Raw genomic sequence first — 72,089 nt, 5'->3', positions numbered from 1 at the left:
CTGTGCTGCTAGTTCGACTCTACCAATTTTAATGGTCGCCTCTTTAAATCCGATCTGTGGCACGGGCTGACCATTGCTGGCGATGATACTCAAGTCGTCGTCAGGGTAGCGGGTTATATCCGAGTCATTCCAGTACTGCTTGAAGAGCACGTACGGGATGGTGGTGACCTGTGACCCGGTGTCCAGTAGGGCACTCATAGGGATGCCATCCAGTACCACAGGCAAGACTGGACGTCCTCCGACATATTTGTCGCGCCAGTTCAATGGGCCTGGTGATTTTTTTCCTGGGGGTTGGCCCTCTACACCCAGGTTGTGCCAGTTTAAAGGACAGTACCTTGCCATATGTCCGGGTTGATTGCAGCGGCGGCAGATGGGTCGTCCGTCCTCGTTGTACCGGTCACTGGGTCTTCCTCTGGCCGGTGGGGTCCTCCTTGGTCGACGCCACGGGATGTTCTCCGGTCCGGATGTCAGCTGGATCTTCCCTGGAGTGGAAGCCTGTAAAGACTGCACAGTTCGGGTTAATGCAGCAACGCTTTTAGCTAGCTCTTGGACCTGATGGTGCAGGTCTGGAGCCGGGTCACTGTTCAAAGCCTGCGCATCAGCCCCTACAGGCCCTGCCGACAAGGGCGCCGCCTCCTGGTGGTAAGTGATAGCTGGGCGCCTGTGGGTCACAACGCCATCCGGTGCCGGTTCTCGGAGCACCCGGATGGCTCTGTCCTTGAACTGTGCAAATCCCAGATGAGGGTCCTGTAGGGCCATTGCCCGCAACTGGGTTCGGCGGGCATTGCAATATAAACCCTCTATAAATTGTTCAGTCAACAGCCTGTCCTCGTCTCCCACGCCGTCAGGGTCGGTCTGCTTAACGGCTCTCAGGGCCTCTTGTAGGTTCAGGGCATAGTCCCTTATACTCTCATGGGCCCGCTGTTTGCACCCGTAGAATCTAAGCTTGATCTCGGCTGAGGTGCGGGTATCAAAGGTGTCCCTCAGCCGGGTTAGTATCCCTGCGACAGTCCTCCCCCCAGGTGGCCAGGACTTTACCTCCCTTCGGGCTGCTCCGGTTAATTGGGCCACCAGGATGCTCACTTTTTGCTCTTCTGTGAGGGGGTACACCTGGAAGAGGCTATCCAGCCTTTCTCTAAAGTCCTGCAGGGTATGTGACTCCCCTGAGTACTGGGGTAGCCAGGCTGCCCCCGGGATATAGGGCATGGTGAAAGGCATGACCGCGACAGCGGTGGCGCTGGCGGGGGTTGAAGCGGTGAAGCTCTCCTCCGTATCCGACATCCTTCTCCCCCCTAGTGGACCGTGGCCTACCTTGCGATGATCCTCTTCCGTAGGCCGCGGCTCCGCAGTGGATCGTCAGGGTTGAGGACCTTCCGTCGCGCTCCGGTGACGTCGGCGTCTGCTGGGCTCCTTCCAGGACCTTACGCAACGTCCGGACGTGAGGCGGGGCTTCAGTTCTCGCGGGCTTTTCGGAGTCCACGCCCCACTTCTTCCCGCGCGGCGTCCTCAAGATGGCGTCCAACGGCGGGAAAACTCCACGGATGGCGGGAAGAAGGCTGAAGATGGCGCCGGGTGGCGGGAATCTTCACAGATGGCGGGAAGAAGGCTGAAAATGGCGCCGGATGGCGGGAATCTTCACCACAGGTGAGTTTGAAAGTCTCTTTTTCAGGCACGCAGTACCCGGTGGTTGCGGGCACGAAATCCTGCCGACTACGCCAAAAGTTGACGCGCCCCCTGGGCCGTGTTGAGGGGAAACCCGGAGCCGGATCTGGATAGGGGTAGTAGTCCTTGTGGCGGTGACCCGGTCCGTGCCCAGGGTGTCAAACTCATTGTGTGGCAGTCTTGATAGGTGTTATTTGAGTGTCGACTACGCCACCCGTTGATTTGCAGCTATGGAGCTGCCGCTGCAGGGCAGACCACTGAGGCCGGTGTAGAATTGTGCAGCGTGATAGTATAACCCCCAACGGGAGGGGTATGGCCTCAGGGCAGCCGACGTGGAAGATGGGGGTAGCAGGAACCACTCAGAGACGGTGCGGTGTAATTCAGGGTCTTTACTGGTAACAGCGATAGACCCTCCCGGAGTACTTGCTAGCGAACGGGGCCTGGTCAGTCCTTGAGCAGATGGGATCTCCCCTGGCCAGGCGGAGTTGTAGGCCTCCCAAACTGACTGTACTCTTCTGGCTACCTTGCTAGAAGCGGATATAAGTAGCCCACGTCCCTGAGTGTGCCGTGTGGTGCTCACCCGTATGGCCGGTGACTCGGGGCCTTCTAATGGCTTCCGCTCCACGATGGCGGTGCTGGTCCCACGCGTGTGACCTTGCCTTCGGGTTTCTGGGCCTGAGGACCTGAAATCCCCTGCCGGTCGGCTTCTGCTGCTGGGTAAGAGTTAGTCCCCACAGCCTCGGACGCCGGGTCCGGTAAGAAAGCTTCTCAGTCAGGGCGAGCTCTGCAGCTGCCAGCCCCTGACTCGTAGTAGTATTGCTCCCACTGAGCTTCTGCTGTTTCTTCCTATGACTGTTTCTCGTCTCTACTCTCCTTGACTCCTAACCCTGCCTCAGCCCCGGGTTTATATAGGGGAAGTTCTTCCCCTCCCCAGACTGGGCAGGAGGTGTGGCATGCACAGGATCCCTGACCAAAGGACCTCCCACCTGCTCTCAGACATAACATTACATTACTGTGGAAACCAGACCCCTGGGGTGCCACAGAAACACGATAAGGGTTGTTATTAAGCGGAGATGCAATGGGGATTGTTATTAAGAGGAGACACAATGGGGGTCATTATTAAGAGGTGACACAATGGGAGTTGTTACTAAGAGGAGACACAATGGGGGTCGTTATTAAGAGGAGACACAATGGAGGTCATTATTAAGAGGGAGACACAATGGGGGTTGTTATTAAGAGGAAACACAATGGGGGTCGTTATTAAGAGGAGACACAATGGGGGTCATTATTAAGAGGGAGACACAATGTGGGTTATTATTAAGAGAAGACACAATGGGGATTGTTATTAAGAGGAGACACAATGGGAGTCATTAAGAGGAGACACAATGGGGGTTGCTATTAAGAGGAGACACAATGGGGGTCATTATTAAGAGGAGACACAATACGGGTCATTATTAAGAGGAGACAAAATGCAGGTTGTTATTAAGATGAGACACAATGGGAGTTGTTATTAAGAGGAGACACAATGGGGGTCATTATTAAGAGGAGACACAATGGGGGTTGTTATTAAGAGGAGACACAATGGGAGTTGTTATTAAGAGGAGACGCAATGGGGGTCAGTATTAAGAGGAGACACAATGGTAGTTGTTGTTAAGAGGAGACACAATGGGAGTTGTTATTAAGAGGAGACACAATGGGAGTCATTATTAAGTGGAGACACAATGGGGGTTGCTATTAAGAGGAGACACAATGGGGGTCATTATTAAGAGTAGACACAATGCGGGTCATTATTAAGAGGAGACAAAATGGGGGTCATAATTAAGAGGGGACTCAATGGGGGTTGTTATTAAGAGGAGACACAATGGGGGTCGTTATTAAGAGGAGACACAATGGGGGTCATTATTAAGAGGGAGACACAATGTGGGTTATTATTAAGAGAAGACACAATGGGGATTGTTATTAAGAGGAGACACAATGGGAGTCATTATTAAGCGGAGACACAATGGGGGTTGCTATTAAGAGGAGACACAATGGGGGTCATTATTAAGAGGAGACACAATACGGGTCATTATTAAGAGGAGACAAAATGCAGGTTGTTATTAAGATGAGACACAATGGGAGTTGTTATTAAGAGGAGACACAATGGGGTCAATATTAAGAGGAGACACAATGGGGGTTGTTATTAAGAGGAGACACAATGGGAGTTGTTATTAAGAGGAGACGCAATGGGGGTCATTATTAAGAGGAGACACAATGGGAGTTGATGTTAAGAGGAGACACAATGGGAGTTGTTATTAAGAGGAGACACAATGCGAGTCATTATTAAGTGGAGACACAATGGGGGTTGCTATTAAGAGGAGACACAATGGGGGTCATTATTAAGAGGAGACACAATGCGGGTCATTATTAAGAGGAGACACAATGGGGGTCATTATTAAGAGGGGACTCAATGGGGGTTGTTATTAAGAGGAGACACAATGGGGGTCATTATTAAGAGGAGACACAATGGGGGTTGATATTAAGAGGAGACACAATGGGGGTCATTATTAAGAGGAGACACAATGGGGTCGTTATTAAGAGGAGACACAATGGGGGTGGTTATTAAGAGGAGACACAATGGGATTGTTATTAAGAGGAGACACAATGGCAGTCGTTATTAAGTGGAGACACAATTGGGGTCGTTATTAAGAGGAGACACAATGGGGGTTGTTATTAAGAGGAGACACAATGGGGGTCGTTATTAAGAGGAGACACAATGGGGGTTGTTATTAAGAGAAGACACAATGGGGGTTGCTATTAAGAGGAGACACAATAAGGGTTGCTATAAAGAGGAGACACAATGGGGATTGTTATTAAGAGGAGACAAAATGGGGGTCGTTATTAAGAGGAGACACAATGGGGGTTGTTATTAAGAGAAGACACAATGGGGGTTGCTATTAAGAGGAGACACAATAAGGGTTGCTATAAAGAGGAGAAACAATGGGGATTGTTATTAAGAGGAGACAAAATGGGGGTCATTATTAAGAGGAGACACAATGGGGTCGTTATTAAGAGGAGACACAATGGGGGTGGTTATTAAGAGGAGACACAATGGGATTATTATTAAGAGGAGACACAATGGGGGTCGTTATTAAGTGGAGACACAATTGGGGTCGTTATTAAGAGGAGACACAATGGGGGTTGTTATTAAGAGGAGACACAATGGGGGACGTTATTAAGAGGAGACACAATGGGGGTTGTTATTAAGAGAAGACACAATGGGGGTTGCTATTAAGAGGAGACACAATAAGGGTTGCTATAAAGAGGAGACACAATGGGGATTGTTATTAAGAGGAGACAAAATGGGGGTCATTATTAAGAGGAGACACAATGGGGATTGCTGTTAAGAGGATACACAATGCGGGTCATTATTAAGAGGATACACAATGCGGGTCATTATTAAGAGGATACACAATGCGGGTTATTATTAAGAGGAGACACAATGGGGGTCGTTATTAAGAGGAGACACAATGGGGGTCGTTATTAAGAGGAGACACAATGGGGGTTGCTATTAAAAGGAGACACAATGGGGGTCATTATTAAGAGGAGACACAATGGGGGTCGTTATTAAGAAGAGACACAATGGGGGTCGTTATTAAGAGGAGACACAATGGGGGTTGTTATTAAGAGGAGACACAATGGGGTTGTTATTAAGAGGAGACACAATGGGGGTCGTTATTAAGAGGAGACACAATGGGGGTTGTTATTTAGAGGAGAAACAATGGGGGTCATTATTAAGAGGAGACACAATGGGGGTCATTATTAAGAGGGATACACAATGTGGGTTGGTATTAAGAGGAGACACAATGGGAATTGTTATTAAGAGGAGACACAATGGGGGTCATTATTAAGAGGAGACACAATGGGAGTTGTTACTAAGAGGAGACACAATGGGGGTCGTTATTAAGAGGAGACACAATGGGGGTCATTATTAAGAGGGAGACACAATGGGGGTTGTTATTAAGAGGAGACACAATGGGGGTCGTTATTAAGAGGAGACACAATGGGGGTCATTATTAAGAGGGAGACACAATGTGGGTTGTTATTAAGAGAAGACACAATGGGGATTGTTATTAAGAGGAGACACAATGGGGGTCATTATTAGTGTTGAGCCACCCCCGTAGTGTTCGAGTTCGGTTCGGTTCGTCGAACACCCGTGTGTTCGCCGAACTGTTCGTCGAACTGTTCGTCGAACACCTTCGAACACCGTTAAAACCAATGGCAGGCAAACAAAAACACATAGAAACACATAGAAAACACCTTCAAAGGTGTCCAAAAGCTGACAAACTGCTCAGAAGACATAACTAACACATGGAAAAGTGACAAGTACATATAGTCATGCGAAAATAAAAGAGGTGGAGGAGTAAAAGGAGGGGGAGACACAGATATAGGCATGTCATGCCCTTCTAAAATCCAAAAAGTGAGAAGCCGACACGGCCAGTCCGCTCCTGCCCGTGCCACCTCCGTGTCGCCGGGTTTGTGCCAGAGCCGCGGTGAACCCTGACGGCCAGCCCCCCTCTCCCAATACTGGTGCCTGTCCGCTGGTGGGTCGAGCGAGCCCCCCTGTGGTGGAGGCAGCTCTAAGCTTTTTAATTTAAATTGTCTCTCTAATTTGAATGAATACACTTTAAATCCATTTACAAGGATCTATTGGAGGGCAAGTCTCATGCCAGCAGCCGCGGTAATTCCAGCTCCAGTAGCGTCCACTAAAGCTGCTGCAGTTAAAAAGCTTTTATAAGGATCGAGCTCGGCTGTCCACCACAAGGCATCCTACTGCCAGTCCCAGCCCCTATGCCTTGGGGTGCCTCCTGATGCTCTTCACTAAGTATCCCATGGTCCCGAAGCATTTCCTTTGAAAAAATTAAGTGTCTAAACTACAGGTGGTGCAGCTTGCTTAACAGCCGGGATAATCCGCTCACTAGCAGACACTGCTACTAGGCACAAAGTATTTCCTGGGCTAGATGCAGTTAAAAATTTGTAATTAGATACTCTCGTTGGATGCTGAGAAAGCATTCCATAGAGTCTCCTGGCACGCCATATATGATTCTCTTAAAAAGCTTGGGGTAGGGGTCTAGGGGACCCTTTTATAGCCAAAATCACGGCCCTGTATCGCAATACGTCACCTAGGCTGAAGATAAATGGAACTGTAGCACCCTGAGGGCTCGGTTGCTACAGACGTATTGCACCTCACCCAGAGGTGTGATATCTCACTCTCAGGTAAGGATGGAGTGTGGATCAGGACCCGACACTTGCATGCATTACACCACATTGCCGTGGGGCAGGGCGACCAATATGCCCCTGAGATGGGCACGACAGTCCCTGTCCCTGGCTGGAGTGGGGGGAGGGAACACTGAGGAAGGGGAACCCTGTAGTGCAGGAGCAGGGAGGAAGCAGTTCCTGGGTGCATTGAGAAGGGAGTATAAAAGGTGGGCACCATCTTAGTTCAGTGCAGAGAAGTCTGAGCAGAAGTGGCAGGGAGCAGGGGCTCTGCATGAGCTCTGCTCCGGAGGCGGGCCTAGTAACAGAGGCCCAGGCCTGGAAGAGGGAGAAGGAAGGAAGAGGAGCGGAGAAGGCTCCAGGAACGAGGAATGAAGGGATCCCAGGGGTGCGTACGGGCGAGTCGCCACCGCACGCCCGAATCCACCTGCGTGGAGGGGTCAGGCCAAAGGGGGAGACTGGTCCCCGAACTAGTGGAGGCAGGAAACGACCCTCAGCTAGAAACCGGAGGCTCTGACATTTTATGTGGCGCAGCCCCTCGCTACACCCGCTAGGAAGGCACCACATAGGGTCAGGGAAACTGGCGCCAAGTTTACCAAGAGGAGGCCCGAGGCAGCCGGACAGAAGTGTTGGTAAGAAAGGCCAGACAAAGGACACACAAAGGGGGTCCTGTGAAGTGCTCCAAAGTTATCTGGGAGTTGTCTGAGCCCCTCACCTGGTGAGCACAGTACGACGTGGGCAGCCGTTACCTGCAGACGTGGTCTGGATAATAAGAACTGTGAGTAAAGGCCCTGAACTGCATCACTGACTCCGTGTCGTTACTGCTGCTGCCCTGCACCATCACCCCCATCCTCCGCATACACTGCCCTGAGGCTATACTCCTCCCGTGGGGAGTTATGCTACGCTCTGCTGCACCCACAACACCAGCCTCAGTGGTCTGCCCTGTAGCGGCGGTTCACTCTGACCGCAATCCACGGGTGGCGTAGTTGGACATTTAAACATGAAAACCACATAAATAATTCCGCCACTGGTTTGACCGCCCTGAGCCACGGAACTGGGTCGCCGCCACGAAGACTACAACCACCAGCATCCACCAAAAAGGGTCCGGCTCCGGGTGTCCCAAGGCCCAGGGGGTGCGTCAGAACATTTTCATCACCTTTCACAATCACCAATGGGACAAGGCAGTGATGTCCTCTGTCCCCTCTCTTATACATCCTAGTGACGGAGCACCTGCTCTCATCAATTCGCCATAACCCCAATATTAGGTGGATTGAGGTGGGAGGCACCGAGTACAAGTGCTCTCTATTTGCTGATGATGTCCTAGTATATATCACTCAATCACATATATCCATCCATGCTGTTATGGCTGAAATAGATCACTTTGTTACATGGTAAAATTTTAAAATCAATGCAGCGAAGTCTGAGGCCCTCGATGTCTCCCTCCCCAAATCCATATAGGATTCCATCCAGTCCAACTTTCCCTTTGCCTGGCCCTCACAGGGTATCAAATACTTAGGAATTCCTATTCATAGAGACCTCTCCCATCTATGTTATCTTAATTTTGGGCCCTTTATTGAACAACTCCATACAGACCACGGTTGGCAAGTTAGAACTGTAAGATTCACTACGTGAACCACTGGTGTTTTGTGGAAAAGCACATGTACACTGCGTTCCAAATTATTATACAAAAAGTGTTTAGGAGTGATAAGGGAAGAATTTGTTTGTTTGTCAGTTAAACTCATTGATGGTGATGTGTGTCAGGGCTCTTTATATCACTGTAAGCAATTGCAGACACCTGTGCTAATTAGTTTGGCAGGTGTGTCCAATGAAAGGCAAGACTACTTAAGAAGGCTCTCTCACATTATTAAGCAGCCTACATTTTCTGCCAAAATGGGAAAGAAAAAGGATGTGTCGGCTGCTGAGAAGCAACAAATTGTGGAGTGTTTAGGTCAAGGCATGACTACAATCAACATTGTGCGATGATCAGGATGAAGTGTCTTGGCAATCAAGAAGTATGTAGCTGATTCACAGTACACACGTGTGCGTGCTGATAAGGGCAGATTGAGGACTCTTTCCTACAGGCAATTACGTCAGGTTGAAAGAGCAGCGGCAAAAAAGCCTTGTCATAGCAGCAGACAAGTTTTTGAAGCTGCTTGTGCCTCCAACGTCCCCCGAACAACAAGATGCAGGGTCCTTCAGAGGTTTGCAGCTGTGCATGCGCCATCCTGTCGACCTCCTCTATCCACTTCACACAAGCAGAAACGGCTCCAGTGGGCCAAACATTACATGAAGACTGATTTCAAAACTGTTTTGTTCACGGATGAGTGCCGTGCAGCGCTCGATGGTCCAGATGGATGGAGTGGAGGATGGCTGGTTGATGGACACCCCACGCAAACACGGCTACAGCGCCAACAAGGAGGAGGTGGAGTAATGTTTTGGGCTGGAATCATGGGGAGAGAGATTGTCGGCCCCTTTAGGATCCCTGAAGGCGCTAAAGATGAACTCCATAATGTATGTGGATTTTCTCAAACAGCACTTCCTGCCATGGTTCAAGAAGAAGAACCGTGTATTTCACAGCAAGATCATTTTTCTGCATGATAATGCACCATCTCATGCTGCACATAAAACATCTGCATCTCTGGCTGATATGGGCATAAAAGGGGACAAACTTATGGTGTGACCCCCATGCTCCCCTGACCTCTACCCCATTCAGAACCTTTGGAGCATCATTAAAAGGAGTGTCTATGATGGCGGGAGGCAGTTCACATCTAAGCAACAGCTCTGGGAGGGTATTCTGTCCTCATGCAAAACAATTGAAGCAGAAACCATCCAAAACCTGACAAATTCAATGGACGAGAGAGTTCAGAAGCTCCTTTCGAACAAGGGGTCCTATGTGAAAATGTAACATCACCTAGAATAAAGTTTTGAGTGAAAACTGTTTGATTTCAGTTTCTAACAACCTGCTAATGCTTATAATTTCAAAAATGACCATTTTTTTGGTCTTTATTAAAATGAAAAGGTTGATCGAAAAGTTTGGGGGATCTAAGAGTGTGGCAACCCAGTAGTCATGATTACTTCGAATTCTGACAATATGAGGGTCATGCTGCAGGTAGTGCAGCAAGAAGGCACTTATGTGCCTTGCGCATCTCGGAGCCCCAAAATTGTTTTCCGGGCTAGATGCAGCTAAAAATTATTTTTAATTTTAAATCTGGTGAAGCTTTAGTATAGATGGCCTAATAGGATCAGTGCTGCACACTGCTACAAAGCCCAAATTATTTTCCAGTCAAGATACAGATAAACATGATTAGTAATTTGAAAGCTTAAAACGGTTGGTAGGGTGATTTTAACCAATCATCAAGCTTTTACTCTCCCCAGGATGACACAGGGGTAGAAAAGTCGTTTCGGATCCATGATTTGTTCATCTTTATGAACGTGAGTCTGTCTACATTATCAGTGGAGAGCCGCGTGCGCTTATCTGTCAGCACACCACCAGCAGCGCTGAACACACGTTCAGACAGAACGCTGGCTGCGGGGCATGACAAGATCTCCAAGGCGTAAGTGGCTAGCTCCGGCCATTTATCCAGATTGGAAGCCCAAAAAGAGCAAGGGTCCAGTGACACAGTCGTGGCTTCAATGTTTACTTGGAGATACTCCTGTACCATCGTCTCTAGGCGTTGACTATGTGTCAGACTTCTTGTCTCCTGTGGCCTTGCAAAGGATGGGCTAAAAAAGTGGTGAAATGATTCCGCAAAATTGATGTTACCAGCAGATACTGTGGTTCTGTTACGGTTTGAGTGCTGAACACTTGACGGTCCCACGGTTGGCAAGTTGGAACTGTGAGATTCACTACGTGCACCACTGGTATTTTGTGGAAAAGCACATGTAAGATTCTGCAACAGTCTCTGCTGATACTCCTGCATGCGTGCATCCCTTTCTATGGCAGGAATAATTTCTGCAAATTTACTTTTGTACCGGGGATCTAACAGTGTGGCAACCCAGTAGTCAGGATTATTTCTAATTCTCACAATTCGAGGGTCATGTTGCAGGTAGTGCAGCAAGAAGGCACTCATGTGTGTTGCGCATCCAGGAGCACCAAGTCCCTGTTGTGTTGGTGGCGAGGTAACAATCATGCTTCCTTCCTCTGTCCTCTCCCCCCAACCTCGCACAACAGAAATGTGATCAAGGTCTCCCTCATCTGATGAGTCTTCCATCAGTTCGTCCTCCACTTCTTCCTGGGCTCCTGCACCTTCCTCACTAGTTTGGCTGCTACCATGCGCCCTGGTAAAACCATCTCCCCCACCCTCACATGCCTGCCGCCTTGGTGCTGCCGACCGTCTGGACCTTGCAGATGTTAGCCCTTCCGCATACAACTCCTCCTCCTCTACTTCCTCCACCTCCTCTTGTGCCACCACCTGACTCCGAATTCTGTTTAACATGTGCTCCAGCATGTAAATCACCGGAATAGTCATGCTGATAATGGCATCGTCAGCACTAAACATCTTCGTCGCCATTTCAAAACTGTGCAGAAGGGTGCATAGGTCCCTGATCTGAGACCACTCCTCCAGCGTGATTTGCCCCACCTCTGAATCTCGTTGGCCCAAGCTATACGTCAGAACGTATTGCACCAGGGCTTGTCGGTGCTGCCACAGTCGCTGCAACATGTGCAGAGTTGAATTCCACCGGTTAGGCACATCGCATTTTAGCCGGTGAAGTGGCATGCCCAACGACTTCTGTAGAGATGTAAGTCGCTGAGCTGCGGGATGCGAACGGCGGAAGTGAGCACACAGCGACCGTGCCCTCTGCAGAAGGCCATCTAGTCTGGGATAGTGGGCTAAAAATTGCTGGACAACCAGGTTCAACACGTGAGCCATACAAGGCACGTGTGTGACATTGCCCCGGCGAAGGGCCGCACCCAGTTTTGCAGCATTGTCGCACACGGCCTTCCCTGGTTTCAGGTCCAGTGGAGACAACCATTCATGAAATTGGTTCTCCAGAGCTGACCACAACTCCTCAGCTGTGTGACTCACATTTCCCAGACATTTCAATGTAAAAACCGCCTGATGACGTTGAGCCCTACTGCCAGCATAGTAAGGAGGTGTGCAGGATCCCTTCTGTGCAGTTAGAAAGCTTGTGGCATGACCAGACAGGCTTTGGGTGCAGGTGGAAGACCGAGAGGAGGTTGAGGAGGCAGAAGCAGTGGAGGAACTTTGACATAAAGAGGATTGACGCACAACTCGTGGGGACGGCAAGACTTGGACAGCAGCCCCTTGTCCTGCTGTCACCATAGTTACCCAGTGCCCAGTCAGCGACATGTAACGCCCCTGTCCATGCCTACTCGTCCAAGTGTCTGTGGTGAAATGCACCCTGTCACACACAGAGTTTCTCAAAGAAGCGGTGATGTTGTGTGCGACATGCTGGTGGAGCGCAGGCACACCTTTCTTTGAGAAGTAGTGCCGACTGGGCATCTGGTACTGGGGCACTGCGACGGACATAAGGTCTCGAAAATCCTCTGTGTCCACCAGGCGGAAAGGCAGCATTTCTGTAGCCAAGAGCTTGCAGATGGTGAAATTCAACCTCTTAGCTTTCTCATGGCTAGGAGGAAATGGTCTTTTACTTGTCCACATCTGAGGGACCGAGGGCTGGCTATTGTGCTTAGATGGGGTTGATAAGGGTGTCCCCGGCAAACTGCCGGTCTGTGAGGAAGATGCAGGCGGACATGTTAGGTTGCCTTGATCCAAAGGTGGTGCTATCGATGTCGGACAGCGCTCAACACCAGCTGGTGTTACCACCTCCAAAGAAAATGATGACCTGCCAATCACGCTGGCTGTTGCGGGTAAAGAGGTGGCAGGTCTGCGCCCCAAAACAGGTGTGACTGCTGTCCCCCCAGTCACAGAGGATGAAGAGGCCGCGGATGCACAAGATATGGCAGACGGTGATTGGCCCGGCCGGCTAGGCCGCATTGTAGCACACTGAGCTTCCCACTGCAACTTATGCTTCATGTCCATGTGCCGGTTCATGCATGAAGTACTCAAACTATGTATTTTTTGGCCTCTACTTAGCTTTTGCTGACAAATGTTACAGATAACACGAGTTGGGTCATCTTTATCGATCTGAAAAAATGCCCAGGCTATGCAAGGCTTAGCACCCATGCGACCTGAAGAGCCACCACGACTTGTGGTGAGAGGCAGAGTTGTGTTTGAGGATGCAGTTGTTGACGTGCTTCCAGTACTACGTCTCTGTCCAGGAAGGCGCAACCTGACCTCGTCGTCACTAGCATCTTCCTCCACCTCCTCTGCTGACCTCATCTCTTGGCTGACTGTGGGTTGACAGTAAGTGGGATCTCCGACCTCATCATCATCACCCTGTGCGTTATCACACCCGTCGTCCTCAGAGCCAACCTGTTCCTGCCCTGACAAAAAACTAAAGTTGTCGCTCCAATCAGGTATTTGAGTCTTATCATCGTCTTCCTCATTGTCTCCACCAACAGGAGTTACAGTTTGGGAATGAGGGTCTACATTATGGTGAGAACCTTCTGCGTCTGGTCCTGGATCCGACTCATAAAGATTCTGGGCATCAGTGCAGATCATTTCCTCGTCTGGATTCACAGAAGCGCTGGAGTCGACCTCTGATTCCCAGGCTATAGTATGAGTAAACAGCTCTGCAGACTCAACCATCTGTTCTACCTCATACTCAGACGGGCAGCTGGAGATTTGGGAGCTGTGAGGAAGCAAGTGCGATTTGGGTGACACCTTTGAGGACTGGAGTATTTGTGATGTTGAAGTTGATGTGGAGGAGAGCCCACTTAAAGGAGCACTTGATATCCGTTGAAGCACCTGCTGTTTTTGTGCCTCATCTGGAATTTGTAGCGATTGGCGTGGCCGTAAGAAAGGGATCTTATCACATTGTCCGCTAAAAGAAGTATACATTTTAGTTTGGCTGGAAGATGGTCTTTCTTCTGCAGATGTTACTGTTGCTTTAACACCTACCCCACGGACACAACCTTTTTTCCCCTTCCCAACACGCCTATTCCCCTTTCCACCAGCAGCAGGCCTTTTTCCACTCATTTTGGTGGTTAACTAATTCACAACTCTGGAGTTGTTTGCACAAAAAAACAATGGATGGTAACCGAGCAGAGCTGAGTGGCCAAACTGTGGTATTAGGCCAAAACTATTGGCTGGGTTAGATGCAGAAAAAAATTATTTTGAATTTGCAACCTGATGGAGGTCAGTATAGATGGACTAATACAAATAGTCCCACACACTGCTAGAAGCCCAAATATTTTTTCAGAGGTACTGTAGATGCAGATAAAAATTATTTTTAATTTGCAACCTGATGGAGGTCAGTATAGATGGACTAATAGACCAAGTCCCACACACTGCTAGAAGCCCAAATATTTTTTCAGAGCTAGATGCAGAAAAAAATTATTTTTAATTTGCAACCTGATGGAGGTCAGTATAGATGGACTAATAGACCAAGTCCCACACACTGCTAGAAGCCCAAATATTTTTTCAGAGCTAGATGCAGAAAAAAATTATTTTTAATTTGCAACCTGATGGAGGTCAGTATAGATGGACTAATAGACCAAGTCCCACACACTGCTAGAAGCCCAAATATTTTTTCAGAGCTAGATGCAGAAAAAAATTATTTTTAATTTGCAACCTGATGGAGGTCAGTATAGATGGACTAATAGACCAAGTCCCACACACCGCTAGAAGCCCAACTATTTTTTCAGAGCTAGATGCAGAAAAAAATTATATTCAATTTGCAACCTGCTGGAGGTCAGTATAGAAGGACTAATAGAACAAGTCCCACACACTGCTAGAAGCCCAAATATTTTTTCAGAGCTAAATGAAGAAAAAAATTATTTTTAATTTGCAACCTGATGGAGGTCAGTATAGATGGACTAATAGACCAAGTCCCACACACTGCTAGAAGCCCAAATATTTTTTCAGAGCTAGATGCAGAAAAAAATTATATTCAGTTTGCAACCTGATGGAGGTCAGTATAGATGGACTAATAGAATGATGCTATGCCCAAAAGATTTTACTTCACTAGGTGCAGTAAAAAAATTGGTATTCTATACACAGGTGTTATATCTTGCAACACAGATAGGCTACTCCACTGACTAACACACTCTGCAATAGGCCAAAAAGGATTAGCTTTGCTAGATTCAGCCAAATGCTGTGAAAAAAACTTGCACAGCACTGGCACAGACCTGCCTGGCAAAAACTGATAGGAACTGATGTAACCTAGTCCTGAAAAGGACTCCAATTACAATTAGTCTTTACTCCCACAACCTATCTATTTAAGAGCACAGACCTCCCTGATAAAAGTCGTAGGAAATGCTGTAACCTAGTCCTTAAAAGGACTGCAATCACAACTATTCCCTACTCCCAAGCTATCTGTATATTTGTGCGAAAATTGGCTTGAAATTAACAAGGTATAGCGCACACAGCAACAGCGGTGCCGTCTAACACGCAGCTGCAGCAGTGAGAAAATGGTGGCGACGGGGAAAATGGCTTGGTCTTATAGGGCAAGGACATGTGACATACACTGCCAATGACACATGCCCTTGCTTGTGTGAAAAAAAGCACTTCGCTCCGTGTGTGCGCTGCTGATAGGCTGACAGATTGCACCTCCCCACTGCAAATGCGGGAAAGAGAAAAAAAAATGGAGATCTTCATTGTTCCTGCAGAGATCCATCCCCTGCCCCTCCCCCCACCCTGCTGTACACTCAAACTGCGTATTAACATTAATTTTCATCATTACTGAGAAAAAATCCAGTTATGATTTTGGTGCACGAACAGTTATCGAACATAACCTCGAACAGCCGAATTTTTCTCAAATTGTTCGTGTTCGCCGAACGGCTCGAACACCGCCCAAAACAGCTCGAATTTGAGATTGGTGAACAGTTCGAGTAGAACAACGCTCATCTCTAGTCATTATTAAGAGGAGACACAATGCGGGTTGTTATTTAGATGAGACACAATGGGAGTTGTTATTTAGAGGAGACACAATGGGGGTCATTATTAAGAGGAGACACAATGGGGGTTGTTATTAAGAGGAGACACAATGGGAGTTGGTATTAAGAGGAGACACAATGGGGGTCTTTATTAAGAGGAGACACAATGGGAGTTGTTATTAAGAGGAGACACAATTGGAGTCATTATTAAGAGGAGACACAATGGGGGTTGTTATTAAGAAGAGACACAATCGGGGTCATTATTAAGAGCAGACACAATGGGGGTTGCTATTAAGAGGAGACACAATGGGGGTCATTATTAAGAGTAGACACAATGGGGGTCATTATTAAGAGGATACACAATGCTGGTCATTATTAAGAGGAGACACAATGGGGGTCGTTATTAAGAGGAGACACAATGGGGGTTGTTATTAAGAGGAGACACAATGGGGGTCATTATTAAGAGGGGACACAATGGGGATTGCTATTAAAAGGAGACACAATGGGGGTCATTATTAAGAGGAGTCACAATGGGGGTCGTTATTAAGAGGAGACACAATGGGGGTCGTTATTAAGAGGAAACACAATGGGGGTTGTTAATATGAGGAGACACAATGGGTGTAGCGTCGGCGTCCCTGCCCTCTGCTAGGCAGGGACGCTGTTCCCCTCACCTCTCTGCTCCGAGCCCGGCGTCCTCCTCCCGCTCTGCTGGCAGCGCGCGCTCCTTCCCGGCCACTGTGCTTAGGGCACGCGCGCGCTCCCTCCCTCTTAAAGGGGCCGCGCGCGCCGTCCTAAGGAGTCCCCGGCCAATGGCCGGAGGACTTCACCATATATAAGGCACCTCCTCCAAAATGGAGGTGCCCGAGCAATGTTGTTGCACTGTTCACTACTCTGCTTCAGCCCTCAGGTCCCGTTGCCAGTTACCTGTCAGTTACCTGCCTGATTCCTGCCAGAGTCCTGCCAGTTTGCTGTCTGTTTCCTGCCTGATATTCCTGCTACCTGCTTGCTAGCCTGAGGTCCGACGGTCTGCCTTCCTACTCCTGTCAGTCTGTCTATGGACCAGCTTGGCCGCTCACCTGGGAGCGCACATCTGCTACCTGCCTGCTAGCCTACCTGGAGGCTCCGCCGTCACGTGCTGTGACCACCTGCTATTCCAGAGACTCCTGCCCGCTCACCTGGGAGCGCTCCTCCGCTACCTGCCTGCTTGCCTACCTGGAGGCTCCGCCGTCACGTGCTGTGACCACCTGCTATTCCAGAGACTCTTGCCCGCTCACCTGGGAGCGCTCCTCCGCTACCTGCCTGTTTGCCTACCTGGAAGATCCGCCGTCACATGCTGTGACCACCCGTTCATCCAGAGACTCTCGCTTGCTCACCTGGGAGCATACATCTTCCATCTGCCTGCTAGCCTACCTGGAGGTTCAGCCATCACAGGTCGTACCTACCCTTTACCCAGAGACTGCCCCGGTCACTTGCCGTGACCTCCAGCCCGTTCTTCCAGAGACTGCCCCGGTCACTTGCCGTGACCTCCAGCCCGTTCATCCAGAGACTGCCCCGGTCATTTGCCGTGACCTCCTGCCCGTTCACCCAGAGACTGTCCCGGTCACCTGCTGTGACTGCCTGCCCGTCTTCCCTGGTCGCCACCCGCTCCCTTACAAGGACCGCCCCCTTGTATAGTAGCTCTGAGGTTCCGCCTCCCAGACCCGTTACAGTTTGCTCGGGCCATGGAACCCGGTGGCACCCAAGCTCCCTCGCTCTCGGACCTCTGTCATGAACTGTCCCGTCAGAGGTCCCAACAGGAGTCCATCCTGGGTCACCTGCGGAATGTCAATTCTCGCCTGGACACTCTGACTGCTCCACCAGCAACCACCGCCAGTGCCATGACTCGCAACCCGGCAGCTCCGCTGTACACCAATACCATGGTATCCTACCCCGGACCCCGGCTTTCTGCACCTCCTCGCTTCGGAGGCGACTCTGCTCAGGCTCGGGGCTTCATAAATCAGTGCACCCTGCACTTTGAACTCCTGTCCCACCAGTTTAACTCCGACCGGGCCAAAATTGCCTTCATCATGTCCCATCTCACCGGGGAGGCCCTGGCCTGGCTAAATCCTCTATGGGAGAGAGGAGACCCCCTGGTGTCCGACTTGCCTGCCTTTCTCACGGCTTTCCGGAAAGTCTTCGACGAACCCGGACGGAGGACCTCATCCGCATTATCTCTGCTACGCCTCCACCAGGGAAATCTCACCGTGGGCCAATATGCCATACGGTTCCGTACCCTTGCCTCGGAGCTGGCTTGGGATAACGACGCTCTGGTGTCTGTCTTCTGGGAGGGTCTGTCCGGCCGTATTAAAGATGAACTTGCCGGTCGAGACATTCCTACCACTCTCGATGACCTAATAACTCTTGCCACCCGGATTGACCTACGGTTCCAGGAGCGTGCCAAAGAGGTCACCCGTGAGAGGAGGTCTCCACGTCTAGCTCCTACTTTTCAGAAACCCGTCACTCCCTCCGTTTCTCCCCAGGTACACTCTCCTGAGCCTATGCAGGTCGACCAGCCCAATGTTCAAAACCCGTCAGGACTTACGCCGTGCCGAAGGGAGCTGCTTCTACTGTGGCAGTAAGGAGCACCGGATCCGTACCTGCCCGGAGAGGTCGGGAAACGCCTGTGTCTAGGTTCGCTCAGAGAGGTCGACCTAGACAAGAATAAATCCTCTCCATCTCTGCTACTGTCAGTCTCTATTATCTGCGGGGAGAATCGTTATTTCGAACTAGCCCAACTTGACTCTGGAGCGGCCGGGAATCTTATTTCACAGTCCCTGGTAGAAAAATACCGCATTCCCACCAAACCTCTGGCTGTACCATTATCTGTAGCTGCTGTGGATGGGGGCCTCTTACCACGTCCCATCCAACTCATCACCGAATCCATAACTCTGCAGGTGGGAATGCTGCTTTCTGAGAGCATCTCTTTTCATGTTCTGCCTGGACTCTCTCACGCCCTCTTACTAGGTCTACCTTGGCTCCAGAGACATGCACCCGTGCTTGACTGGCAGACCGGAGAAGTCCTTCGCTGGGGACAGGACTGTCATAAGACTTGTTTGGTTCCTGTTCATCCCGTCCGTCCTTCTCCTACCCCAACTAATCTACCTGGACTTCCGATTCCCTATTGGTCATTTGCTGATGTCTTTAATAAAAAGGAGGCAGAGACATTACCCCCTCATAGACCATACGACTGTCCTATCGACCTGTTACCCGGTACTACTCCTCCCCGTGGGCGTATTTACCCATTGTCCGCTGCTGAGACCCGGTCGATGTCCGAATATATTGAGGAGAATTTGGCCAGGGGATTCATCCGGAAATCTACCTCCCCGGCGGGAGCAGGCTTCTTCTTCGTAAAAAAGAAGGACGGCTCTCTCCGTCCCTGTATAGACTATAGAGGCCTTAACCAGATCACGGTGAAGAATAAGTACCCCCTTCCGCTCATTCCAGAATTATTTGATCGCCTGAGGGGGGCTAGAGTCTTCACCAAACTGGACCTCCGTGGGGCGTACAACCTGGTCCGTATCCGTCAAGGGGATGAATGGAAGACTGCATTCAACACCCGGGACGGCCACTATGAATATCTGGTAATGCCCTTTGGTCTCTGTAACGCTCCTGCCGTCTTTCAAGAGTTGGTCAATGACATCTTCCGGGACCTTCTCTACTCCTGCGTTGTGGTGTACCTGGACGACATCTTGGTCTTCTCTCCGGATCTCCAGACTCACCGGAGGGACGTTCGTCAGGTCCTGCTCAGGCTCAGGCAGAACCACCTCTTCGCTAAATATGAGAAGTGCCTCTTTGAGCAGACCTCGCTTCCGTTTTTGGGCTACATTATTTCTCAGACCGGCCTACGAATGGATCCAGAGAAACTGTCTGCCATCGAGAAATGGCCCCGACCCTAGGGGTTGAAGGCCATTCAGCGGTTCCTGGGCTTCGCCAACTACTACCGCCTCATCATACCACACTTCTCTTCCCGGACTGCCCCAATTTCCGCGCTCACCCGTAAGGGTACTAATCCCAAGGAGTGGCCGTCCGAAGCAGAGGAGGCCTTTCTTTCCTTAAAACAGGCCTTCTCTTCCGCCCCGGTGCTGCATCGTCCGGACGGCAACAAGCAGTTCTTTCTGGAGGTTGACGCCTCCTCCTCTGGAGCCGGAGCTGTACTTACTCAAAAATCTTCTTCCGGGAGGATGGTAACTTGCGGCTTCTTCTCCAAACTCTTCTCCTCTTCTGAGCGCAATTATTCCATAGGAGACCGAGAGTTATTGGCCATCAAGCTGGCATTGGAGGAGTGGCGTTACCTACTCGAGGGGGCTCTTCATCCGGTAATAATTTACACTGACCACAAGAACTTGGCTTATCTCCAGCATGCCCAGAGACTTAATCCGCGCCAAGCCCGGTGGTCCTTGTTTTTTGCTCGCTTTGATTTTGTTCTACATTTTCGCCCGGCTGACAAGAACATCAAAGTGGACGCCTTGTCCCGATCCTTTCTGGTATCTGACCTCGAGGAAGAACCTAAACATATCATCGATCCCGCCAGAGTAATGCAGGTGGCTCCCGTGAGTCTAAATCGTCTCCCTCCCGGTAAGACGCTCGTATCGGTACCTGATCGGGAGAAGATCCTACACTGGGGTCATTCGTCTAAACTAGCTGGCCACGCCGGTCAGAAAAAGACCCTCCAGCTTATTACCCGGCACTACTGGTGGCCTAACCTGCACAAGGATGTAATAGACTTTGTTTCTGCCTGTGTGTCCTGCGCCCGCAACAAAGTTCCGAGACACCTGCCAGCCGGTCGCCTCCTTCCTCTGCCAGTACCTGCTGCCCCCTGGCAGCATATAGCGATGGACTTCATAACTGATCTTCCCATCTCTGCCGGTTGTACGGTCATTTGGGTGGTCGCTGACCGCTTTTCCAAGATGGCTCACTTCATTCCCCTGCCAGGCCTCCCGTCTGCACCCGAGCTGGCTAAAGACTTTATCCGCCACATCTTCCGTCTTCATGGCCTGCCCCGTCACATCGTGTCGGATCGTGGGGTACAGTTCACTTCTCGTTTCTGGAGAGCCACTTGTAAATTGCTAGACGTCACCCTGGACTTCTCCTCCGCTTACCACCCACAGTCTAATGGTCAAGTGGAGCGGATCAATCAGATCCTGACCAGTTACCTCCGGCACTTCGTTAATGCCCACCATTCTGACTGGGTGGATCTCCTGCCATGGGCCGAATTCTCGTACAACAATCACGAGAGCGAATCTTCCTCCAAATCCCCGTTTTTTGTAGTCTTCGGTCAGCATCCTCGGATCCCGTTTCCCGTCTCCACCTCGGTGGACAATCCGGCTGCGGAATCTCTTGTTAACAAATTTTCCTCCATATGGGAGAGTACCGGGTCCGCACTCCTTCTGTCATCCGAGCGTATGAAAAGACATGCTGACAAAAAACGTCTGGATCCTCCTCAATTCCGTCCAGGGGATAAGGTCTGGCTCTCGTCCAAGTATGTCCGGCTCAAGATTCCTTCCTATAAGTTAGGGCCTCGGTTCATCGGTCCTCTGGAGGTCATCAGTCAGATCAACCCGGTGGCTTATAAATTGAAACTCCCGGCCAACTTGCGGATCCCTAACTCCTTCCATGTATCTCTCCTCAAACCTGTGGTACTTAACTCTTTTTCCAAGTCTACAGGCACGCCTCCTGCTCCGGTTTCCGCTGAAAACGAATTTGAGGTAGAGAAGATTCTGGCCACCAAAAGGGTAAGAGGGAAGACCTTTTTTCTAGTAGATTGGAAGGGGTTTGGTCCTGAAGAGAGAACGTGGGAGCCCCGGGAGAACATCCATGCCCCTCTCATCCTTGCTAAATTTCTGTCTGGCCTAAAAAAGGGGGGGCCTAAAGGGGGGGTGGTACTGTAGCGTCGGCGTCCCTGCCCTCTGCTAGGCAGGGACGCTGTTCCCCTCACCTCTCTGCTCCGAGCCCGGCGTCCTCCTCCCGCTCTGCTGGCAGCGCGCGCTCCTTCCCGGCCACTGTGCTTAGGGCGCGCGCGCTCCCTCCCTCTTAAAGGGGCCGCGCGCGCCGTCCTAAGGAGTCCCCGGCCAATGGCCGGAGGACTTCACCATATATAAGGCACCTCCTCCAAAATGGAGGTGCCCGATCAATGTTGTTGCACTGTTCACTACTCTGCTTCAGCCCTCAGGTCCCGTTGCCAGTTACCTGTCAGTTACCTGCCTGATTCCTGCCAGAGTCCTGCCAGTTTGCTGTCTGTTTCCTGCCTGATATTCCTGCTACCTGCTTGCTAGCCTGAGGTCCGACGGTCTGCCTTCCTACTCCTGTCAGTCTGTCTATGGACCAGCTTGGCCGCTCACCTGGGAGCGCACATCTGCTACCTGCCTGCTAGCCTACCTGGAGGCTCCGCCGTCACGTGCTGTGACCACCTGCTATTCCAGAGACTCCTGCCCGCTCACCTGGGAGCGCTCCTCCGCTACCTGCCTGCTTGCCTACCTGGAGGCTCCGCCGTCACGTGCTGTGACCACCTGCTATTCCAGAGACTCTTGCCCGCTCACCTGGGAGCGCTCCTCCGCTACCTGCCTGTTTGCCTACCTGGAAGATCCGCCGTCACATGCTGTGACCACCCGTTCATCCAGAGACTCTTGCTTGCTCACCTGGGAGCATACATCTTCCATCTGCCTGCTAGCCTACCTGGAGCTTCAGCCATCACAGGTCGTACCTACCCTTTACCCAGAGACTGCCCCGGTCACTTGCCGTGACCTCCAGCCCGTTCATCCAGAGACTGCCCCGGTCACTTGCCGTGACCTCCAGCCCGTTCTTCCAGAGACTGCCCCGGTCACTTGCCGTGACCTCCAGCCCGTTCATCCAGAGACTGCCCCGGTCATTTGCCGTGACCTCCTGCCCGTTCACCCAGAGACTGTCCCGGTCACCTGCTGTGACTGCCTGCCCGTCTTCCCTGGTCGCCACCCGCTCCCTTACAAGGACCGCCCCCTTGTATAGTAGCTCTGAGGTTCCGCCTCCCAGACCCATTACAATGGGGTTGTTATTAAGAGGAGACACAATGGGGGTTGTTATTAAGAGGAGACACAATGGGGGTTGCTATTAAGCGGAGACACAATGGGGGTCGTTATTAAGAGGAGACACAATGGGGGTTGTTATTAAGAGGAGACACAATGGGGGTCGTTATTAAGAGGAGAAACAATGGGGGTCATTATTGAGAGGGAGACACAATGTGGGTTGGTATTAAGAGTAGACACAATGGGGATTGTTATTAACAGGAGACACAATGGGGGTCATTATTAAGAGGAGACACAATGGGAATTGTTACTAAGAGGAGACACAATGGGGGTCGTTATTAAGAGGAGATGCAATGGGTGTCATTATTAAGAGGAGACACAATGGGGTCATTATTAAGAGGGAGACACAATGTGGGTTGTTATTAAGAGAAGACACAATGGGGATTGTTATTAAGAGGAGACACAATTGGGGTCATTATTAAGAGGAGACACAATGCGGGTTGTTATTAAGATGAGACACAATGGGAGTTGTTATTAAGAGGAGACACAATGGGGGTCATTATTAAGAGGAGACACAATGGGGGTCATTATTAAGAGGAGACACAATGCGGGTTGTTATTTAGATGAGACACAATGGGAGTTGTTATTCAGAGGAGACACAATGGGGGTCATTATTAAGAGGAGACACAATGGGGGTTGTTATTAAGAAGAGACACAATCGGGGTCATTATTAAGAGGAGACACAATGCGGGTTGCTATTAAGAGGAGACACAATGGGGGTCATTATTAAGAGGAGACACAATGGGGGTCATTATTAAGAGGATACACAATGCTGGTCATTATTAAGAGGAGACACAATGGGGTCGTTATTAAGAGGAGACACAATGGGGGTTGTTATTAAGAGGAGACACAATGGGGGTCATTATTAAGAGGAGACACAATGGGGATTGCTATTAAAAGGAGACACAATGGGGGTCATTATTAAGAGGAGTCACAATGGGGGTCGTTATTAAGAGGAGACACAATGGGGGTCGTTATTAAGAGGAAACACAATGGGGGTTGTTACTATGAGGAGACACAATGGGGTTGTTATTAAGAGGAGACACAATGGGGGTTGTTATTAAGAGGAGACACAATGGGGGTCGTTATTAAGAGGAGAAACAATGGGGGTCATTACTAAGAGGGATACACAATGTGGGTTGGTATTAAGAGTAGACACAATGGGGATTGTTATTAACAGGAGACACAATGGGGGTCATTATTAAGAGGAGACACAATGGGAGTTGTTACTAAGAGGAGACACAATGGGGGTCGTTATTAAGAGGAGACACAATGGGGGTCATTATTGAGAGGGAGACACAATGGGAGTTGTTATTAAGAGGAGATGCAATGGGTGTCGTTATTAAGAGGAGACACAATGGGGTCATTATTAAGAGGGAGACACAATGTGGGTTGTTATTAAGAGAAGACACAATGGGGATTGTTATTAAGAGGAGACACAATTGGGGTCATTATTAAGAGGAGACACAATGCGGGTTCTTATTAAGATGAGACACAATGGGAGTTGTTATTAAGAGGAGACACAATGGGGGTCATTATTAAGAGGAGACTCAATGGGGGTTGTTATTAAGAGGAGACACAATGGGAGTTGTCATTAAGAGGAGACACAATGGGGGTTGTTATTAAGATGAGACACAATGGGAGTTGTTATTAAGAGGAGACACAATGGGCATCATTATTAAGAGGAGACACAATGGGGGTTGTTATTAAGAGGAGACACAATGGGGGTTGCTATTAAGAGGAGACACAATGGGGGTCATTATTAAGAGAAGAAACAATGCGGGTCATTATTAAGAGGAGACACAATGGGGGTCATTATTAAGAGGAGACACAATGGGGGTTGTTATTAAGAGGAGACACAATGGGGGTCATTATTAAGAGGAGACACAATGGGGGTTGCTATTAAGAGGAGACACAATGGGGGTCATTATTAAGAGGAGACACAATGGGGGTCATTATTAAGAGGAGACACAAAGGGGGTCGTTATTAAGAGGTGACACAATGGGGGTGGTTATTAAGAGGAGACACAATGGGATTGTTATTAAGAGGAGACACAATGGAGGTCATTATTAAGAGGAGACACAATGGGGTCGTTATTAAGAGGAGACACAATGGGGGTGGTTATTAAGAGGAGACACAATGGGATTGTTATTAAGAGGAGACACAATGGGGGTCGTTATTAAGTGGAGACACAATTGGGGTCGTTATTAAGAGGAGACACAATGGGGGTTGTTATTAAGAGGAGACACAATGGGGGTCGTTATTAAGAGGAGACACAATGGGGGTTGTTATTAAGAGAAGACACAATGGGGGTTGCTATTAAGAGGAGACACAATAAGGGTTGCTATTAAGAGGAGACACAATGGGGATTGTTATTAAGAGGAGACAAAATGGGGGTCATTATTAAGAGGAGACACATTGGGGGTTGTTATTAAGAGGATACACAATGCGAGTTATTATTAAGAGGAGACACAATGGGGGTCGTTATTAAGAGGAGACACAATGGGGGTCGTTATTAAGAGGAGACACAATGGGGGTTTCTATTAAAAGGAGACACAATGGGGGTCATTATTAAGAGGAGACACAATGGGGGTCGTTATTAAGAAGAGACACAATGGGGGTCGTTATTAAGAGGAGACACAATGGGGATTGTTATTAAGAGGAGACACAATGGGGTTGTTATTAAGAGGAGACACAATGGGGGTTGTTATTAAGAGGAGACACAATGGGGGTTGCTATTAAGAGGAGACACAATGGGGGTTGTTATTAAGAGGAGACACAATGGGGATCATTAATAAGAGGAGACACAATGGGGGTTGTTATTAAAGTGAGGCACCTAAGGGTCATTATTAAGAGGAGACACAATGGAGGGTTATTATTATAAGGAGGGGCAATGGGGATATTATCATTATAAGGATGCACTAACCCTGGTTGTTGCTGTAGGAATGTGACAATAGGTAGCTATGCAGGTGGTATTTCCATTAGATTGTCAGGGATTTACCCAGTAACTTTTTTAGTGCTGTAGACAACCAGATGTAAACATTAACGCATTCATTGCCACATTCCAGAAAGGAATTTAACAATTAAGGGTTATTCCCATGCTATCCACAGAACAGGTGATAACCTGCTGATCGCTGGGGTCCAATCCCAGGGGACCCAGTGATCCCGAGAATGAGGTTCTGAAATAACTCATTGCAATCTAGTCCCATCAACAAAAATGAATTGAGAGAGAGCTGAGCATGCAAGGCCACCTCTTTATCCCAAGAGACAGATGTGGTCTCATCACATGAACCAAAAACTGTCAGTCATTTATGGCTTGTTCTATTGACATGCACATATATCTCAGATTTACAACCCTTTTAAGAAAAACGTTTTTTCACCTCTCTCAGACTAAGTTTAAAGGGTTGTTTCCCTACTTTTAAAAGTTATTATTTTTTTTATTTTATTTTAGTTCCCCTCTCTTAGCCCATGCAATCTTGAGAATAACTAAGTCAATCCACATCATAGTAGCTTTCACCCTGATAGCACAATTGACTTGCACATATACTTTGCAAATGAAACTTTTTCTTGAGGAAAAAAAAGAAAAGACAAACATTTTACCATGCATTTATTCGTTAATCTTTTCTTCTTTGGGAAAACCCCTCTTAATGTACAATATATACCCCCATGGTTTTACAACGTTGCATATCATACCATACATGAATGCATTTTTTCAAATGGTTAATTCCAACTGAAAAAGACATGGTTTGCATTATACTGGTCGACAATACATTTAGAAATGATTGATAGTTATCATGAACTTCAGTAATCACATGTGCTGCTCATCTTTCATTCTCACTGCATGCAGTGAAATAAACAAATAAAAGGACAATGTCTGCTGCTGCTGCATCTCCCTCCTCTCCCCTTTGTCCTGCTCTTTGTTTGCTAAGTGAAAATTAGAAAAACTGGTGCAGCTGCATCCCTATGTACCATTGCGTCTTTTTTCCTCTGTATCTGTGCATCTAGCTTCACTTAGCTGAATAGGTGGTCCTATTCTTACACTGCCAAAACTACATTTCCCAGCTGCACTCGGCTTCTCCTCAGTGCTGCAGACCTCTCCTTTTCTTTCTGGTCTGCTAGTGTCTAGCCCCACCTCTCTCAGTTGATGACTTAGCTGCATCCATTATAGATATTTGGTATACCAGGCTAAACTAAGTGTAAAATTCACAGTATTGTTCTCTATACTGTATGCTTTTGTACACAACTTTGCATGTCCAATTTTATCTTCTGTTATTTACATCATTATAGATGTCTGTATATTTTTACATCATTGCTCTGTTAGCTGTTTTTCAGCAGAGCTCAACTGTCCAGCACTTTTCCACAGTGGAGCTTGTAGTAACTAGGCTCGGCTAAGCTCACACAAACACTGCTAAGCTGTGTTTGATGCCTGCAGAAGACACTTCAGTGATGTGAAACTGCAAATGTTTCCCTTTTGATACATATGGCAGAGGATTATCTTTTGTCATATGCATCAATAAAGCAGCTTCTTGCAGTTTTAGATAACTGATCTCAGGCTCAGAAGCTGACACAGACAGTGCTGAACTGTGTGTAATGCCTGCAGCACACACTTCAGTGATGTGAAACTGCAAATGCTGCCCTATTGTGCATATGGCAGAGGATTATCTTCTGCCATAGAGATAAACAAAGCAGCTTTTTTTTAATTTCACATTATGATCTCAGGCTCAGTAGAACTGACTCAAGCAGTATTGAGCTTTGTTTGATGCCTGCAGCAAACACATCAGTAATGTGAAACTGCAAATGCTGTCCTGTTGATGCATATGTCAGAGGATTATCTTCTGCTATATGCATCAACACAGCAGCAGCTTTTTGCAGTTTTGCATAACTGATATGTCCTCTGCAGGCAACAAACACAGTTCCGCTCTGCACAACCAATAATTACAAGTTCAATTGTGGAGGAGTTCAAGACAGTTGAGCTCTGATAGAAACCAGCTAACAATGATGTAAAAACACACAGACAGCTGTACTGACGTACATGGCAGAAGATAAAAAAACAGCAGAGTTATGTACAGAAGCAAACACTACACAATAACATAGAGTATATTATAAAGGAGGAAGGCTGCATGGCAAGGGCACTGAAACTACAGCAGGACTGATCTAATGGCAACTAGAGGGGCATCCTTTTCTTTGGAGGGGGATGATATGTACAAATAGGGGTAATACTGGAACAAATGAATAAATATATGTTTATGATTATTATAATAAAACCAAATTGTTTTTTTGGGAATAACCCGTTAAAAGCTGTTGGAAGATGACACTTTCCATAATAGGATACATTACAAAGTTTGAGATACTTACATGCACTAGTGAATGATATACATATGCACAAAATTATTGGTCAACTTCAAATTTTAGACAACTATATGATTTGACCAACATATTACCAAGGTAACACTATAAGTCATCACAGTTATCAAATACACCCAGAAAAGGAATTTATCCAGTACGTAGCCAACGAGCAGCCATTCATTGGACGTTCTGTGATCATTGTGGTCTTTAATATTCTGACGGATGGTCACAATCTCATTGAAGATTCTTTCCATAATCTCAGAGCGTTCATTAATTACTGCAGGTGTCTGTGCGGAGGGCTCACTAATTCCAGTAAATCTGTCCAGTTTATCTGTGTAAATGAAATATAAGGTTACATAGTTTTCCAGTTATGAAGAAATACAAAATACAAGTGTGAGACAAAACAATGGTCCACCATTCATGAAACTTAGCTTTGAAAGTACGTTTTAGGGATCGATCAGGACATGTGCAGTGCAAGTGCGCCATTGACCACCAAAGAAGAGCGCACCAACTCATAGTAGCCAATGTGCTAGTGCACATGATTGATTTTTCACATGGACTAACGGTCTACATTGGAAAAATTGCTGCATGCTCCTATTTGGTTGATTGATGGACTAGACTAGTATATGTAAATAGCAGGTGACTCCCGCACCAGGCTAAAAATCAATTTTACATTTGGGTTTCATCAAGAATTTTTGCATTGTTTGCCTGTCTATTGCCGGTTGCAGAATCTCTATGAAAGTCTGACAGAAGAGTTTGTAACTCTGTGCTCCTCGCAGCTGATTTATGACCACAGTCCACATCAAAGTTGAACGTGCCGGGAAACAAAGAGCCTGTAAAAGTCGAACGGTGCAAAATTTTTAAAGAAACCCAATTGCAAAAATAATTTTTATACTCAAATACACGCATTTAAGTAAAACATGTCACCCCCAAAAGCAGACATCCCATTCCAACTGATCAGATTGGATCCAATTTTCATCCATTTTTGATTGGTTTGTCCGTTTTTAACCTTAGTGTGGTATCTGTTTTTTTTATATGGAAAAAAAAAATTGGTCTATGTTTCTTTTACCCATTTTGTCGGACCGAGTGTAGTAAAAAAAAAAATGAGATGTCCATTTTGTAAGGAAGTTATGGAGCTCTCTTGCTTTTCATCTGTCACGGGTGTGTCAGGTGTGACAGACAGTCGTTCAGGATCCAACTGTAGAAAGTCATTGCGCTTGGCTCTGCAGGCACCTTCTTGATCTTTTCTTCTCTGTAGTGTAGTGATATCCTTCTCCCTCTAGGACCTAACAGTGACCTCCACCTTCTGCTGCTAATTGACACACCCTTGCTGGATGTTTAAATACCTTCAGTCTCTACAGAGAGTCACCGGTGATAGCTCTATTTTCCTCTGTCCAAGCTTGAAGTACTAGTAGTCAGCTAGTGTCTTCTTGGAGTTCCCTTGGAGGATAGTTGGCGTGATCTCTCTGGTGTCTTCTCAAGCTAAGTGTTTCCCTTGTTTGTCTACCTGTTTGTCTTTAGTTGCAGTGGGGGATGACTAGTGCTCACGCCGTCCCCTCCCTACAAAGGGCCTATCACTAGGGGCAGTCAGGGATTAGGTTTCCAGCTCGGTGATAAGTGCGGAACCTATTTAGGGATGTTAGGAGAGTCAGGGTTACTGTTAGATCTGCCTAGGGGTCTCCACTCCCCCTTTCCCTAGTGTTTGGGCTTCCTCCCCCTCTTCCCGTCATTGTGCACTTAGTCTTTCCTTCACCTTGCGTGGTGACATCATCATCCTATTACAAGGGTTTGTCTAATTCAATAACCAGATGTTCTTGTATCCTACTTGGGTGTGTGTACAATCCCTGGTAAAAATTATGGAATGGCCACAATTAGAGGATGTTGTCTTTGCTGCCCGTAGCTTTCATTCTACCAGCGCAGCCCAAGACACAATGTCTTTGTCAGGTGGATTCTGCTTGGAACCAGCCTCAAAAAGCAATCTAAAATCACGGTTCAAGAAATGAATGCAGTTCACAGCAGTGTAAAAATGACATTACTGTGCACATATTTACTCTTTCTATCACTTTTTTTAACCACTTCAGGGTATCGTAAACTGTGAAGTGGTTAAAAGAAGTAACATGTTCTGTGTTTGGGTGAAAAGACGCTGCCTGGAAAGGCCGCCAACTAATTAATTTCAGGAAAAAGACCGACGTTTCTTTCCCACCTAGAAAAATTCAACGGCTTTGCCTGCCGAATGCAGATGTTGTGGAATCATGCCCTTACAAATGAGAGTTCAGCTCTATTTTTTCTTACCGACAGACTGCCCCAATTTTTGGTAAAGGGGGTTGTCCGAAAAAAAGAAGTTATCACAAATCCACCATATAGGTGATAACTTACTGATTGGTGGGGGCAGTGCCGGACTGCAGTGCCAATGCCCAACCAGTAACTGACTCTAGGGGCCCACTGTTCCGCTAGATGAAATATCACATGACCCTCACTCACAAATTTGCCTATATTTCTATGTAATAATAAATGGGGTAGTTTGTTAAAAGAATGTTGAGATGATGTCCTTGTCTGTACATAGTGAAACATGTATTGCGCCAACTACTTCTCATATAAATGGCATGGAGAGCCCATCCCTCATTGGGGGCCCACCGGAGGATCCTCCTGTTCTCCTGTGGGCCAGTCCGAGCCTGGGTGAGGGGTCCGACCAATGGGATACGCACTGATCAACAAATCAATAAATTGGAGAATTTTTATCCCCAAAGAGCACTTTTATCCCGATTATAGAATGGATCAACCGGTCCGCTCCATTCATTGTCTATGGGACAGCTAGAAAAAGCCTGGTGCAGCGCTCAACAGTCCCATAGGGAATGAAAGGGCGGCGGTCCAGCATGCAAAATGCTGCTCCATTCTAATGGGGATAAAGGGACCCCATTCAACCGATCAGTGCAGGTCGCAGTAGTTGGACCACCATCGATCAATAAGTTATGTGGATAGATGATGACTTGTTTTCACGAGACAACTCCTTTAATCTTTTAACAATTTGGCTTCATGAAACACATCTCACACAATTGGAAATTCTCTCTTCTCCATTAGCTACATACTACAGTATATATAATTTTTTTATAATTCTATAAAAAATAGTTTCAAATTTTATTTTTTGAATTTTAAACATATGGGATTACCGTAATGATGGCAGTTATCTCATACATGGAGAAAACCAATATACGAGGACCCTGTTCAACAATCATCTATTCCTCAAAGACTTTCAGCTCTGAACTCACCGCTACTAGTGTCCTCCGTGTCTTGCAGCTCATCGGGAAGATTCCTTTTTGGCTTGAGTTGCCAGTTTTTGTCCCTCATACAAACCAAGACGCTTAACTTTTCCAGAACTAATGTCCTCATCCATTTCGGTACTTTCGTCTGGATATTTTTCTTACTGACTATTCGGACGATGAAGATACTTTCCGTCAAGCTGATCACAAGTAAAGCCATACAGACCAGGAAATAGCAATCTGAAGGGGAAAAAAATCATTATCCACCAAGGAAATAAACATACCAAAGCTTATTTATTATGTGTTGCTTAGATAGCGCCATCATATTCCACAGCACTGTATGGATATCATCACTGTCCCCATTGTTGTCCTTGGTGGGATTTGAACCCAGGACCCCAGCGCTGCTGCAAAGCAACAGTGCGAACCACTGAGCCAACGTGCTGCTATGATATACTATATGTATCCTATATATAAATGGTTTTATGTTTGTATAGGCAAGAAAAGTAGAGATAAACATTTTAGCTCCTGAAGGATATTAAATATTAACCATTGATTTAATGTTATTTCATAAATCAATATTACATAAAATAATAAGAAACTTTGTAATATATCTTATCAGAGACATCTGCTTCTTTCTTCTCGTAGACTGATCATTCACTCTCAATTTATGGGTAAAATCTGTATTCAGTGAAGACAAATTTCCCCATTACTGAAATAGGAGATGGCTTTTGGTGCTTGTAAAACTCAATGGAGGGAGGAGGTGAGAGGTGCTAGAGGCAGACATAAATATTCTATTGCAAGTTCTCCATAGAACGTTATGAGCACCAACTGTCATCTCCTATCTCAGTAATGGGAGAATCTGAAGTTACTGAAGACATATTTGCACCCATGAAATGATCAGTCCAGGAGGAGAAACAAGTGGATTTCCCTGATTAGATATATTACAAAGTTGTTTATTTTCATGTGTACTGATGAATTATGAAAAAAATATGAAAAAAATAAAAAGGCTGTTACTCTTTCAAGGGGTTCTATTATCAGGGACAATTATGGCACATCAATAGGATATCAATATTTTTGTAGCTCCAATGCAAATTAACTGAAAAGATGCGCATGCGCGGCCACTTCTCCAGCACATTCTGGATTTTTGTGCTTGAGATAGATGCATGTACTAATGGTGGGATTGGTATTTATTGAACCTTTATGGCATATTGATGAGATATTGGTCATTTCAGATCCCCTAAAAATGACTGTAGAGAGTTGCGCATGTGCACCAATCTCTCCATTTCTTTGCATGCCGGGGCCCCGTTCTTAAGATATACACACGTGGTCACAATTGTTGGTACCCCTCGTTTAATGAAAGAAAAACCCACAATGGGCACAGAAATAACTTAAATCTGACAAAAGTGATAATAAATAAAAAATCTATGAAAATGAACAAATGAGAGTCAGACATTGCTTTTCTGCTTCCACAGAATTAAAAAAAAAATTAACCTCATGAAATAGGCCTGGACAGAAGTGATTCTTCTTAACTTAATATTTTGTTGAACAACCTTCTGAAGCAATCACTGCAATCACACGATTCCTGTAACTGTCAATGAGACTTCTGCACCTCTCGACAGGGATTTTGGCCACTCCTCATGAGCAAACTGCCCCAGTTGTCTCGTGTGTGAAGGTTGCCTTTTCCAGATGGCATGTTTCAGCTCTTTCCAAAGATGCTCAATAGGATTTAGGTCAGAGCTCATAGAAGGCCACTTCAGAATAGTCCAATGTTTTCCTCTTAGCCATTCTTGGGTGTTTTTAGCTGTGTGTTTTGGGTCATTATCCTGTTGCAAGACCCATGACCTGTGACTGAGACCAAGCTTTCTGACGCTGGGCAGCACATTTCTCTCTAGAATCCCTTGATAGTCTTGAGATTTCATTGTACCCTGCACAGATTCAAGACACCCTGTGCCAGATGCAGCAAAGCAGCTCCAGAACATAACAGCCTCCCCCATGTTTCACAGTAGGGACAGTGTTCTTTTCTTGATATGCTTCATTTTTCCGGCTGTGAACATGGAGATGATGTGCCTTGCCAAAAACTTCCATTTTTGTCTCATCTGTCCATAAGACATTCTCCCAGAAGCTTTGTGGCTTGTCAACATGTAGTTTGGCAAATTCCAGTCTGGCTTTTTAATGATTTTTTTTCAACAATGGTGTTCTCCTTGGTCGGCTCCCATGAAGTCCACTTTGGATCAAACAACGACGGATGGTGCGATCTGACACTGATGTTCCTTGAGTTTGAAATTCACCTTTAATCTTTTTAGAAGTTATACTGGGCTCTTTTGTTACCATTCGTATTATCCATCTCTTTGATTTGTCATCAATTTTCCTCCTGCGGCCACGTCCAGGGAGGTTGGCTGCAGTCCCATGGATCTTATATTTCTGAATAATATGTGCAACTGTAGTCACATGAACATCAAGCTGCTTGGAGATGGTCTTATAACCTTTACCTTTAACGTGCTTGTCTATAATTTTCTTTCTAATCTCCTGAGACAGCTCTTTCCTTTGCTTCCTCTGGTCCATGTTGAGTGTGGTACACACCATGTCAGCAAACACAGTGAGTATCTTCTGCCCTATATACAGGCCCACTGACTGATTACAAGATTTTAGATACCTGTGATGCTAATTAGTGGACATAACTTGATTAAACATGTCCCTTTTGTCAAATTATTTTCAGGGGTACCATCACTTCTGTCCAGAACTATTTCATGAGTTAAATTTTTTTTTAAATTCTGTGGAAGCAGGGTAGAAAAGCAATGTCTGTCATTCATTTGTTCATTTTCATAGATTTTTAATTTATTATTACTTTTGTCAGATTCAAGTTATTTCTGCGACCCTTGTGGGTTTTTCTTTCATTAAATGAGGGGTACCAACAATTTTGACCACGTGTGTATGTGAGTTCAACCAACCCATCAATAACAGGGTCCAGATATGCCATAAATGTACCAGATGGTCACTTATTTATTGTACTATTTTCGGACACAGACAGACGAGGGCCCCTGAGCAAGAACGGCTCTTTGCAGTCCAATATCTCATCATAATGAACATCACCACCTGCTTTGGAGGTGTAACTGGCCCTCTTACCTCTCGGGCCCCTGTGCGACTACACAGGTTGCACCAATGATATGTCCGTCCCTGAATCATACCTATTATAGGAGTAGTGTGGGCTGAAGCCGGTAATGTGTCCGTAACGATGATAAGAAAGACCGAGTAACCCAGCAGGAGAGTGATCTTGAATGTAATCCTTTCTCCACTCTCTATAGGGAGGTAGAATCCAATAATGTCCAATGCCATGAGAAAGATGCTGGGTATGATCAGGTTTACCAAATAGTACAGGGGATGTCTCTTAAAGATTATCTATGGAAAACAATTGCAGATTAAACAGTGATAAAAGAAGAAACAAATAAACTTATGGCACGTTTAAAAAAAAAAAAACTTTTGACAGGTCATAGAGACATGGGGGTTCACGTACTGAGATCACCACTAGCCAGCAAAATGAAAGAGATGAACGTTACTCTCCTGTGACACTAACTAAGATAGAAGCAAAATGAGCTGATACCCTTCTGTAAGTAAGTGAATAGTAATAGTACATAAAAATACCACAGGGTACATCTGACGCCAGGTGAGGTTTTAATATTAGAGGATAGGATGTCCCGATTGGGTACACCTTGCTGCGGTGGGATGATTTTTATGCCTTTTCGATCAAAAATAGTGTTTACTAGGTACCCTATGTTATTTACTATGTACTTACTTACTGCAGGGTATTTGCTCATTTTACTTCTATCTTAAGTTTTGTCTGTTAAATGGCCACAGTGTGACGCTAGTCACTACTCAGGGACAAGCCGTGACGCTGGATAGTCAAGAGGTCTGGGGTCAGATACCAAGAGGGTTCATCATATATAAAGAAATAAGGCAAAGGCATATTCAGAGCACAGTCCGAGGTCAGAATTCCAGGAAGGTAGCGGATCAAGACAAAGGGGCAAGGCAAACAGATGGTCAAAGGCAAGGTCCAAAGTCGGGCAACAAAGATCAAATATAGGAACACAGAGAAAAGAGCAAGCGCACATCATTTGAGCAAAGCTACCACTTGCACTAATTGGAGGCATAGTGCCAGCTAAATAGCCAGATAATCACTCAAATAATTCATACATGGAGGAAGTCCCAGCACTTCCCAGACCTGATTGGATGGCTGAACTGCCACTCAACACACTGACAGCTCAGCACTCCCCCGCCTCCGATTAGATGGCTGAGCTGTACATCACCATAATGACAGCTCAGCACACCCCTGTCCTAGATTGGATGGCTGAACTGTCACTTACTGCTTCCAGACACACCTATAGGTGGAATCGTGACACACAGTGTGAACGTGCTTCTATACATTACATGTATACCAAATTATGCTCCAGCTCATTTTTTTGGTTCTTTTGTGACACTGAATTCCAAACTCCAGAGTAGACTTTCAAAAGAGCTGTGCCTGACATTACAGATATGTTATGAAAAACGGCCTATATCCTGAGTCTAAAACTAATTTTCCAATTCTCTGTTAGAGAATCCGGACTTTATTTTTTAGAGCAGAAATAATTTCCCCATGTGAATAATAAATAATGTGTAATACTTTATTTTTCCTGTGGGGGAGCTGTAGCAAAACTATAAACTCACTGCCAAATTCTCCTACAGTTCAGAGCTTATCTCTAGGGTCTCTCGGTGTAGGACATCCTGCTGTCAGCATATATGGAAGAGGCTTTCTAATAAAGAAGCATTATCCAAGCGGAAAACGGATATGTTCAGACTCGTGGATTAGCTTCAGATTACAATGTAACATATTGTATCAGATTACATCTTCTGAGTTTACTCACATTGAACGTTAGCACTGCGAACTCTTCGTCTTCGTCAATCTCTAGTCTGTAGCTGGAATATACTTTGACGAGTTCCCATTCTCCTTGATTGTAAAATGTTCGCAGATCCTTCTTCGCATCATCTGCTGTTCTCCATGTGGACATATTGATGTGTTCAGCTGAGAACCAAAGAGGCGAGAACAAGTCATGCTATCCACAATCAGACTAGTCATCGAGGAGTTTGATTGTTTTCTGGTGTAAAACTATTTGAAATGTCTCAAACTTTTTGCACAACTTGAAGTTGAGCAAACATTATTTGACTTTTGGCATTTTTAACTCCAGTCCGCCAAAGTGGTAGGTGCTTGGGTGGGACAGGGCATGGCGAAGCCCTCTCAGTAAATTTGTCATAATTTGCACCACAAAGCTAGCTGGAGTAACATTTCTGGTGGAGGCGCACACCAATTGTAAGATGCACCAAATTCATTAAGAGTCATATGTCTTTTAATGAATTTGGAGCATCTTTCTCCAGAGCACCTTTCGGTAGGAACCTGCAAGCAAAACATCAATCTTGATGATTCAAGGCCAAAATCTGAAACAAGTTGCCCAACCTCCCAAGAGCCATCTATAACACTGGGGTTGTTCTTTTCTGCCAGATCGGTTATTGTGTAATATCTGCACCCCCTTTATCTACACCCATACATGTATCTAAGGCTGAGAGATAACTGTTAAAGGGATTGTCTACTATGTCTTTATTTAAGCAAATGTGCTGAGGACATGACTTTAAGGCACTTACTAATATCTAAGTATTACAGGTTCTCCTCCTTCCTCACAGACTGCACTTTTCTTTTGTTCTCACAATGGCCGTTGACGGAGGAGCATGTGACCAGACCTGTCCATAAGCATCCTCCAATAAACACTGCATATGGTGAAAGCTGGTTTTCTGTTGGAGGAGGCTGACGGGACAGGTCTGGTCACATGTTCCTCAATCAGCAGCCATTGTGAGGATAAGAGAGTGGTGCAGTCTGTAAGGAAGGAGGAGAACCTGTAAGGCTAGGGTCACACCAGCGTATATTCTATCATTCAAGAGAATCGGGCCTATTATGCTAATCATACACTGATCAGAGTGTGATCCAATTTGCTCGGAGGAGGAGAAGATGGAGAAAAACATGTCTCCATCTTCTCCATTTCGTCAGTCTGTGAAAATCATCCCTGGTGACATCTGAGTTAAGCCTGTGTTTTCAACGGACTTGTTGACTTGCATGGCCGAGTGGGATCTGATAATTGGATCCAACTAGGACATGCTGCAAATTTATCCTCGGACTGGCTCAATCCAAGGAAAATATTGGACATGTGAACGGCAACATACAATAACATTGGTTCGAGTGCAATCTGATGTTTTGTCGGATCACACTCAGACCGAAAATACAGTCGTCTGCACGAGTCCTAACTCCTAACACTTAGATATCAATGAGTAAATTTTTCATGTTATGTCTGTATAAAACCTAGTGGTGGACATATGCATTTCAGGTAAAGTTTTGGACTTACTTGTGTGTAGTTGGCTGCGAAAGCTGAAAGTACAGTTGTGGACGTCAAAAGGGAAAAAGTAGGTGTGGAACATGCACATGGTGGATAACTTGTTTGTTTTTTGATATTTTACCAGTCCTGTGTTTTTGATGTAGACAAAACTATGTCCTAAGGATTTACCCGAATCCAAACTGTGGAAAGAAAAACATCTCCATGTGATTACAATACTGGCTCAATATTGGATGGTGCTCAGGTTTTATATAGACCTGTCCATATGTTTCCATAAAGACACAATACTTAAAGTTTGCATCACACCATATAGATTGTGATGGATCTCCGTGGGTAAAGTTTGGCTATTAATGGTAACCATTAGCAGCACAGTACCCCCTCAAGGTGGTGCATCTCTATGATCTCCGACAGTCCAATTAATGGAGTCACTTAGGTACCTGGAAAGGTTTATGGCAATTAGATCATGAATCTTGTATCTTCACATGGTATTTAAACATAAACTTAAAGGGATTGTCCAGGACTTTGATATTGATGACCTACCTTAATGAAAGATTATTCAGACACTTGGAGGAACCACATACCAGAGGGCAGAGAAAACGCTTCAATATTTAATTTGATTTTTCTCATATCCATGATTCTCAATGCATTATATGAGCTATTAAGAAGAGAAGCAACGGCCAAGGACTGTAGTCTATGGGGATCCACTAGTTTATATGGAGAAGTCTGGGGTCAGGAGTAGTGTTGAGCATTCCGATACTGAAATATCGGGTATCGGCCGATATTCGCGGTATCGGAATTACGATACTTAATTCCGATACTTTTGCAATATCGTATACCGGAATCGGAAGTTCCCATAATGCAATGAGACATTTTCATTTTATTCAGCCAATGAGGATCCTAAGAAGTGTGGGCACATCCTGTTAGGCATGTAGGCATCTTAACTAATGGCATGGCTGTGATTGGCTGCTGAAATGATGTCATGATGCACTATAAAAGCCACCGCCGCCATTTTGAGCTCACTCTGCTGTGAATTCAGTTAGGGATAGGACGCTGTTGTTCTGAGGGACAGTTTTAGCTAACTATTTGCTCTATACTGCTTTACCCAAGCTACTTTCTAAATCACTGTGCCTTGCAGTGCTAGTGCACAGTTCCCTGTGCTGTTCACCGCTGTCTGCAAGGTCTGTGTGTGTGAGTGCAGCTCACGCTGTAGTGTGTGCTTCAGCCAAGTCTGGTTGTAGTGCACTCAGTGTGTGTCACTGCCTCATACATTGTCCTTTTTTGCCAATTCATAATTTTTCCTGATATCTCCTATTAGTGTGGTGGTTCCATCTGTATTCAGCTAAATTGGTTCCAAACACACTATATAGGAGTAGATAGAGACATTTTTTTCCGTCTTGCAGCACTAGTGCACAGTGCTCTGCATCTGTACTGTTCACCGCTGTCTGCAAGGTCTGGTGTGTGAGTGCAGCTCACCCTGTAGTGTGTGCTTCAACCCCGTCTGGTTGTAGTGCACTCAGTGTGTGTCACTGCCTCATACATTGTCCTTTTTTGCCAATTCATAATTTTTCCTGATATCTCCTATTAGTGTGGTGGTTCCATCCGTATTCAGCTAAATTTGTTCCAAACACACTATATAGGAGTAGATAGAGACATTTTTTTCCGTCTTGCAGCGCTAGTGCACAGTGCTCTGCATCTGTACTGTTCACCGCTGTCTGCAAGGTCTGGTGTGTGAGTGCAGCTCACCCTGTAGTGTGTGCTTCAACCCCATCTGGTTGTAGTGCACTCAGTGTGTGTCACTGCCTCATACATTGTCCTTTTTTGCCAATTCATAATTTTTCCTGATATCTCCTATTAGTGTGGTGGTTCCATCCGTATTCAGCTAAATTGATTCCAAACACACTATATAGGAGTAGATAGAGGAGCCTTTCTGCAGCCTTGGGCCCTGCAGCCCCAGCCAGATTAGTATTAGCCTATTTTTTGCAGCCTCATCTATTGCATTGTAGGTTACCTTCCTACATTGTAATAGCTACAAAAAGTTTGTGATACTATCGTTATTACATCTTTAGGCACATCCAGTGTCTTTTTGTGACAAAAAAAAACCTAAATAAAGTTCACCAAACACTCCACTTTACAGTTGTGTAGGCCACATTAGCTCATATTAAAGTCTAGTCCACACTTTATAAAATTAGTGTTTCTTATACCTGTTAGCAGCTGTTCAGGAATAAGCACACTAAGCCCTTAGTACTTTTCTGCCTATCTTTATCAGTCTACCAAGATGAAGAAGGCAGGGAGTAAGGCATGTGGTCGTGGGCGTGGGCGTGGGCGTGGAGTTTCTGCAGGGAGAGGACGTGAGGATTCTGTGCCTGCAGGGAGAGGACGTGGGGATTCTGTGCCTGCTGCGGGCACCAGTGACTCAGCATCCCCCAGTTTTACCAGGGAACAGTCCTTTATGCGCAGCTTTGTAGGAGCTAGCCGTACCCCACTGCTGCGCGAGGACCAAATTGAAGCCGTTGTCGGATGGATGGCAGCTAACGCATCGACTTCAATTAGTTCCAGATCCTCTCAGGTCCTGAGCACTGAAGAGCACCCATCTGTCTCTTCACCACCTGCCAAATTGCCCAGGCAGTCAGAGAGCCCTGGACAGGAGCCATCTCTACTTCTGTTCTCTGAATCTCTTGGCTTGGAAAGAGGGGGCCAGCCAAGCAGAATTCGAGAATTTGAAGAAGAGGTAGTATGCAGTGATGCGCAACCGTTTTGTCTCTCTGAATCTGAAGAGGCGGGTGGGCCAGTGCCTATGGTCAGCAGCACACCTCAGTACGCATCTGATGATGAGACTCAGGTGTCACTTTCTGGTGCGTACTGTGCTGTCGAGACTACCCAGGAGAAGCAGTTGTTTGAAGAGGGTGGTGTAGATGATGAGGTCCTTGACCCATCATGGCGTGAGGGACAGGAAGGTGGTGGGAGCAGCTCTGAGGAAGAGATTCCCCGAACGGCCCAAAAAGGAGGGAGAGGGAGGGGGCAGACTTGGTTGCCTGTAGCCTCCACTTCGGCACCCATTAGGAGCATGGCTCTTCCAAAATCCAAAGCGGGCGCTCCCAAGACTTGCAGTGCCTGGTCCTTTTTTGACACAGTTGCAGATGACATTTGCTTTGTCAAATGCAAGCTGTGTAATCAGAAGGTGAAAAGAGGAAAAAGTGTCAGCAACCTCAATACCACAAATATGTGGAAACATGTGCGGACCAAGCACGTGGTGGAGTTACACAAACACACTGAAGACCTAGGCCAACCTACAGCGCCACCTACCACCTCTTCAGCTCGTGTTGTAGCCTCTTCCTCCAGCTCACACACAGCTGGTTCGGCTTCCTCACAGGATCGCCATGGAAGAATCTCTGGCACTGTTGTACAGAGACACAGTGTAATTCCACCCACAGCACCACTTTCCCAGTCATCCTCACACTCCCAGGCCAGTCTACAGCCATCGTTAGCACAGGCATGGGAGAAAAGGCGCCCATACTCGGCAAACCACCCCCGAGCACAGGCTCTGAATGCTGGCATTGCTAAACTACTGGCCCTTGAAATGCTATCATTCAGGCTGGTGGAGACTGACACATTCCGTAACTTTATGGCATTGGCAGTCCCACAATACAACGTGCCCAGCCGCTTTTATTTCAGCAGGCAAGCCGTCCCTGCCCTGCAACATCATGTGGAGGGAAAAATTAAACATGCGCTACAAAACGCCGTCAGTAGCAAGGTCCACCTGACCACTGATGCGTGGACCAGTAAGCATGGACAGGGACGATACCTTTCCCTCACTGCCCATTGGGTAAATGTTGTGGAGCCGGGTACAGATCTTGAGAGTGGCGCTGTACGTGTCCTGCCAACTCCAAGGATTGCAGGAATCCAGTCTGTACACATTGACTCCTCCTCATACTCCAGTTCCTCTGAATCAGCGCTGCAGGAGCCGTCACGGTCTACCTCCACATCGACCCGTGAACGGTTACCTGTTATGATGACCGATATGAGCACAGCCGTGGCCAAATGTCAACAGGCCGTATTAAAATTAATTTCTTTGGGGAATCGAAGCCACACAGCGCAGGAGCTCTGGAATGCCATCAAGCAGCAGAGTGACGTGTGGTTTGTGCCAGCGAATCTCCAGCCAGGCATGGTAGTGTGTGACAATGGCCGAAATCTGGTGGCAGCTCTGGGCCTAGGCAACCTCACTCACATCCCATGTCTGGCACATGTGCTCAACTTGGTCGTGCAGAGTTTTTTGAGGGACTATCCGGATCTTGATGCACTGCTTCACAAGGTCCGCATAGAGTGCGCTCACGTGCGGCATTCCAGCAATGCAAGATCACGCATTGCAGCTCTGCAGCGCCGATTATGTCTTCCGGAACATCGCATCATATGTGACCTACCCACCAGGTGGAATTCAACGTTACATATGTTGGAGAGGTTGTGTGAGCAGCAGGCAGCAGTAATGGAGTACCAGCTGCAGCAGGCGCAAACAAGTCGCAGTGCGCGCCGTTCACACTTCACCACCACTGAGTGGGCCTCTATGAAGGACATTTGCCACGTTTTGCGTGCCTTCGATTATTCCACGCGGATGGCGAGTGCAGATGATGCACTAGTCAGCATGACTATCCCCCTTATCTGCCTGCTTGAAAAAACACTGCAAGCACTAAGGGACGAGGTTTTGGAAGAGGTGGAGGATGAGGAGTCACAAATGCCATCTGCTTCTCTACAGTCTGCGCAACGTGGTTCCTCACAAAGGCCTAGGCAGGGGACACTTTGTGAGGAGGATGAGGAGGAGTCAATGGATGAGGAAGACATCTGTCCAGAGGAGGGAGGTACACAATGCTCTAGTAGTCAGTATCTAGAGCGAGGGTGGGGTGATGCAGAGCAGGCAGAGATCACGCCTCAAGCAGGGGACAGCGTTTCTTGGCCAGTTGGCAGTCTGCAGCACATGGTTGATTTCATGCTGCAGTGCCTGAGAAACGACCGCCGCATCGCCCACATTCTCAACACGGCTGATTATTGGGTGTCCACCCTCCTAGATCCTCGCTACCGGGACAACTTACAAAGCCTCATAACACCGCTGAACCGGGAGCGTAAAATGCGGGAGTACCAAGACGCACTGGTGCATTCCATCATGTTCTCCATTCCAACCGAGAGCAGTGCTGCTAGTGCTTTACAAAGCAGCTCAGTGCGTCGAGGCAGTGGAGGAAGCTCTGCACAAAGAGGGAGCAGAAGCAGCGCCTCAGCACAAGGCAAGACCAGTATGGCCGAAATGTGGCAAAGTTTTGTGTCCCCGCCGCCACAAATGTCTACACCATCACAGACGGCTCCAGTCAGCAGGAGGCAACGTTTCCGTCAGATGGTGACAGACTACATGTCTTGCCCTCTTAGTGTACTCCCAGACGGCTCTTCTCCCTTCAAGTTTTGGGTCTGTAAGCTGGATACATGGCCAGAGCTTAGTCAGTATGCACTGTAGGTGCCAGCTTGCCCTGCTGCTAGTGTATTATCGGAACGCGTCTTTAGTGCTGCAGGTGGTGTACTAACAGACCGTCGCATGCGACTATCCTCCGATAACGATGACCGGCTTACTTTTCTCAAAATGAACAAGGCCTGGATCTCTCATGAATTTGCCAGTCCTCTTCCAGAATAAATAATTGGTTGGCAACAGTATCCAGGTCTCCTGTTCTGTTCATGTTTCTACCACCTGAACTGTAATCACTGAGCTCCAACACCGCCAGTTGGCGCTCGGAAGTGCCGTCTGCACAGTCAACACTTGCTACCATGTTATTGGGGTTCAGTTACGTCAGCTGTTCCCCTGCTGTGCGGATGGCAATTTCTCCTGCTCTGTCCACATTCTCACTACTACAGATTTTAAAGTTGCTCCAATTACACCTCTGGCTCCTCTGTTTTCAGTATTATCCCTGAGCTCCAACACCGCCAGTTGGCGCTCGGAAGTGCCGTCTGCACAGTCAACACTTGCTGCCGTGTTATTGGGGTTCAGTAACGTCAGCTGTTCCCCTGCTGTGCGGACGGCAATTTCTCCTGCTCTGTCCACATCCACTGTACTACTGATTTAAAACCTCCTCCAAATACACCTCTGGCTCCTCTGTTTTCAGTATTATCCCTGAGCTCCAACACCGCCAGTTGGCGCTCGGAAGTGCCGTCTGCACAGTCAACACTTGCTACCATGTTATTGGGGTTCAGTAACGTCAGCTGTTCCCCTGCTGTGTGGACGGCAATTTCTCCTGCTCTGTCCACATTCTCACTACTACAGATTTTAAAGTTGCTCCTATTACACCTCTGGCTCCTCTGTTTTCAGTATTATCCCTGAGCTCCAACACCGCCAGTTGGCGCTCGGAAGTGCCATCTGCACAGTCAACACTTGCTGCCGTGTTATTGGGGTTCAGTAACGTCAGCTGTTCCCCTGCTGTGCGGACGGCAATTTCTCCTGCTTTGTCCACATCCACTGTACTACACATTTTAAAGTTGCTCCAATTACACCTCTGGCTCCTCTGTTTTCATTCTTATCCCTGGGCTCCAACACCGCCAGTTGGCGCTCGGAAGTGCCGTCTGCACAGTCAACACTTGCTGCGGTGTTATTGGGGTTCGGTAATGTCAGCTGTTCCCCTGCTGTGTTCACGGCAATTTCTCCTGCTCTGTCCATATTCACTGTGCTACTTATTTAAAACTTGCTCCAATTACACCTCTGGCTCCTCTCTATTTTTATTCTTATCCCTGGGCTCCAGCACCGCCAGTTGGCGCTCGGAAGTGCTGTCTGCACAGTCAACACTTGCTGCCGTGTTATTGGGGTTCGGTAACGTCAGCTGTTTCCCTGCTGTACGGACGGCAATTTCTCCTGCTTTGTCCACATCCACTGTACTACACATTTTAAAATTGCTCCAATTACACATCTGGCTCCTCTGTTTTCATTCTTATCCCTGGGCTCCAGCACCGCCAGTTGGCGCTCGGAAGTGCCGTCTGCACAGTCAACACTTGCTGCGGTGTTATTGGGGTTCGGTAACGTCAGCTGTTCCCCTGCTGTGTTCACGGCAAATTCTCCTGCTCTGTCCATATTCACTGTGCTACTTATTTAAAACTTGCTCCAATTACACCTCTGGCTCCTCCGTTTTTAGTATTTACCCTGGGCTCCAATACCGCTAGTTGCTGCTCAGAAGTGCCGTCTGCACAGTCAACGCTTGCTCCAGTGTTATTGGGGTTCAGCAACGTCAGCTGATCCCCAGCTGTGTGTCCGGCAAATTCTCATGCTTTGTCCACATCCACTGTACTACGGATTTAAAACCTCCTCCAAATACACCTCTGGCTCCTCTGTTTTTAGTATTTACCCTGGGCTCCAGCACCGCCAGCTGGTTCTCGGCAGTTCCATTGGCTCTTGTACCTTCTGCTACCCATCCGGGTTCCAGTACCGTCAGCTGGTCCTCGGTAGTTCCATTTGCTCTTGTATCTTCTGCTACCCATCCGGGTTCCAGTACCGTCAGCTGGTTCTCGGCAGTGTCTTTGGCACGGGTACTCCATCCTGCCCAGCCTGGTTCCAGCACGCCAGCTGTTTCCGGGTAGTGTCAACGTCACTTTGCCTCCAATGCGTTGTCCTGTCGTGTTGCGGTCGGGTTAGCCGACTCTATGGTGCCTGCAGTTTAGGTGACTCCTATGTGGGCTGCGGGATCTGGCAATGAAGGCTGGTTCCATAGTGCCAATAGGACAAGCACCCCCTGTAGGACTGTGGGTTTTGGTAACTGCGGCCGGCTCGCGGCCTTGAACTTTTTTTTACATGGGTACCTTCTGCTACCCATCCGGGTTCCAGTACCGTCAGCTGGTTCTCGGCAGTGCCTTTGGATTAGGTGCCTCCTTCTCGGTATCCAAGTTCCACCAACGTCTGCTGGTCCTTGGTAGTGCTTTCTGGCACAGGTACCTCCTGCTTAGTAACCGAGTTCCAGTAACATCAGCTGGTCCTCGGTAGTTCCATTGGCTCTTGTACCTTCTGCTACCCATCCGGGTTCCAGTACCGTCAGCTGGTCCTCGGTAGTTCCATTTGCTCTTGTATCTTCTGCTACCCATCCGGGTTCCAGTACCGTCAGCTGGTTCTCGGCAGTGTCTTTGGCACGGGTACTCCCTCCTGCCCAGCCTGGTTCCAGCACGCCAGCTGTTTCCGGGTAGTGTCAACGTCACTTTGCCTCCAATGCGTTGTCCTGTTGTGTTGCGGTCGGGTTAGCCGACTCTATGGTGCCTGCAGTTTAGGTGACTCCTATGTGGGCTGCGGGATCTGGCAATGAAGGCTGGTTCCATAGTGCCAATAGGACAAGCACCCCCTGTAGGACTGTGGGTTTTGGTAACTGCGGACGGCTCGCGGCCTTGAACTTTTTTTTACATGGGTAACTTCTGCTACCCATCCGGGTTCCAGTACCGTCAGCTGGTTCTCGGCAGTACCTTTGGATTAGGTGCCTCCTTCTCGGTATCCAAGTTCCACCAATGTCTGCTGGTCCTTGGTAGTGCTTTCTGGCACAGGTACCTCCTGCTTAGTAACCGAGTTCCAGTAACATCAGCTGGTCCTCGGTAGTTCCATTGGCTCTTGTACCTTCTGCTACCCATCCGGGTTCCAGTACCGTCAGCTGGTCCTCGGTAGTTCCATTTGCTCTTGTATCTTCTGCTACCCATCCGGGTTCCAGTACCGTCAGCTGGTTCTCGGCAGTGTCTTTGGCACGGGTACTCCCTCCTGCCCAGCCTGGTTCCAGCACGCCAGCTGTTTCCGGGTAGTGTCAACGTCACTTTGCCTCCAATGCGTTGTCCTGTCGTGTTGCGGTCGGGTTAGCCGACTCTATGGTGCCTGCAGTTTAGGTGACTCCTATGTGGGCTGCGGGATCTGGCAATGAAGGCTGGTTCCATAGTGCCAATAGGACAAGCACCCCCTGTAGGACTGTGGGTTTTGGTAACTGCGGCCGGCTCGCGGCCTTGAACTTTTTTTTACATGGGTACCTTCTGCTACCCATCCGGGTTCCAGTACCGTCAGCTGGTTCTCGGCAGTGCCTTTGGATTAGGTGCCTCCTTCTCGGTATCCAAGTTCCTCCAACGTCTGCTGGTCTTTGGTAGTGCTTTCTGGCACAGGTACCTCCTGCTTAGTAACCGAGTTCCAGTAACATCAGCTGGTCCTCGGTAGTTCCATTGGCTCTTGTACCTTCTGCTACCCATCCGGGTTCCAGTACCGTCAGCTGGTCCTCGGTAGTTCCATTTGCTCTTGTATCTTCTGCTACCCATCCGGGTTCCAGTACCGTCAGCTGGTTCTCGGCAGTGTCTTAGGCACGGGTACTCCCTCCTGCCCAGCCTGGTTCCAGCACGCCAGCTGTTTCCGGGTAGTGTCAACGTCACTTTGCCTCCAATGCGTTGTCCTGTCGTGTTGCGGTCGGGTTAGCCGACTCTATGGTGCCTGCAGTTTAGGTGACTCCTATGTGGGCTGCGGGATCTGGCAATGAAGGCTGGTTCCATAGTGCCAATAGGACAAGCACCCCCTGTAGGACTGTGGGTTTTGGTAACTGCGGCCGGCTCGCGGCCTTGAACTTTTTTTTACATGGGTACCTTCTTCTACCCATCCGGGTTCCAGTACCGTCAGCTGGTTCTCGGCAGTGCCTTTGGATTAGGTGCCTCCTTCTCGGTATCCAAGTTCCACCAACGTCTGCTGGTCCTTGGTAGTGCTTTCTGGCACAGGTACCTCCTGCTTAGTAACCGAGTTCCAGTAACATCAGCTGGTCCTCGGTAGTTCCATTGGCTCTTGTACCTTCTGCTACCCATCCGGGTTCCAGTACCGTCAGCTGGTCCTCGGTAGTTCCATTTGCTCTTGTATCTTCTGCTACCTATCCGGGTTCCAGTACCGTCAGCTGGTTCTCAGCAGTGTCTTTGGCACGGGTACTCCCTCCTGCCCAGCCTGGTTCCAGCACGCCAGCTGTTTCCGGGTAGTGTCAACGTCACTTTGCCTCCAATGCGTTGTCCTGTCGTGTTGCGGTCGGGTTAGCCGACTCTATGGTGCCTGCAGTTTAGGTGACTCCTATGTGGGCTGCGGGATCTGGCAATGAAGGCTGGTTCCATAGTGCCAATAGGACAAGCACCCACTGTAGGACTGTGGGTTTTGGTAACTGCGGCCGGCTCGCGGCCTTGAACTTTTTTTTACATGGGTACCTTCTGCTACCCATCCGGGTTCCAGTACCGTCAGCTGGTTCTCGGCAGTGCCTTTGGATTAGGTGCCTCCTTCTCGGTATCCAAGTTCCACCAACGTCTGCTGGTCCTTGGTAGTGCTTTCTGGCACAGGTACCTCCTGCTTAGTAACCGAGTTCCAGTAACATCAGCTGGTCCTCGGTAGTTCCAGTGGCTCTTGTACCTTCTGCTACCCATCCGGGTTCCAGTACCGTCAGCTGGTCCTCGGTAGTTCCATTTGCTCTTGTATCTTCTGCTACCCATCCGGGTTCCAGTACCGTCAGCTGGTTCTCGGCAGTGTCTTTGGCACGGGTACTCCCTCCTGCCCAGCCTGGTTCCAGCACGCCAGCTGTTTCCGGGTAGTGTCAACGTCACTTTGCCTCCAATGCGTTGTCCTGTCGTGTTGCGGTCGGGTTAGCCGACTCTATGGTGCCTGCAGTTTAGGTGACTCCTATGTGGGCTGCGGGATCTGGCAATGAAGGCTGGTTCCATAGTGCCAATAGGACAAGCACCCCCTGTAGGACTGTGGGTTTTGGTAACTGCGGCCGGCTCGCGGCCTTGAACTTTTTTTTACATGGGTACCTTCTGCTACCCATCCGGGATCCAGTACCGTCAGCTGGTTCTCGGCAGTGCCTTTGGATTAGGTGCCTCCTTCTCGGTATCCAAGTTCCACCAACGTCTGCTGGTCCTTGGTAGTGCTTTCTGGCACAGGTACCTCCTGCTTAGTAACCGAGTTCCAGTAACATCAGCTGGTCCTCGGTAGTTCCATTGGCTCTTGTACCTTCTGCTACCCATCCGGGTTCCAGTACCGTCAGCCGGTCCTCGGTAGTTCCATTTGCTCTTGTATCTTCTGCTACCCATCCGGGTTCCAGTACCGTCAGCTGGTTCTCGGCAGTGTCTTTGGCACGGGTACTCCCTCCTGCCCAGCCTGGTTCCAGCACGCCAGCTGTTTCCGGGTAGTGTCAACGTCACTTTGCCTCCAATGCGTTGTCCTGTCGTGTTGCGGTCGGGTTAGCCGACTCTATGGTGCCTGCAGTTTAGGTGACTCCTATGTGGGCTGCGGGATCTGGCAATGAAGGCTGGTTCCATAGTGCCAATAGGACAAGCACCCCCTGTAGGACTGTGGGTTTTGGTAACTGCGGCTGGCTCGCGGCCTTGAACTTTTTTTTACATGGGTACCTTCTGCTACCCATCCGGGTTCCAGTACCGTCAGCTGGTTCTCGGCAGTGCCTTTGGATTAGGTGCCTCCTTCTCGGTATCCAAGTTCCACCAACGTCTGCTGGTCCTTGGTAGTGCTTTCTGGCACAGGTACCTCCTGCTTAGTAACCGAGTTCCAGTAACATCAGCTGGTCCTCGGTAGTTCCATTGGCTCTTGTACCTTCTGCTACCCATCCGGGTTCCAGTACCGTCAGCTGGTCCTCGTTAGTTCCTCAGCTTTCTTGTACCTTCTGCTACATTTCCAAGTTCAAGCTTTTTGAAATGGTTCTTGGTAATCACTCTGGATCTCCCTGACGAGGACCCTGAAGACGAGGACCCCGAAGACAATGACCCAGAAGACGAGGACCCTGAAGACCACCCCGAAGAAGACGAGGACCCTGAAGACCACCCCGAAGAAGACGAGGACCCTGAAGACCACCCCGAAGAAGACGAGGACCCCAAAGACGAGGACCCAGAAGACCAACCCGAAGAAGACGAGGACCCCGAAGACGAGGACCCCCGAAGACGACGACCCTGAAGACCACCCCGAAGAAGACCAAGAAGATGACCCTGAAGAAGTTGACCAAGAAGACAAAGAAGAGAAGACAAGCACCAAGATACAGAAGAACAAGAGACAGAAAACCAAGAAGCAGAAATACAAGAAGCTGCAGAACAAAAAGCGGAAGAACATTAAGCATAAGACTAAAAATCAGAGCAAAAGATAATATCTAAATTATATGCAGAAGATGACTAAGCAGTGTATGGGGGTGAGTCCGTTCCTCCTCGTGGTGCCCCTGGAAAAGACCTGGTGCTGCAGGCCAAACTGAACGCGGACAAATCCTGTTGTAAATCTTTTGTGACGGGCAGAACGAAAGGTGTAATGTCCAACCTTTTATAGATAACAACTACAGGAATGCCTGTCACAAATAAGAATATGATGAAGAAGAAGAATATGAAGAAGATGAAGAAGTAGAATATGAAGAATGTAAAAAAAAGAATAATACGAAGAAGGTGAAGAAGAAGAAGGTGAAGAAGAAGTGGATGAAAAAGATGCTGAGGATGATGAAGGAGAAAGTGTGGGAGAAGTAAAAAAGAAGGTGAAGAGCATGGAAGTAGTGAAACATAAATATCTGACAAAATATAAAAATACTTAACATAGTTAATATTTCCGTAACTCAGAGCATAATAAAAAAATAGTAATTCCTGCTATTCCATTTGACTGGGCTAAACCTCTATGCCTTTATTGTCTCCCCCACCTCCCCCAATACATTCTACATTATTCTTAGTTGTTTTCCTTCATGTAGAAATAACCTACAAGGAAAGAAAGGGTTTATTTTAATTCCGATATTTATGTCCCATTGACTTGCATTGGTTTCCGGTATCGGAATCGGCGATATCCGATACTTTTTCGGTATCGGTCCGATCCAATCCGATCCGATATTTCCCGATATCGGAAGGTATCGCTCAACACTAGTCAGGAGTGGTCTTCAACAAAAGAAGACTCTTCTATCGCACCATGTTTCCTATACATGAGTCTGTTTACTACTCGGTCTACTTTTGGAGAAGACCTTCCCTGACTTCTCCATAAAAATGATTCTGTCCCCCTGGACTACAGTCCTATGCCTGACGAAGGGTTCATCACCAAGCATTTTCTTTGCTTTCTGAGGTGCAGTTCCTAAAAGTGTATGATTAATATTGAAGAATTCAAGAGCAAAGTGGTCTACTCTTTTGGAACAAACACTCAACTCTTTCTTTGCACCAACTAAGGGTTGAGCAACCAGGACCTAGTTCATCTGCCCGTAGGCAAGGTCATCAATCAAATCACTGGAGGTCAGACAAGTGTGAGTCCCAACGATGAACTGTTAATAAGTTCCACAGGTGTACGACCCAGAACATCACAAATGTTAGCATTTTGACACACACTTTGGCAGAAACATTACATCACTTTGCTCTATTCATCTTATGCATCTGTGGTATGTTACTTACCATAAATATGTGTTTTTGTTACCTGGTGTAAATGCCGCTGTTCTCCTGAATCCGGCGCTGTTCTCCTGAATCCGGCGTTGTTTTTCTTGTGTTCTTGCTCCTCTCACTTCCTGAGATATGACCTCCTCTTCCCTGTATATAATCCTAATATGTTTAGTCAACTGGGCATGATCCTAATGAAGATACCCACAAAGAAAAGTAAATGATCACGCCCCCTTGGCTTAAAAAACTAGATTTTCATAAAGGGAAGAGGAGGCCATATCTCAGGAATGGAGAGGAGCAGAGACAAAAGAAAAACAGCGCCGGATTCAGGAGAACAGCGGCATTTACACCAGGTTAAAAAAAAATCCTATTTATGGCAACTCACAGGTCGTGTATAAAGACACAATTGAGTATGTTAGGCTATGTTCATTTTCCGTATTTTTTTTAATATGTAAATAAGAGGCTGCATTTTACACCCTTTTTTCCCAGACTGAATTTGAGAACTTCAGCATTTTTGAAAACTGCAACAAGTCAATTCTTTCTGAGGTTTGCCAGCGTTTTATCACCCATAGAAAGCAATGCGAACATGAAACAATGATGCAAAAAAAAATGCAACAAACGTTTTTGCAGAGTTTTTGGTTAATAAAACTATCTTTATTAAATATGTACTGTAGATAAAGCACAAATGTAATCCGCACTCAAAAATGATGCAAAACGTGCATTTTGAAAGTAGCATTTTTACTGCCAATACGGTAGATTTTGGCTGCAGAAGAAAAAGAAAATGCAGCAAAAATGACGTTTCTTAAGAATTTCTGTTTCAATGTGTACAAAATCTTAACATTTACATGTTAGTGTACATTTTGGACTTTTATGAATCAGCTTGACAGGACCATTACATGTTATTCTGCTCCTCTGGAATATGATAATCTTACATATAAAGCATATTTTTACAATATAGAAGTATTTCTATTTTAGTAATTTAAACAATCTCAATATCTTCCTTGATAAATCGAGCTGAAATGTGACCTACATTAAAGAATACCTTCCCTACATTTCTTTTTTCTGTTTCTTTGTGTATAAAGAATGACAGAACGATACTCACAATTCACTGATCATTATATCCGGGACCCAAATGTTCTCACTAGGAATGGAAATAATAGTCATATTGTCAAAGTCCCTTGGATTCCACTGGAGAAATTCATCTTTCCAATACTGAAAAAAGAAAACAAAATAAACGTGTATACAAAGAAAGTAATACAATGTGTAACAGTTTGTGCTCTGATTATAAAGAACTGTTTCAATCAGTAACAATTTAAAGTCATCATTAATTTTACAAGGACGGTTAGGGAATCTGTCAGCAGGATTTTACCTCCCCAACTATTTATATGTGCATGTCGTTCTTTCAAAGACAAGTCAAGTAATACTTTTACATGGTCAGTCCGCTCCTCCTTTACTGAGAAATCAGCATTTGAATTGATATGCAAATGAGGCTGAAGGGCTATGGTAGATCTGAAGCCTTTGTCACTCCAGCTCTATTCCCCGCCCAAAATCACCTCCTCCTGCTTGACTGACAGCTTCTATGCTGTGTGACTAAAAGCAAAGGAGCCGTCAAGCAGGAGGCGACGCTGGGCTGGAGTGACAGAGGCTTCAGATCTACCATAGCCCTTTAGCTTCATTTGTATATCAATTCAAACACTGATTTCTCAGTGAGGGAGGAACAGACTGGTCATGTAAAGCTATTGCTGGACTTGTCTTTGAAAGATGTATATGCACATATATATAGTTTAGGGTGTGAAATCCTGCAGACACATTCCCTTTAAAGGGGTATTGTCACAATTCCTCCACTCAGTGTGGTGAGTGACAGTTCAGCCATCCAATCTGGGGCAGGAGCATGCTGAGCATTCAGTATTGTGATAGACAGTCCAGTTTCCAATCAAGACCGGGGCGTGCTGAGCTTCCTACAGGGGTCCCCAGTTTTCAGTGATTCCCTGGTTAGTTAGCTGTCTGTCTGCCTCTCATTACTGCCAGTAGTAGCCTTACCTCAGTGGTGCATGTTTGCCTTGTTCTTCAGTTTTCTGTCTCTGATCTATTGCTGCCTGACCCTGGACCTTGCCTCTGACTATCCGTTTGCCTAGCCCCTTTGTCTTGATCTGCTACCTTCCTGAAATTCTGACCTCAGACAGACCTGCCTACGCCTTTGCCTTACCCCTTTTTGTTTATGACGAACCCTCTTGGTATCTGACCCCGGACCTCTTGACTACCCAGCCTCAAGGCTTGTCCATAAGAAGTGACTAACATCACAGGTATTATTATTTTATAAGGCTGTAACATATCAAGGTTCCTTCTGCTTTTCTTCTCTGCATGGGCAATTCCGGTCACCTACTGTGCAGAGAACATAGTGCCATGGACTCTTCATCATGAATATTGGTGGGAGTTCTGATAGCTGAATACCCACCAGTGAGGTTGTGATGTTATATTCCAGCCATTATTCCCTTTAAACCTTTTGTATACATGTTTGAATACAATGAAATCTGTTTGCTATAAGTGCTGGAAACGCTCCTGCCATATATGCTATATGTACACATAGGGGCCGATTCATTATTCCATTTGAACTTTTTTTGTCTAGTTTTTTGGTACTTTACACCTGTTTCTTTTGTGATCAATTCTAAAGTCACTTGCTTATAGGTTCGTCTGCTGTGTTGGGTTTTTTTTTTAGTTTGAATTACTTTGCCATTGTGGACAGGGTTTGGGGTTCTCAGATGTGTTCACATGATTCATCATTTGTGATTTTTCAAAAAGTCGCACATTTTTTGTACAAATGGTCCTAGAGTGATTTTATGAATACCAAAAATTCTCCCTCTCCCTCATCCCTCCGCATTTTGTGCAACATTTTTCTAAATGTGTGACTTTTTTTTTCTGTAAAACAACATAAATGAGAACCTGATTATACAATTGCCACTAAAGTGAGGCAACAATGTATAAAGTGTAAGAAGAGTCGTAGTCATTAGTTTCCTCCTTTGTGAAAGTTAAGATACTAAGCCTAAACACTAAATTAAAGTTACATTGCTGATGGTGAAATGACATCTATAACTATAAAAAAAACCTACAAGACCACCCAAGTCCTAGAGGTGGGGCACCACTTGTCAGAAATGTATGGCACATCCTCTGAATAGGCATTAAAAAAAAATATTTTTTTAAAGAAAAAAAACTTTAAACTATTCCAACATTCAGTAAACTTTAATTTAGAAAAAGTTGATAGAGATCTGTATCCATTTTCTTACCCTATTATACAAGAAGTAGGTGGTCAGCAGCTGATTTTTCTCATCCTGTGAATTGAAACGTTTTGAAAATTTTAATAATCATTGTGTATTTTTAGCAGCGCAAAATTGTTGGAGTATACCGTAAATTACTTATAAGGCCGCCCATAATCTGTATCCTCCATATATATCCGAACTAAGCTCTCATTGTCTTCAACATGTAATCTCCAATCCTTCCAAGACCTCCTTCTTTCCTCCACACTTGTACGTTCCAGACCCAGTCGCCTCCAAGACTTCTCCCAAGTATCACCCATCCTCTGGAAATATGTACCCCAACATGTCAGATTATCCACCACACTCTGAACTTTCAGACGGAACTTGAAAACCTATTTCTTCCAGAAAGCTTACAGCCTACAATGACCCCGATGCCACCTCACCACCACTGGAGCTGCCACCTCACCACCACCGGAGCTGCCATCTCACCACCACCGGAGCTGTTGCAACCACCCAGCCTACTGTCTCCTCCGCATTACCCTATAGACTGTAAGCCTGCGAGGGCAGGGTCCTCATCTCTCCTCTGTACAAGTCAGTCATTGATAGTTTATCCATTGTAATTTATATTTGCATTTTTTATGTAACCTCTTCTCATGTAAAGCATCATGGAATCAATGGTGCACTAAAAATAAATAATAATAATTGAAGATAAAATATATAAAACCACTGTAATCAGTACACATAATACAGGAGCACCATGATATGACTGGGAAGATTGGTAAGATCCATTGGGTGCATGGCCAAAGCCTTCAGTCAGTTTGCAAGTACTTTTTCCATACATCTGGAAATTGGATATCAGTCTGTTTTGCAACTTGATTGACAGATACCTTTTTTTGCATAACTATGGTGAACAGTCTTTATCTAGAGTCGGGGGTCTCTTGGTACGCCTAAGATCCCGCCAAGTCAAATTTTGTTTCAAAGCCACTGACATCTCTTAGCCCATCCTCCCATGCCTTTGTAGGTCTCAGATATGCTACTGTCTGCCATGGTTTTGCTTCACCTATTCATAATGTCCCGGAGACCATGTGAACATCTAGATATTTAAGTTTTTAAAGACGGTTTACCAGCTTCTGGACTTGTTAGCCAGTTGAAGAAACAAAGGGAAGACAATATAAGAAAACTGTTGTTGGAAAGAAGGAGAGCAAAGTTTAAGAGGTTAAATTTGGAAATCAACAAGTTGAGAATAAGGTTTAGACTGTGGTCCACCTTGTGAATTGATGTAAGGGACCAGTGTGAGAGGTCAAAGGAGAGAAAAATACTATCAATTTGAGTTAGCTGAATGGCATATGTCAATGGGAATATTGAAGTCACCCATAATAATGGTGCACTGTCACTTGAATGGAAGACTAGGAGCAGGGTGATAAAGTGGTCAATAGTACAGGACCTAGTGTTCAGTAGATGATAGCAACCTGGATGTTGGAGGGAGAGCACATGAGGACATTGACAATGTTAAAAGAAGCAAACGTAAAATATATGCTACGAATCGCGGTTCTGTGCTCCCACCTGGGAATGGAGCAGATCCGGTACTACGCTACTCCGGTCGCAAGTGTTGCCATTGTCCTGACCCTGGAGGAGGAGCTACTACACGTGAAGGGAAACAGTCCCAATCTTGTTGAGAGTCGCATTCTGGTGTTGTGGGATGTGTGAGGACGCGGTACGCCGTGTCTCTCACTAATTTCTCTGCCTGGGGAAGATGGGACGCTGTCTTCTGCAGTTGCCAGGCAACACAGGATGCTGTTGTGTCTGGTACTGAGCAGTGGTGGGATTACGTTCAGTTGGCTGCTGAAGCTAGCAGGGAGTGGCTGTCTGGGGATAACTGGGTCCTAATCAACGCCTGATCATTAGGCGGGCTATATAATTCTATATAATCCTGCTCCCTGCTCAGTCCTTTGCTGTTTATTGCAGTTCCCTATGTGCTTGGTAGTGCGTGGAACTAGATTTTTCTAAAAGGTAAAAAGGAGGATAGTAGAAAGGAATAATTATTTTCTCTGTGTAGGATGTTGGAGAAAATCAAACAGCTTCAAGACTAGGGAGACAAAAATTGGGATGATGAAGATGAACAATTCTGTTTGGTTAAGATAAAGGGGCTCTACAGCGAAAGCAAGTTATTGTGCGGATAGGTGATAGCTTGCTGATTGGTGAGTGTCCAACTGTTTGGAAGCACACCAATCTTCAGATTGGGAAATTTTTATCCCCATTATAAAATGGAGCATCAGGTTGCATACTCCACAGCTGTTTCATTTCTTCTCTATGGGGATGCCAGAAAAACTGAGTTCAGCAGACCCATAGGGAATGAATAGAACCAGCGGTCAAGCATGTGCCCTGTCCCTTCATTTTAATGTGGAGAAAAGTTCCTCATTCTGTGGATTGGATTGGGCTGAGTGGTCAGACCGCCACCAATCGATCAATAAGTTATCATCACCTATTCTTTAGGTAGACTCATCTAGAAAGCAAATTGAGCAAAGAAAAAAGTTGTTATAGCAGTTATCCTTAGTTCCTTTCTGATTTATATACTGCAGTCCCGATTTTGCTGAGAGCAGGAGTGTAGTGGGCTGGAGTTTAGATAAACCCTGCAAACTCCCAGTGCAGCAGAACTTTCCAGATTTTGCACAATATAATGTAAGTGGATTAAATTCTGGTTTAATTCTCACCTGCACACTTATGAAGTTGCACTTAGGGATGATGCACATAAAAGCCCATTTTATATAGATGCTCAAAATATATATATACTCACCACAGAGAGAATAGAGTAAATGGTTATGTCTATGTGGACATTGGTGACCTTTTTCCAGTCCTGGACCGGCCTCACTTTGGCTTCATACCCATTCATGAGGGAGTGTAGAAGACGCACTTCGGTTGACATTGATTGCTTAAAGTTAGAAGTTTCTTGGGTTCCTTAATCAGAAACATGATTATTTGTAAATATATTATTATACTAATTTCCAAATACAACAACTATGCCAACATTTTTATGCAATAAATGAATTTTCCACACTTAGGCTAGGATCAGAATACCATATTTTCTCACCCGAGAGAATTGGGACGATTATGCTAATCACACTCTGATCAGAGTGTGATCCAATTTTCTGGGATGAGGAGAAGATGGAAAAAAATCTAAATTTTTTCCCATTCTGTCAGTTCAGGAAAACCAGAGTGCACTCAGATGTCTTCTGAGTGCAGTCCAATTTTTTCCATGGATTTGTTGATTGCATGGCCGAGTGTGATCTGAATATTGGATGCAAATCGTGCATGCAGTGATTGTTTCCTTGCACATGTGCATGGCCCCATAGCATAACATTGGTCTAAGTGCGATCCGATGTTTTGTAGGATCACCGAAAATACGGCCAAGTGCACAAACCCTAAGGGTATGTCCATTTGGGACAGAAGAAATCGGTTGTGGTTTTCAGTATAAATTCCACTGTGAATCCAAGACAAAATCTGCATGTTCACAGATTTATTGCACATTTCACCCATTGCATTGCAACGTGTAAAATCCATGAAAAAGATCCACAGAAATAATCGCCAAATTTAAATTCCACTCCTCATGTCAATTTACGCATTAATCTATTTCTGCAGTGTATGGCTCTGATTTTTTTAAAAATGTATTCACTTTTCAGCTCATGAAATACATTCCAGATTTTCCACCTGTAAATCCAATATATGTGAAAGTCCCCTTAAAGGGGTGTGAAGGTTTAGATATTTTTTTTTTCACTTTTTGAAAAAACAGCGCCACTCCGGGCCATGGGCTGAATGCTCCATATAGCCCATTGACCCACTAAGATTTATTAGATTGAAGTCTGTTGCTAACCAGTATGCAAAAAAAAAAACTTGACATTTTTCATTGTTTCCTGTCTCAGATCCCAATGATCCCTTTATATGGACTATAATCCAGAGATAAATATTCGTAGAAGTACAAAAAGAATCATAGTCGGCGGTGTAAATAGCCAATCAGCGATTGTTTAAATCTGTGGTCATCATGTCTAAAACCAGAATAAGTCAAGTTACAGCTTTGAACACCTTTGGGACAGACATTTTTTTTTCATTTAAAAGAATGTACTTTTGGTTAAAAAATATTTTTGCAATTAGGTTTCATTAAGAATTTTGCACCAGTTGCTTCTACAGCCTTTATGTATCATAATTAGTGTTGAGCATTCCGATACTGAAATATTGGGTATCGGCCGATATTCGCGGTATCGGAATTCCGATACTTAATTCCGATACTTTTGCAATATCGTATACCGGAATCGGAAGTTCCCATAATGCAATGAGCCATTTTCATTTTATTCAGCCAATGAGGATCCTAAGAAGTGTGGGCACATCCTGTTAGGCATGTAGGCATCTTAACTAATGGCATGGCTGTGATTGGCTGCTGAAATGATGTCATGATGCACTATAAAAGCCGCCGCCGCCATTTTGAGCTAACTCTGCTGTGAATTCAGTTAGGGATAGGACGCTGTTGTTCTGAGGGACAGTTTTAGCTACCTATTTGGTCTATTCTGCTTTACCCAAGCTACTTTATAAATCGCTGTGCCTTGCAGTGCTAGTGCACAGTTCTCTGTGCAGTTCACCGCTGTCTGCAAGGTCTGTGTGTGTGAGTGCAGCTCACCCTGTAGTGTGTGCTTCAGCCACGTCTGGTTATAGTGCACTCAGTGTGTGTCACTGCCTCATACATTGTCCTTTTTTGCCAATTCATAATTTTTCCTGATATCTCCTATTAGTGTGGTGGTTCCATCCGTATTCAGCTAAATTGGTTCCAAACACACTATATAGGAGTAGATAGAGAAATTTTTTTGGTCTTGCAGCGCTAGTGCACAGTGCTCTGCATCTGTACTGTTCACCGCTGTCTGCAAGGTCTGGTGTGTGAGTGCAGCTCACCCTGTAGTGTGTGCTTCAACCACATCTGGTTGTAGTGCACTCAGTGTGTGTCACTGCCTCATACATTGTCCTTTTTTGCCAATTCATAATTTTTCCTGATATCTCCTATTAGTGTGGTGGTTCTGACTCGCCCCCTGGGCCGTGGGGCACTCGGTTCCGGGCAATAGGGAATGATGGGAGTAGTAGTGGCAACCCGGTTCCGTGGCTCAGGGTGGTCAGGCCTGTGGTAGTCCGTTATGTGCTATTGATTATGTCCGACTACGCCACCCGTGGATTTGCGGTCATTAGGAACCGCCGCTGCAAGGCAGACCGCTGGGGCTGATGATGTGTGCAGCTGGGATGGTGTGACTCCCCACGGGAAGAGTGCGGCCCCAGGGCAGTATAGTGGATGTTGGGAGTGATGGTAGTGAGAGTCCCAGTGCTGATAGTGCTGGAGGAGCAAGGATCACGCAGACAACAGGTTGCAGTCCAGGGTCTTTACTAGAACAGGTAAACTGACCCATAAACAGTCCCAGCTAGGAGGGGACCTGGATGTCTGAGAGCAACGGGGAAATTGGCCCTGGTCAGGGTGAGGGTGTAGGCCTACCGTGCTTTCTGTGCTCCTTCTGCTATCTCCTCCTTATAGGGTAACAGCCCACGTTTCCGAGCTTTCCGTGTATTCTCGCCTGTATGGCCTGCGACGTGGGTTCCTTTCTGCTCCCAGCCTTGTACGGCTTTGCTGGTCCCTTCTGTTGTGGCAGGGCCTCCAGGCTTCTTAGGCCAAGGAATATACAGTCCCCTGCGAACTGGTTATCTGCTGGAGAATGTGGAATCCTCCCAGCCTCAGACACCAAAGTCTGGTAAAGTCAGTCTCTTATCTGCCAAGACAGGCTTGCTTCGCCTCTTGTCTCTGGCTTGTGGCTCTCCTCCTGCCACACTTCCTCTTAGGTGCAGTGCAACTGTCTGTCCCTGTTCTGCTCTGGGACAAGTCTCAGTGCTGAGACAGGCCATCAAGTTCTCTCTAACCCTGCCCCCAGTACCAGCTTTTATAGGGGCAGCCAGCTCCCCCTACTGGCCTGAGACAGGAGGCATTGCATGCTAATGTTCCCCTGACTAGAGAACCTCCCCCTTGCTCTCAGACACAGCTTTATTACATTTTGTGGCATCCAGGCCAGGGTGACACAGTTCCATCCGTATTCAGCTAAATTTGTTCCAAACACACTATATAGGAGTAGATAGAGAAATTTTTTTGGTCTTGCAGCGCTAGTGCACAGTGCTCTGCATCTGTACTGTTCACCGCTGTCTGCAAGGTCTGGTGTGTGAGTGCAGCTCACCCTGTAGTGTGTGCTTCAACCACGTCTGGTTATAGTGCACTCAGTGTGTGTCACTGCCTCATACATTGTCCTTTTTTGCCAATTCATAATTTTTCCTGATTTCTCCTATTAGTGTGGTGGTTCCATCCGTATTCAGCTAAATTGGTTCCAAACACACTATATAGGAGTAGTTAGAGGAGCCTTTCTGCAGCATTGGGCCCTGCAGCCCCAGCCAGATTAGTATTAGCCTATTTTTTGCAGCTTCATCTATTGCATTGTAGGTTACCTTCCTACATTGTAATAGCTACAAAAAGTTTGTGATACTATCGTTATTACATCTTTAGGCACATCCAGTGTCTTTTTGTGAAAAAAAAAACCTAAATAAAGTTCACCAAACACTCCACTTTACAGTTGTGTAGGCCACATTAGCTCATATTAAAGTCTAGTCCACACTTTATAAAATTAGTGTTTCTTATACCTGTTAGCAGCTGTTCAGGAATAAGCACACTAAGCCCTTAGTACTTTTCTGCCTATCTTTATCAGTCTACCAAGATAAATAAGGCAGGGAGTAAGGCATGTGATCGTGGGCGTGGGCGTGGAGTTTCTGCAGGGAGAGGACGTGAGGATTCTGTGCCTGCAGGGAGAGGACGTGGGGATTCTGTGCCTGCTGCGGGCACCAGTGACTCAGCATCCCCCAGTTTTACCAGGGAACAGTCCTTTATGCGCAGCTTTGTAGGAGCTAGCCGTACCCCACTGCTGCGGGAGGACCAAATTGAAGCCGTTGTCGGATGGATGGCAGCTATCGCATCGACTTCAATTAGTTCCAGATCCTCTCAGGTCCTGAGCACTGAAGAGCACCCATCTGTCTCTTCACCACCTGCCAAATTGCCCAGGCAGTCAGAGAGCCCTGGACAGGAGCCATCTCTACTTCTGTTCTCTGAATCTCTTGGCTTGGAAAGAGGGGGCCAGCCAAGCAGAATTCGAGAATTTGAAGAAAAGGTAGTATGCAGTGATGCGCAACCGTTTTGTCTCTCTGAATCTGAAGAGGCGGGTGAACCAGTGCCTATGGTCAGCAGCACACCTCAGTACGCATCTGATGATGAGACTCAGGTGCCACTTTCTGGTGCGTACTGTGCTGTCGATACTACCCAGGAGAAGCAGTTGTTTGAAGAGGGTGGTGTAGATGATGAGGTCCTTGACCCATCATGGCGTGAGGGACAGGAAGGTGGTGGGAGCAGCTCTGAGGAAGAGATTCCCCGAACAGCCCAAAAAGGAGGGAGAGGGAGGAGGCAGACTTGGTTGCCTGTAGCCTCCACTTCGGCACCCATTAGGAGCATGGCTCTTCCAAAATCCAAAGCGGGCGCTCCCAAGACTTGCAGTGCCTGGTCCTTTTTTGACACAGTTGCAGATGACATTTGCTTTGTCAAATGCAAGCTGTGTAATCAGAAGGTGAAAAGAGGGAAAGTGTCAGCAACCTCAATACCACAAATATGTGGAAACATGTGCGGACCAAGCACGTGGTGGAGTTACAAAAACACACTGAAGGCCTAGGCCAACCTACAGCGCCACCTACCACCTCTTCAGCTCGTGTTGTAGCCTCTTCCTCTAGCTCACACACAGCTGGTTCGGCTTCCTCACAGGATCGCCATGGAAGAATCTCTGGCACTGTTGTACAGAGACACAGTGTAATTCCACCCACAGCACCACTTTCCCAGTCATCCTCACACTCCCAGGCCAGTCTACAGCCATCGTTAGCACAGGCATGGGAGAAAAGGCGCCCATACTCAGCAAACCACCCCCGAGCACAGGCTCTGAATGCTGGCATTGCTAAACTACTGGCCCTTGAAATGCTATCATTCAGGCTGGTGGAGACTGACACATTCCGTAACTTTATGGCATTGGCAGTCCCACAATACAACGTGCCCAGCCGATTTTATTTCAGCAGGCAAGCCGTCCCTGCCCTGCAACATCATGTGGAGGGAAAAATTAAACATGCGCTACAAAACGCCGTCAGTAGCAAGGTCCACCTGACCACCGATGCGTGGACCAGTAAGCATGGACAGGGACGATACCTTTCCCTCACTGCCCATTAGGTAAATGTTGTGGAGCCGGGTACAGATCTTGAGAGTGGCGCTGTACGTGTTCTGCCAACTCCAAGGATTGCAGGAATCCAGTCTGTACACATTGACTCCTCCTCATACTCCAGTTCCTCTGAATCAGCGCTGCAGGAGCCGTCAAGGTCTACCTCCACATCGACCCGTGAACGGTTACCTGTTATGGTGACCAATATGAGCACAGCCGTGGCCAAACGTCAACAGGCCATATTAAAATTAAATTCTTTGGGGAATCGAAGCCACACAGCGCAGGAGCTCTGGAATGCCATCAAGCAGCAGAGCGACATGTGGTTTGTGCCAGCGAATCTCCAGCCAGGCATGGTAGTGTGTGACAATGGCCGAAATCTGGTGGCAGCTCTGGGCCTAGGCAACCTCACTCACATCCCATGTCTGGCACATGTGCTCAACTTGGTCGTGCAGAGTTTTTTGAGGGACTATCCGGATCTTCATGCACTGCTTCACAAGGTCCGCATAGAGTGCGCTCACTTGCGGCGTTCGCACTTCACCACGACTGAGTGGGCCTCTATGAAGGACATTTGCCACGTTTTGCGTGCCTTAGATTATTCCACACGGATGGCGAGTGCAGATGATGCACTAGTCAGCATGACTATCCCCCTTATCTCCCTGCTTGAAAAAACACTGCAAGCACTAAGGGACGAGGTTTTGGAAGAGGTGGAGGATGAGGAGTAGAGATGAGCGTTGTTCTACTCGAACTGTTCGCCAATCTCAAATTCGAGCTGTTTTGGGCGGTGTTCGAGCCGTTCGGCGAACACGAACAATTTGAGAAAAATTCGGCTGTTCGAGGTTATGTTCGATAACTGTTCGTGCACCAAAATCATAACTGGATTTTTTCTCAGTAATGATGAAAATTAATGTTAATACGCAGTTTGAGTGTACAGCGGGGTGGGGGGAGGGGCAGGGGATGGATCTCTGCAGGAACAATGAAGATCTCCATTTTTTTTTCTCTTTCCCGCATTTGCAGTGGGGAGGTGCAATCTGTCAGCCTATCAGCAGCGCACACACGGAGCGAAGTGCTTTTTTTCACACAAGCAAGGGCATGTGTCATTGGCAGTGTATGTCACATGTCCTTGCCCTATAAGACCAAGCCATTTTCCCCGTCGCCACCATTTTCTCACTGCTGCAGCTGGGTGTTAGACGGCACCGCTGTTGCTGTGTGCGCTATACCTTGTTAATTTCAAGCCAATTTTCGCACAAATCTACAGATAGCTTGGGAGTAGGGAATAGTTGTGATTGCAGTCCTTTTAAGGACTAGGTTACAGCATTTCCTATGACTTTTATCAGGCAGGTCTGTGCTCTTAAATAGATAGATTGTGGGAGTAAAGACTAATTGTAATTGGAGTCCTTTTCAGGACTAGGTTACATCAGTTCCTATCAGTTTTTGCCAGGCAGGTCTGTGCCAGTGCTGTGCAAGTTTTTTTCACAGCATTTGGCTGAATCTAGCAAAGCTAATCCTTTTTGGCCTATTGCAGAGTGTGTTAGTCAGTGGAGTAGCCTATCTGTGTTGCAAGATATACCACCTGTGTATAGAATACCAATTTTTTTACTGCACCTAGTGAAGTAAAATCTTTTGGGCATAGCATCATTCTATTAGTCCATCTATACTGACCTCCATCAGGTTGCAAATTGAATATAATTTTTTTCTGCATCTAGCTCTGAAAAAATATTGGGCTTCTAGCTGTGTGTGGGACTTGTTCTATTAATCCATCTATACAGACCTCCATCAGGTTGCAAACTGAATATATTTTTTTCTGCATCTACCTCTGAAAAAATATTGGGCTTCTAGCTGTGTGTGGGACTTGTTCTATTAATCCATCTATACAGACCTCCATCAGGTTGCAAACTGAATATATTTTTTTCTGCATCTACCTCTGAAAAAATATTGGGCTTCTAGCTCTGTGTGGGACTTGTTCTATTAATCCATCTATACAGACCTCCATCAGGTTGCAAACTGAATATATTTTTTTCTGCATCTACCTCTGAAAAAATATTGGGCTTCTAGCTGTGTGTGGGACTTGTTGTATTAGTCCATCTATACTGACCTCCATCAGGTTGCAAACTGAATATATTTTTTTCTGCATCTACCTCTGAAAAAATATTGGGCTTCTAGCTGTGTGTGGGACTTGTTGTATTTGTCCATCTATACTGACCTCCATCAGGTTGCAAACTGAATATATTTTTTTCTGCATCTACCTCTGAAAAAATATTGGGCTTCTAGCTGTGTGTGGGACTTGTTCTATTAATCCATCTATACAGACCTCCATCAGGTTGCAAACTGAATATATTTTTTCTGCATCTACTTCTGAAAAAATATTGGGCTTCTAGCTGTGTGTGGGACTTGTTCTATTAATCCATCTATACAGACTTCCATCAGGTTGCAAACTGAATATATTTTTTTCTGCATCTACCTCTGAAAAAATATTGGGCTTCTAGCTGTGTGTGGGACTTGTTGTATTAGTCCATCTATACTGACCTCCATCAGGTTGCAAACTGAATATATTTTTTTCTGCATCTACCTCTGAAAAAATATTGGGCTTCTAGCTGTGTGTGGGACTTGTTGTATTAGTCCATCTATACTGACCTCCATCAGGTTGCAAACTGAATATATTTTTTTCTGCATCTACCTCTGAAAAAATATTGGGCTTCTAGCTGTGTGTGGGACTTGTTCTATTAATCCATCTATACAGACCTCCATCAGGTTGCAAACTGAATATATTTTTTTCTGCATCTAGCTCTGAAAAAATATTGGGCTTCTAGCTGTGTGTGGGACTTGTTCTATTAATCCATCTATACAGACCTCCATCAGGTTGCAAACTGAATATATTTTTTTCTGCATCTACCTCTGAAAAAATATTGGGCTTCTAGCTGTGTGTGGGACTTGTTCTATTAATCCATCTATACAGACCTCCATCAGGTTGCAAACTGAATATATTTTTTTCTGCATCTACCTCTGAAAAAATATTGGGCTTCTAGCTGTGTGTGGGACTTGTTCTATTAATCCATCTATACAGACCTCCATCAGGTTGCAAACTGAATATATTTTTTTCTGCATCTACCTCTGAAAAAATATTGGGCTTCTAGCTGTGTGTGGGACTTGTTCTATTAATCCATCTATACAGACCTCCATCAGGTTGCAAACTGAATATATTTTTTTCTGCATCTACCTCTGAAAAAATATTGGGCTTCTAGCTGTGTGTGGGACTTGTTCTATTAATCCATCTATACAGACCTCCATCAGGTTGCAAACTGAATATATTTTTTTCTGCATCTACCTCTGAAAAAATATTGGGCTTCTAGCTGTGTGTGGGACTTGTTCTATTAATCCATCTATACAGACCTCCATCAGGTTGCAAATTGAATATATTTTTTTCTGCATCTAACCCAGCCAATAGTTTTGGCCTAATACCACAGTTTGGCCACTCAGCTCTGCTCGGTTCCCATCCATTGTTTTTTTATGCAAACAACTCCAGAGTTGTGAATTAGTTAACCACCAAAATGAGTGGAAAAAGGCCTGCTGCTGGTGGAAAGGGGAATAGGCGTGTTGGGAAGGGGAAAAAAGGTTGTGTCCGTGGGGTAGGTGTTAAAGCAACAGTAACATCTGCAGAAGAAAGACCATCTTCCAGCCAAACTAAAATGTCTACTTCTTTTAGCGGACAATGTGATAAGATCCCTTTCTTACGGCCACGCCAATCGCTACAAATTCCAGATGAGGCACAAAAACAGCAGGTGCTTCAACGGATATCAAGTGCTCCTTTAAGTGGGCTCTCCTCCACATCAACTTCAACATCACAAATACTCCAGTCCTCAAAGGTGTCACCCCAATCGCACTTGCTTCCTCACAGCTCCCAAATCTCCAGCTGCCCGTCTGAGTATGAGGTAGAACAGATGGTTGAGTCTGCAGAGCTGTTTACTCATACTATAGCCTGGGAATCAGAGGTCGACTCCAGCGCTTCTGTGAATCCAGACGAGGAAATGATCTGCACTGATGCCCAGAATCTTTATGAGTCGGATCCAGGACCAGACGCAGAAGGTTCTGACCATAATGTAGACCCTCATTCCCAAACTGTAACTCCTGTTGGTGGAGACAATGAGGAAGACGATGATAAGACTCAAATACCTGATTGGAGCGACAACTTTAGTTTTTTGTCAGGGCAGGAACAGGTTGGCTCTGAGGACGACGGGTGAGATAACGCACAGGGTGATGATGATGAGGTTGGAGATCCCACTTACTGTCAACCCACAGTCAGCCAAGAGATGAGGTCAGCAGAGGAGGTGGAGGAAGATGCTAGTGACGACGAGGTCAGGTTGCGCCTTCCTGGACAGAGACGTAGTACTGGAAGCACGTCAACAACTGCATCCTCAAACACAACTCTACCTCTCACCACAAGTCGTGGTGGCTCTTCAGGTCGCATGGGTGCTAAGCCTTGCATAGCCTGGGCATTTTTTCAGATCGATAAAGATGACCCAACTCGTGTTATCTGTAACATTTGTCAGCAAAAGCTAAGTAGAGGCCAAAAAATACATAGTTTGAGTACTTCATGCATGAACCGGCACATGGACATGAAGCATAAGTTGCAGTGGGAAGCTCAGTGTGCTACAATGCGGCCTAGCCGGCCGGGCCAACCACCGTCTGCCATATCTTGTGCATCCGCGGCCTCTTCATCCTCTGTGACTGGGGGGACAGCAGTCACACCTGTTTTGGGGCGCAGACCTGCCACCTTTTTACCCGCAACAGCCAGCGTGATTGGCAGGTCATCATTTTCTTTGGAGGTGGTAACACCAGCTGGTGTTGAGCGCTGTCCGACATCGATAGCACCACCTTTGGATCAAGGCAACCTAACATGTCCGCCTGTATCTTCCTCACAGACCGGCAGTTTGCCGGGGACACCCTTATCAACCCCGTCTAAGCACAATAGCCAGCCCTCGGTCCCTCAGATGTGGACAAGTAAAAGACCATTTCCTCCTAGCCATGAGAAAGCTAAGAGGTTGAATTTCACCAACTGCAAGCTCTTGGCTACAGAAATGCTGCCTTTCCGCCTGGTGGACACAGAGGATTTTCGAGACCTTATGTCCGTCGCAGTGCCCCAGTACCAGATGCCCAGTCGGCACTACTTCTCAAAGAAAGGTGTGCCTGCGCTCCACCAGCAAGTCGCACACAACATCACCGCTTCTTTGAGAAACTCTGTGTGTGACAGGGTGCATTTCACCACAGACACTTGGACGAGTAGGCATGGACAGGGGCGTTACATGTCGCTGACTGGGCACTGGGTAACTATGGTGACAGCAGGACAAGGGGCTGCTGTCCAAGTCTTGCCGTCCCCACGAGTTGTGCGTCAATCCTCTTTATGTCAAAGTTCCTCCACTGCTTCTGCCTCCTCAACCTCCTCTCGGTCTTCCACCTGCACCCAAAGCCTGTCTGGTCATGCCACAAGCTTTCTAACTGCACAGAAGGGATCCTGCACACCTCCTTACTATGCTGGCAGTAGGGCTCAACGTCATCAGGCGGTTTTTACATTGAAATGTCTGGGAAATGTGAGTCACACAGCTGAGGAGTTGTGGTCAGCTCTGGAGAACCAATTTCATGAATGGTTGTCTCCACTGGACCTGAAACCAGGGAAGGCCGTGTGCGACAATGCTGCAAACCTGGGTGCGGCCCTTCGCCGGGGCAATGTCACACACGTGCCTTGTATGGCTCACGTGTTGAACCTGGTTGTCCAGCAATTTTTAGCCCACTATCCCAGACTAGATGGCCTTCTGCAGAGGGCACGGTCGCTGTGTGCTCACTTCCGCCGTTCGCATCCCGCAGCTCAGCGACTTACATCTCTACAGAAGTCGTTGGGCCTGCCACTTCACCGGCTAAAATGCGATGTGCCTACCCGGTGGAATTCAACTCTGCACATGTTGCAGCGACTGTGGCAGCACCGACAAGCCCTGGTGCAATACGTTCTGACGTATAGCCTGGGCCAACGAGATTCAGAGGTGGGGCAAATCACGCTGGAGGAGTGGTCTCAGATCAGGGACCTATGCACCCTTCTGCACAGTTTTGAAATGGCGACGAAGATGTTTAGTGCTGACGATGCCATTATCAGCATGACTATTCCGGTGATTTACATGCTGGAGCACATGTTAAACAGAATTCGGAGTCAGGTGGTGGCACAAGAGGAGGTGGAGGAAGTAGAGGAGGAGGAGTTGTATGCGGAAGGGCTAACATCTGCAAGGTCCAGACGGTCGGCAGCACCAAGGCGGCAGGCATGTGAGGGTGGGGGAGATGGTTTTACCAGGGCGCATGGTAGCAGCCAAACTAGTGAGGAAGGTGCAGGAGCCCAGGAAGAAGTGGAGGACGAACTGATGGAAGACTCATCAGATGAGGGAGACCTTGATCACATTTCTGTTGTGCGAGGTTGGGGGGAGAGGACAGAGGAAGGAAGCATGATTGTTACCTCGCCACCAACACAACAGGGACTTGGTGCTCCTGGATGCGCAACACACATGAGTGCCTTCTTGCTGCACTACCTGCAACATGACCCTCGAATTGTGAGAATTAGAAATAATCCTGACTACTGGGTTGCCACACTGTTAGATCCCCGGTACAAAAGTAAATTTGCAGAAATTATTCCTGCCATAGAAAGGGATGCACGCATGCAGGAGTATCAGCAGAGACTGTTGCAGAATCTTACATGTGCTTTTCCACAAAATACCAGTGGTGCACGTAGTGAATCTCACAGTTCCAACTTGCCAACCGTGGGACCGTCAAGTGTTCAGCACTCAAACCGTAACAGAACCACAGTATCTGCTGGTAACATCAATTTTGCGGAATCATTTCACCACTTTTTTAACCCATCCTTTGCAAGGCCACAGGAGACAAGAAGTCTGACACATAGTCAACGCCTAGAGACGATGGTACAGGAGTATCTCCAAGTAAACATTGAAGCCACGACTGTGTCACTGGACCCTTGCTCTTTTTGGGCTTCCAATCTGGATAAATGGCCGGAGCTAGCCACTTACGCCTTGGAGATCTTGTCATGCCCCGCAGCCAGCGTTCTGTCTGAACGTGTGTTCAGCGCTGCTGGTGGTGTGCTGACAGATAAGCGCATGCGGCTCTCCACTGACAATGTAGACAGACTCACGTTCATAAAGATGAACAAATCATGGATCCGAAACGACTTTTCTACCCCTGTGTCATCCTGGGGAGAGTAAAAGCTTGATGATTGGTTAAAATCACCCTACCAACCGTTTTAAGCTTTCAAATTACTAATCATGTTTATCTGTATCTTGGCTGGAAAATAATTTGGGCTTTGTAGCAGTGTGCAGCACTTATCCTATTAGGCCATCTATACTAAAGCTTCACCAGATTTAAAATTAATAATAATTTTTAGCTGCATCTAGCCCGGAAAATAATTTTGGGGCTCCGAGATGCGCAAGACACATAAGTGCCTTCTTGCTGCATTACCTGCAGCATGACCCTCATATTGTCAGAATTCGAAGTAATCATGACTACTGGGTTGCCACACTCTTAGATCCCCCAAACTTTTCGATCAACCTTTTAATTTTAATAAAGACCAAAAAAATGGTCATTTTTGAAATTATAAGCATTAGCAGGTTGTTAGAAACTGAAATCAAACAGTTTTCAACTCAAAACTTTATTCTAGGTGATGTTACATTTTCACATAGGACCCCTTGTTCGAAAGGAGCTTCTGAACTCTCTCGTCCATTGAATTTGTCAGGTTTTGGATGGTTTCTGCTTCAATTGTTTTGCATGAGGACAGAATACCCTCCCAGAGCTGTTGCTTAGATGTGAACTGCCTCCCGCCATCATAGACACTCCTTTTAATGATGCTCCAAAGGTTCTGAATGGGGTACAGGTCAGGGGAGCATGGGGGTCACACCATAAGTTTGTCCCCTTTTATGCCCATATCAGCCAGAGATGCAGATGTTTTATGAGCAGCATGAGATGGTGCATTATCATGCAGAAAAATGATCTTGCTGTGAAATACACGGTTCTTCTTCTTGAACCATGGCAGGAAGTGCTGTTTGAGAAAATCCATATACATTATGGAGTTCATCTTTAGCGCCTTCAGGGATCCTAAAGGGGCCGACAATCTCTCTCCCCATGATTCCAGCCCAAAACATTACTCCACCTCCTCCTTGTTGGCGCTGTAGCCGTGTTTGCGTGGGGTGTCCATCAACCAGCCATCCTCCACTCCATCCATCTGGACCATCGAGCGCTGCACGGCACTCATCCGTGAACAAAACAGTTTTGAAATCAGTCTTCATGTAATGTTTGGCCCACTGGAGCCGTTTCTGCTTGTGTGAAGTGGATAGAGGAGGTCGACAGGATGGCGTATGCACAGCTGCAAACCTCTGAAGGACCCTGCATCTTGTTGTTCGGGGGACGTTGGAGGCACAAGCAGCTTCAAAAACTTGTCTGCTGCTATGACAAGGCTTTTTTGCCGCTGCTCTTTCAACCTGACGTAATTGCCTGTAGGAAAGAGTCCTCAATTTGCCCTTATCAGCACGCACACGTGTGTACTGTGAATCAGCTACATACTTCTTGATTGCCAAGACACTTCATCCTGATCATCGCACAATGTTGATTGTAGTCATGCCTTGACCTAAACACTCCACAATTTGTTGCTTCTCAGCAGCCGACACATCCTTTTTCTTTCCCATTTTGGCAGAAAATGTAGGCTGCTTAATAATGTGAGACAGCCTTCTTAAGTAGTCTTGCCTTTCATTGGACACACCTGCCAAACTAATTAGCACAGGTGTCTGCAATTGCTTACAGTGATATAAAGAGCCCTGACACACATCACCATCAATGAGTTTAACTGACAAACAAACAAATTCTTCCCTTATCACTCCTAAACACTTTTTGCATAATAATTTGGAACGCAGTGCACATGTGCTTTTCCACAAAACACCAGTGGTTCACGTAGTGAATCTTACAGTTCTAACTTGCCAACCATGGTCTGTATGGAGTTGTTCAATAAAGGGCCCAAAATTAAGATAACATAGATGGGAGAGGTCTCTATGAATAGGAATTCCTAAGTATTTGATACCCTGTGAGGGCCAGGCAAAGGGAAAGTTGGACTGGATGGAATCCTATATGGAT

The 72,089-nt window shown here is 46.7% G+C and overlaps 1 protein-coding gene across 1 annotated transcript; it reads right to left on the bottom strand.

Annotated features, from left to right (window-relative positions):
* Nucleotides 1-28,115: 28,115 nt before the first annotated feature.
* On the bottom strand, nucleotides 28,116-57,508 carry LOC141171802 (5-hydroxytryptamine receptor 3A-like). The gene is made up of 9 exons (XM_073655439.1): nucleotides 57,413-57,508; nucleotides 54,649-54,693; nucleotides 52,470-52,579; nucleotides 38,000-38,169; nucleotides 36,476-36,633; nucleotides 34,766-34,976; nucleotides 31,590-31,820; nucleotides 28,419-28,654; nucleotides 28,116-28,196 (listed from the first exon to the last, which is right to left on the bottom strand). Exons 1-9 carry the CDS (start codon nucleotides 57,506-57,508, stop codon nucleotides 28,116-28,118), a joined length of 1,338 nt encoding a protein of 445 aa, XP_073511540.1.
* Nucleotides 57,509-72,089: the final 14,581 nt, after the last annotated feature.

Source organism: Phyllobates terribilis, unplaced genomic scaffold (genome assembly GCF_046119375.1).
Source record: "Phyllobates terribilis strain yellow unplaced genomic scaffold, ASM4611937v1 Scaffold_12__6_contigs__length_324123572, whole genome shotgun sequence".
Lineage (NCBI taxonomy): Eukaryota > Metazoa > Chordata > Amphibia > Anura > Dendrobatidae > Phyllobates > Phyllobates terribilis.
The sequence above is the reverse complement of the archived record's forward strand: the minus strand, read 5'-3'. Positions and strand labels throughout refer to the sequence as shown.

What these genes read in the sequence shown, in the direction of transcription:
- LOC141171802 (XM_073655439.1), bottom strand. Translation starts at nt 57,508, where the DNA reads ATGAATGGGTATGAAGCCAAAGTGAGGCCGGTCCAGGACTGGAAAAAG. An exon ending in CCTACTTCTTGTATAATAGG is followed by an intron (nt 52,580 to 54,648) that starts GTAAGAAAATGG and finishes TTCTTTTTTCAG; the next exon opens with TATTGGAAAGATGAATTTCT. An exon ending in TCGCAGCCAACTACACACAA is followed by an intron (nt 36,634 to 37,999) that starts GTAAGTCCAAAA and finishes TTTGGTTCTCAG; the next exon opens with CTGAACACATCAATATGTCC.